Genomic DNA, 72089 nt, shown 5'->3' with positions numbered 1-72089 from the left:
GAAGATGAAATCCATATTTTGGGAGCTACCTTACTGGAATGTCCTAGAGGTCCGCAACGCGATCGACGTGATGCATCTGACAAAAAATCTTTGTGTGAACTTGCTCGGATTCATGGGTGTCTATGGGAAGTCTAAGGATTCACTTGAAGCACGACAAGACTTGCAACGCATGAAAGAACGAGAGAACCTACATCCAGAAAAGACAGATGATGGACGTCATTACTTAAGCCCTGCTAGCTACACTCTGAGCAAAGAAGAGAAGGAAAGCATGTTTGAATGTCTTAGCAGCATCAAGGTCCCATCTGGATTCTCCTCCAATATCAAGGGAATAATTAATGTGCCAGAGAAAAAATTCCTGAACTTAAAGTCCCATGACTGTCACGTTCTAATGACGCAATTGCTGCCAGTGGTTTTAAGAGGAATATTACCTCCACAAGTACGTCTAGCCACCGTAAAGCTATGTGCATTCCTCAATGCAATTTCTCAGAAGGCAATCAATCTAGAGCAACTAGCTACTCTACAGAATGATGTCGTTCAATGTCTTGTCAGCTTTGAGTTGGTGTTCCCTCCATCCTTCTTCGATATCATGACACACCTCCTAGTTCATCTGATCAAAGAGATTCGTATTCTCAGTCCTGTGTTCCTACACAACATGTTCCCCTTCGAGAGATTCATGGGTGTCCTAAAGAAATATGTCCATAGTCGTTCCCGGCCAGAAGGAAGCATTGCCAAGGGCTACGAAACAGAGGAGGTCATAGAGTTCTATGTTGACTTTATTCGAGATCTTGACCCAATTGGCATTCCTGAATCTCGACACGAGGGCAGACTCAGCGGAAAGGGAACACTTGGAAAGGAAACATATATTGGTACGGGAGACGATTACAGTTGACGGTCCTTAAGTATCAAATTTAATTATCAAATAAACAAAGAAAAGGATCCAAATGAAATCAACATCCAGACTTAGGGTTTTATCTGACAGAATTCCACAAGTTTTAGTGTTTGTCTATTTCTACAGGAGGTTATCAGGAAATACGGAAGAAAGGCCCACACATCGGGATTACATAGAGATATTAACGTACCGCGCAATTATCTTACATCTAGAAGGGTCCAGAAGCCACGGGAACGAACGGGAGACCGGACGGGCTCAGGGGTAGGGCGCCCGCCCTTCCCCCTTGGGCGCCCGCCCTGGCCTTTCCACCAATCACGGCTAATCTCGCGGATTATGCTCCACCGACCTAAAGGATCAAGGATAACCGTTCAATCAATGTCGGTTTGATCCGACGGCCCATATTCACTTGGAAGGACTATATAACCAGACCCCCTGGCCCCTGGAGGAGAGAGAGCCTCTCAACCCTAATTCATTATTCATCTTGGGAGAAAAAGCCTCTGATCAAGCCCTAGAGCCACCACATCAATTAGATCTCTAGATTAGCATAGCTACATAGGATTAGAACTAGAAGAAGTCAATCTTCGATTGGTTTCCGGATCTGTCAAGAGGATTCTTGGTAATTCTCTATTGTTCTTCAATTGTTCATCTTTGTTCTTTAATATTATGAATATGACTTTGTCCTACTTCAACATATTGATTATGACTTTGCTCTACTTGTTTATATTCGCAATTATATTGTTCTTAGTTTATCATAGTTATATACTTGGCTTAGTTAGATTGGATTTATATACATGTTTAGGATCTTATAGCATTTATCCATGTGTATAGTGGGTAAATTATAAGTATTGTGTAGGCGTGGTGCCTATACCGTATTTATCTGCGATTGTACCCTATATGCCAGACCACGGGGTAGTTCGTGGTAGTGACAGCTCCATTGATTCTTATATAGTCCCCCTCTCGTGTATAGGGCTGGCAGAGCAACATTATTAAAGGGGAGTGATTGCTATGTTTCTCATATTCCTTGATAATATCACTATGCATGGGTGTAGTACTGTCTCGCAATGATTACCAAGTATAATTACACTAACTATGATATGCTAGATTGTATAGTTGAGAATAACTTAGGAAATATTCTTGTAGTTCGTCCTAATTCCATGCTAATGACTTGCTAGAATATCTAATTGAGGTGCTTATCATATTTATATGTGGTTAAGTTATGCTGATCAGATTAATTATCTTTGTCACCATTTATACTTTATCTATCTTTTATGTGACACTTATCCGTGTATGAAAGAGATAGATAGATGCTCTCAATTATACATGCAATGATAGATACTCAATTCTATATTCCATTCTATAATCAACATTGATGTTTAGCAATCCCTTCCCAGTGGTAAAAATATAAATAACGATATCTGGAATACTTCCCGGTTAAAATGCTACATCGGTATTAATCTGTGCGCTTGCAGATCTCATTTATTATTTATTTAGAAGAGCAATTGCATATTTCAATACCGCGTCTCTCATGTCATGCTGGGGATGATAACTTGGCTTAAGTGGTATGAGGGATAGGTTTGGCATTTTTGGCGCCGTTATCAGAATTAGAAAACTAAGTCTACTTTTGGTAGTGACGTTAAGAATGCCCAACAAGCATTTTTGGCGCCGTTGCCGGGGAAGGTTGATTACTAATCAGGAATGGATATGGAATTTTGAGTCATCATTCGCATCACTAATATGATTGAGATTATCAATTCTCTCATACAGTTTTACCCCGATATTTTTCTATTTTATCTTATGCAGGGCAATGTATGAATAGAAGACATCTTCCAGGAAATTTTGTTGACAATCCCGAAGCGTTATTCAGAAAAACAAGAGCCAAGCTCAAGAAGAGATCATCAACACTTCAGCATGAAGCTTCATCCAATCAAGAAGATCACCGAAGTTTCACCTAGAACTTGTCTTCAGAGTTCGAAGCCATGGCAAACAAATCGATCCGCGAGTTCTCAGCTCCCACTACGGATAACATCCGTACTGGACCTGCTGCAGAGATCGACGGCAACTTTGAACTCAAGCCTGGACTTATCAACATGGTGCAATCCAACCAGTTCTCTGGGAAGGCACACGAAGATGCTAGTGCTCATCTCCAACAGTTCCTGGAGATTTGCAGCACATTCACCATATCAGGAGTCCCCAGAGATGCTATACTACTTCGCCTCTTCCCATTCTTACTATTGGGGAGAGCAGCAGTGGTTCTACGCTACAAAGGAGAAGAATACTACATGGGCACTTTGCTCTATGAACTTTCTGGCTAAGTTCTTTCCCATGGGCAAGACCAATGCTCTCCGTGGGAAAATTACAAGTTTCAGCAACAACATGATGAATCAGTTCCAGAAGCATGGGAGCGCTTCCAAGACTACATCCTAGAATGTCCCCATCATGGAATGGAGAGTTGGCTACTAATGCAAACATTTTATCATGGGCTCGGCAACAGAGCCCGAGATACCATGGATGCTGCAGCTGGAGGAGCATTCCTATCACTCACCATATCACAAGCCACAGCTCTTGTGGAGAAGATGGCGTCCAACCTAGGCTAGAATGAAGAAAGAACCCAGACACGCAAGAGAGGTGGAGGTATGCATCAGCTCAAGGAGGTAGACATGCTGACTGCAAAGCTAGACCTGCTCATGAAGAAGCTCGATGATAGAGCTGGAGATAAGAAAGAAGTCATGCACATCTACGACTCTCACATGACTTGTGAGGAGTGTGGAGACACTGGACACTCAGGCAATCACTGCCCTGAGATGCTTGAGGATGTGAACTACATCAACAATAACAACAACTACTACTACTACAACCGTCCTCAGTAAAATCAAGGTTGGAATCAACAGAGGCCTAACTACTCAGGTAATTATCAAGGTAATAATTCTTACAATAATAATAATAATTTTCCACCTCTAAGAGAGTTAGTGTCTAATCAAGGAAAGCTAATGGATAACCTATCTAAGAAATTGGCATCAAATGATAAAATGCTAGAAAATATCAATAATAGAATGGATAATTTCTCTACTGCCATCAAGAATCAAATTAGCTTTAATAAAATGATTGAATCTCAGTTAAATCAAATAGCTGCTGCTGTTCCTGCTACTAACCCCGGTATACCATCACAACCGGAAGGATTAGAATCTGCAAATCTTGTAGACATGTTTGATGCAGGTAGTTACTGGAGTAACCCTGTCATTGAAGTTACTACTGACCTTCTGCCGGTCAAGAGAGGCGATCCAGGACGCCCCGTCATCCCGATCTCCATCGGCATGGTGGACTTCCCAGAAGTACTCTGCGACTTTGGCTCTAGTGTCAACATTATGCCCAGGGTACTCTATGAAAAATTCTTTACATATACTTTATTAGAAACAACCATGTGTTTGCAGTTTGCAGATCAGGCGTTAAGTTTCCCAAAGGGAATATTGAAGAACCTTTGCGTCCGAGTTGGTACCTTGTACGCCCCAGCAGACTTCGTGGTGATAGAGACCGGTAATGATGAGAGGGCACCCATCATCTTAGGGAAGCCATTCTTGAACACTTCGGGAGCTATCATCTACGCCAGTGCTGCCAAGATCAGTTTCTACATCAAGGGAAGAAAGGAGACGTTTTCCATCAAGAACAAGACTACACAAATCCCAGAGCAATCCGGACATGAACCAAGGAAGAGGACCAACAGGAGGAACAGAAACAAGCAAGTGTGGACCGAGTCAGCTAAGATGGTCACTGCAGTTCAAGGAGGTCAAGATCATCGACTTAAGTCACCGTTCCTGACCAAGAAGGACGACCCAGGAATGCCAAGCATCAATTGCTCCATCAATGGGTACAACTTCTGCAAGACACTTTGCGACACCGGATCGGGAGTCAACATAATGGCCGCAGTCACCTATCGGCTCTTGTTCGGAACCATGCCCTTAAAACCGACATACATTCAGCTCCAGATGGCAGATCAGACATTCCGAGAGGTTGAAGGTATAGCAACTGATGTCCCTGTCAAAATAGACGATCATTTTGTCCATACAAATTTTCAAGTTATTGACATGGGAGAAGACGAGTACGATCCACCCATCATCCTTGGAAGACCGTTCCTCACCACCGTTAAAGCAATCATCTACATTGGAACTAGAAAAGTCCACATGCACTTCCTCTTAGAGAAGGTACGCCGCTATTTTACTGACCCTAACTATATCGTTGAAGACTCTAAACAGGTAAGAAGAAGACGACGCAACCGCAACTAGAGGAGGCAAATCATCAAGGACGGATGGGCAGACTATGAAGGAGAAGTAATAAGGTCTGAAGACATACAGCTTGAACAGGAATATCCTGAGGAGACTGTAGCACCGAGTCAGGTGTGGAGAGAGAAGATAACTATACATGAAGAGGAGGCGCAGCCGGAAGCACCGACTACGCCACCCAACGAATTCCAGGACAATTGAGAAAACAGAGTCCTGTTCGGAGGACTTAAAAACACCGAACGCCTTGCCAAGAGGTAAACTTGGTAGTTATCTTTTTTCTTTTAATTATTTCAAATAGTTTGCTTAGTTAATCATGTTCGTACTATCTTAAAAAGAAAATAAAAATGTTAAAAAATAGTAAGCCCATGTGAGTATACGAGTGGCATAAAACCCATAAGTACATTCACTGTGGTGGCATAAAAATAAAATAAATATTTTTTTCTGCTCTATAAAATGAAAATAAAAATAGAGAGTAACACTTATTGAAGAGTCTCAACATGATAAAGGCTAGATATTTATGCTAACACGTAATCAGTTCCACAAAGCTTTGTTGTCTATTTGAGCTCCACAGAATTTAAGGATCAAGAAGACTAGCAGACGGAGGACATTCTAATCGCTGTCAGGCGTTACCAACTTTTAAGTACACCTCTGCCACCTGCTAGCTACATCAGAAGAAATTACGTCAAAATTCAGCTTGGGGGAGAGCACCCCCATTTATCTCGCTAAGTATTTCTATCTATCTACATTTATACTTATACTCTATTAAAATATAAATATACATAAACATGAAAAACCAAATAAAGATTTTGTGCTTATATATAAATATATATCTTTTGCTTAGTGTGCTTAATAAATAAATAAAGTGGCTATGCTAAACTGAATCTTAATAATAAAATACTAGCATGGATATGATGAATAGTTGCTCTGCCTAATTTTTAAATTTGAGTTCTCTCTCTAGTTTAGACATAACTATTACAATTTAAAGCTTGCTCTAAACCTGAACTTGTGGGAAGAGAACTTGATCTGAAGTCTAAGTTGTTAACGGATATGATATGGGAAGGTTGAGCTGTTGTTTATCTGTTCCTAGAGATGCTAGAATTCTGGAGAATTTTATCTTTAAAAATCTTTAAAATATCACATAATGAGTTCCTGTATGATGAGAGTTTAAATTCCTACCACAGCCATATATACATGCTTGCTAGACTTTGAGCCACACATTTACTTTTTACTGCTTATGAGCATTGAGTGTGGTCAAGCTGTGTAGACCCTTAGGAGCTTGTCATGTGGTTAAAATCAAGATTCACTTGCACGTTCACTCACACATGCTACTTCTACTCCGGAAGTACGCATACACATATATCCACCCATTTCCATCTCTAGAACCACTCAAAAATATTCGACTCCTAATCCGGGAGAGAATAGCCAAAAACATTTCTGTTTTTCCCTTGTAAAATAAATGCTCACATTATCTTAGTTACTACCACTTGCTATATTATTTCAGGAAATGAGTGCTCTAATAAAAAAAGAGAAGAAAAGATACGAGGAAATAAAAAGGGGCAAGTGCCCGGAACCTCGAAAGAAAAGAAAAAGTGAGACGAGAAGTAAAAATGGACAAGTGTCCGATAGTAGAATTAGGGGTACAAGATACCCACCTGAGAGGAAAGAAAAAGAAAAAAGAAGAGCATCTCATTCTCCTCAAAAAGTTTCAAAGAGCAAGGAAGGTATGTATCCCCTCAAAAGAGCAAAAGTAGAATTAGACTTTCACCATTGTTATCACCATCATCACCATACACCATTCATTCGCCACTTGCACATCTTGATTTGACTTATTGACTTGTTTCTCTAGATCCATAGTTTGACTATGCAATAAATGTCTTGTAAGTATGTATACTTTATCTCCCACCTATGAGCTCCAGATATCAAAAGCCTTATTAGAGTAGGATGAGAGAGAAGGCAATGTCACTATGCCTTATACCACAAATACTACATACTTTGAGAGAGAAGGCATATACCATCACTGCCTTGGTAAGGATCCAGAAATACCACAAAAGAGAGATCTGAGAGAGTCATACAAGGAATCTCTGAGTTTTATTTGAAAATCTGCAAAAACTTCAGAGGTATAGCTGATCAAGAATAAGAGACATGGCGCTTGACTAGACTGTTCTATCTTTTAATAGCTCAAGACAGAAGTGACGGTTACAAGTCCATGGTGAAAGGTAAAATGAGTAAGTTTTAAGTCTTGACGGTTTACTCTGACTCAGAGATGAGACCTTATTTGAAAGCATGTGTACCGTTAACTTTTAAAGGCATTACAGCAACTTCTGATCTATCACTAAGATTATCCTTGCTCAGGGACAAGCAAGAGGTAAGCTTGGGGGAGTTTGTTGACGGTCCTTAAGTATCAAATTTAATTATCAAATAAACCAAGAAAAGGATCCAAATGAAATCAACATCCAGACTTAGGGTTTTATGAATTCCACGAGTTTTGGTGTTTGTCTATTTCTGCAGGGGGTTATCACGAAATACAAAAGAAAGGCCCACACGTCAGGATTACATAGAGATATTAACGTACCGCGCAATTATCTTACATCTAGAAGGGTCCAGAAGCCACGGGAATGAACGGGAGACCGGACGGGCTCGGGGGCAGGGCGCCCGCCCTCCCCCCTGGGCGCCCGCCGTGGCCTTTCCACCAATCACGGCTAATCTCGCGGATTATGCTCCACCGACCTAAAGGATCAAGGATAACCGTTCAATCAATGTCGGTTTGATCTGACGGCCCATATTCACTTGGAAGGACTATATAACCAAACCCCCTGGCCCTTGGAGGAGAGAGCCTCTCAACCCTAATTCATTATTCATCTTGGGAGAAGAAGCCTCTGATCAAGCCCTAGAGCCACCAAATCAATTAGATCTCTAGATTAGCATAGCTACATAGGATTAGAACTAGAAGGAGTCAATCTTCGATTGGTTTCTGGATCTGTCAAGAGGATTCTTGGTAATTCTCTATTGTTCTTCAATTGTTCATCTTTGTTCTTCAATATTATGAATATGACTTTGTCCTACTTCAACATATTGATTATGACTTTGCTCTACTTGTTTATATTCGCAATTATATTATTCTTAGTTTATCATAGTTATATACTTGGCTTAGTTCAATACCGCGTCTCTCATGTCATGCTGGGGATGACAACTTGGCTTAAGTGGCATGAGGGATAGGTTTGGCATTTTTGGCGCCATTATCAGAATAAGAAAACTAAGTCTACTTTTGGCAGTGACATTAAGAATGCCCAACAGAAGTAACTAAGCTCTCCAATCATGGACATCTCAAACTCATTAGCCATCATTCTTCCAAACTGTTCACAAAAGTCTTGATTGGTTGATCGAAAGATGATATCTTCAACATAGATTTGCAACACAAACAAGTCATTGCCTAGCTTCTTGGTGAAGAGGGTAGTGTCAACCTTTCGCATCTTGAACCCTTTAGAGAGAAGGAAATCTCTCAATCTCTCATACTATGCTCTAGGTGCTTGTTTTAAACCATACAATGCCTTCTTGAGCTTGTAAACATGGTTGGGTTTCTTGTCATCTTCAAAACTGGGAGGTTGTTCAACATAAACCAACTCATTGATGTATCCATTGAGAAATGCACTCTTCACATCCATTTGATAGAGCTTGATGTTGTGGGCACAAGCATAGGCTAATAATATTCTAATTGTCTCCAATCTTGCAACCGGTGCATATGTTTCTCCAAAGTCAAGACCTTCAACTTGAGTGTAGCCTTGTGCTACTAATCTTGCTTTGTTTCTCACAACTACACCATCTTGATCTTGCTTGTTTCTAAAGACCCACTTGGTACCAATCACATTGTAGTTCTTTGCCCTCTCAACAAGCTCCCACACTTGATTTCTTGTGAAGTTGTTCAATTCTTCATGCATGGCATTTACCCAATCGGTTTCAATGCATCTTCTATCTTCTTTGGTTCCTCAAATGATACAAATGAGTAGTGCTCACAAAAGGATGCTAGCCTTGATCTTGTTTGTACACCACTTTGAATACCACCAATGACTTGATCTAATGGATGATCCCTTGCTATGCTTGTAGGTTGGAGTATTGGGAGTTGATTGCTTCCACTAGCTTGATTTTGATCTTGATCATCATCATGAGAGCCACTAGTACTAGCTTGATTTGTATCAATTTGCACTTCTTGATTGATCATATGAATGTCATTATCATCATCAACTTGCATTGGCCTTATGTCACCAACATCCATGTTATTCATTGCATTTGCCAATTGATCTCTTCTCACATCATCAAGATTTTGAGCTTCACTTTGATATCCCTCGGTTTCATCAAACTCAACGTCATGGACTTCTTCCAATGTGCCACTTGCCAAGTTCCAAACTCTATATGCCTTGCTGTGGAATAACCAAGTAAGAACCCTTCATCACATTTCTTCTCAAAATTGCTCAATCTAGTGCCTTTCTTGAGAATGTAGCATTTGCAACCAAACACTCTAAAGTATGCAATGTTGGGCTTTCTTCCATTCAATAGATCATATGGTGTCTTCCCAAGCTTCCCATGGCAATAGAGATGGTTGCTACAAAAGCAAGCCGTGTTGATAGCTTCACTCCAAAATGAATGGCCAACATTGCATTCACTAAGCATTGATCTAGTCATGTCAATCAAGGTTCCATTCTTCCTTTCAACTACACCATTGGATTGAGGAGTGTATGTTGGAGAGAATTGATGTCCAATGCCATGATCATCACATAATTCCTTAATTCTTGTGTTCTTGAATTCACTACCATTGTCACTTCTAATCTTCTTGATAGTGGTTTCAAATTCATTTTGCACCCTCTTGACAAAAGACTTGAATAGATCACAAACATCACTCTTGTCATAGAGGAAGAACACCCAAGTGTATCTAGTGTAGTCATCTACTATCACAAATCCATATTTGTTGCCACCAATGCTAGTGTATATTGTTGGCCCAAATAAATCCATGTGCAATAGCTCGAATGCCTTTGATGTGCTCATTTCACTTTTCTTAGGATGTGCATTTCCAACTTGCTTTCCGGCTTGACAAGCACTGCATGGTTTATCCTTCTCAAAGGTGACATCCTTCAAGCCTCTAACTAAGTCATGCCTCAATAGTTTGTTCAATTGTTTCATTCCAACATGACCAAGCCTTCTATGCCACAACCAACCCAAACTTGATTTGCTAATTAGGCAAGATGTCAATTGAGTGTCGCTATCATTGAAATCAACCAAGTATAAGCTACCATGCCTAAATCCTTTGAATATCAAGTTTGATCCATCAACACTAACCACCTCAACATCATCACTTCCAAAGATGCACTTGAAACCAAGGTCACAAAGTTGTGCAATTGACAAGAGATTGAAATCAAGGCTTTCAACTAGCAGCACATTTGATATGCTCATGTCATTTGAGATAGCAATTTTATCAAGCCCCTTGACCTTGCCTTTCTTGTTGTTGGCGAAGGTGATTGAATCAAAGCCACCATTTTCATTTGTATCAATTGATTTGAACATACAAGACTCCCCGGTCATATGTTGAGTGCACCCACTATCAAGCACCAAATGCCTTCCTCCAGCTTTGTAATTGACCTACAAGACAAGATCAATTCTTCTTAGGTACCCAAACTTGATTGGGTCCTCCAAGGTTAGCAACTAAGATCTTTGGTACCCAAATGGCTTTCTTCTTTGAGCCCATTCATGGTGCACTAATGAACTTAGCATGAACACCTTTTGTATCCTTGGTAAGCACATAGAAAGAATTAAGCTTAATTGAGGATACATTAGCTTTGGGTTTCTTGTTCATGCATTGTTGCTCTAAGTGACCAACTTGCTTGCAAGCTTTGCAATACCGGCCATTGTTCTTCACAAAACTAGTCTTGTGAGGAGCAAAGGCGGCCTTGCCTTTCTTGGGGTTATAGCTCAATCCCTCTTTATAGAGAGAAGCTCTTTGGCTACCCAAGCACATAAGCAAGCGGTCCTCACCACCATAAGCCTTGGCTAATGTGTGATTGAGCTCTTTCACCTCCTTCTTGAGAATTTCATTCTCAACTTTTAGTATGGTGTCACAAGTGAAACCATCACTACTAGATGAGGATGATATAGATGTGCTACATGAAGGGTTAGTAGAAGCAATAACAATAGGCTTATTCAAGATATCACATGTTAGGCCTATGTTGCAAGTTTTAGCTTTTTCAATTTTAGTTGGCTCATTTTCACATTTGTTAACTAGAGAGGAATGAGCTTCTTTAAGCTTAGTGTGAGCCTTTTGAAGCTTCTTATGGTCTTCCTTTGGACTCTCATAAGATGCTCTCAGCTCATCAAGTTCTTGCTCAAGGGTTTTCTTATCCTTAAGCAAGGCCTTGCACTCCTTTTTAGTTTCTTTATAATGATGAGTGCAATCTTCTAGCATAGTGATTAGTTCATCTTTAGTTGGTTCATCATCATCACTATCACTATCACTAACATGGTCACTCTCATCATAGGATGATACCTTAGTGGCCTTAGCCATGAAGCATGATGGAGTGTCGAAGATGGAGTTCTTTCCTTGAATTGCAATGCTAGCATGCCCCTTCTTCTTGGTGCTCTCATCATCACTTGAGGAGTCATCACTATCCCAAGTTACAACATGGGCATCACCCTTCTTCTTGTTTGAGCCTTCCTTCTTTTCTTGCTTCTTCTTTTGCTTCTTTCTTTCCTTCTTGATAGCATCTTCATCATCACTATCATAAGGACACTTGGCGATGAGATGATCCTTGCTATGGCATATAAAGCACCTCATGGAATGGTCATTCTTCTTGGAGAAGCTCTTCTTTCTTCTTGCCTGATAGCCCTTCTTCTTCATAAACTTGCCAAATCTTTTGACAAGAAGAGCCATCTCCTAATCTTCATCACTATCACAAGAGCTTGCTTCTTCTTCACTTGATGATTCTATCTTGGCTTTGCCCTTGGATGAGGAGGCCTTGAATGCCACACTTTTCTTCTTCTCATCATCCTTCTTATTCTTCTTGATCAACTCATCCTTCTCATCATCTTCTCTATAAGCATCATCGGTCATCACTTCTTGGAAGACTTGTTGGGGAGTTGATTCACTAAGTGTTGTCTTGACTAGCACGATGATCAATGTGTAAAATCTCTTGGGCAAGCTTCTCAAGAACATCATAGAGAATTGACTATCTTTTACTTCTTCCCCAAGTGCCTTGAGTTCATTCACAATGACTTGCAACTGGTGAAACATCTCTGGCACACTTTCATCTTCTTGCATCTTGAAGCTTGAGAATTTTTCTTGGAGGATGTATGCTTTGGCGGTCTTGGTTCCCTTGGTTCCCTCAAATGTTTCTTCTAATTTTGCCCAAGCATCATGAGCAATCTCAATGTTCTTGATTTGCTCAAAGGTCTTGTCATCAAGAGCTTCATGAAGAGCACTTATTGCAGTGTCATTGCATTGAAGCTTCTTTTCTTCAACCGGTGTAGGTGCATTCTCATTTGCAACCTCAAACTTTGTTTCGGTCACCTTCCAAACTTCTCTATTGATTGACTTGAGATGGGCGGTCATCTTGACCTTCCAATAAGCATAATTGGTGCCATCAAAGTAAGGTGCCTTCTTGGTGTTGTTGATATGCAAACTAAGAGTCATTTCTTCACCGTAGGTTGTTAAGCCTCAAATAAATGGTGCCTCGGCTCCGATACCACTTGAAAGGTCCAAATGGCTAGAGGGGGGTGAATAGCCTATTTAAATTTTCTACAAACTTCAACTAGACAAGTTGATTAGTAAAACAAAAGGCGAAGCTATTCTAGCACTAGCACAACTAAGCTAAGCAAGCCACCTACACAAGTCTAGCAAGAAAGCTAAACACTAGTTACAACAAGAAAGCACAACTAGAAGCTTGCTACACTCCTAAACAAGATAGCTAAGCTAAACAAGCTACACAACTAGCAAGGTATGCACATAAGTAAAGGAGAGGGGAATGATTGTTATACCAATGTTGTAGAGTAGAGATATAGCCAATCAATCAATAACAATTACAAGAGAATCCTCGGCAAGAGATGACACGAGATTTTTTACCGAGGTTCACTTGCTTCCCGACAAGCTAGTCCTCATTGTGGCGATACACCCACTTGATGGATCACAAGCTAATTGGCAATCCAAAGTCAAACCCTCAGCGGGTGCCTCACATCCACTCACAAGATGGGGATCCTCCAAGCCACGAGCAATCCACTAGAGTAGCCAATTGCGATCTTTCGCGGGGAAGGCTCGAGAACCCCTCACAAATCACTTGGCGAGGCTCGAAACAATCTCCAATCACGAGCTCAACACCACCGCTGCTCCAAGCCATCTAGGGCGTCGGGAAACACCCAAGAGTAACAAGAAATCCGCAGCAAACTCAAGAATCAAGTGCCACTAAATGCAACTCTCAAAGCAGTGCACTTGAATCTCACTCAATCTCACTAGAATTAGCAATCAAGCAAGGAGAAGAGTGGAGGGAGTGTTCTCTAGCTCAATGTATGTCTCTAGTAATAAAATGTGCAAGAGTTAACCTCCCAAAGCCGGCCACCCTCTATTTATAAGCCCCCTCAAAGAACTAGCCGTTGGCAACTTTCACTGGGCTGAAATCGGGGGCACCGTACGCTACCAAGTGATCACCGGACGCTCGACCCCCAGCGTCCGGTGCTCAGGGGTTGGCCACGTGTCCTTCTTGAATCTCGCGTGTTAGTTTCTAACGGCTACCTGTGAAACACCGGACACGTCCGGTGCACACCGGACTAAAACTCAGGGAGGTATGCAAACTCTCGGGGTCACCGGACACTAAGCACCGGAACGTCTGGTGCTCACCGGACTCATACCCAGAGAGGTTCGCAAAACGCCCGCACACCGGACGCTGAGCACCGGACTCACTCTGGTGCATCCGGTGCACTCTGCTACACCAGACAGTACACTGGATGCTAAAGGCCAGCGTCCGGTGCCTCCGCGCAGTGCGTCTGGTGAGTGTTTCTCAGTGAGAAACACTCCCGTGACTTCTCCAAATTTCCCATCTGTGCAATAGAAAATATACACTTAATTTTCTCAAAAGCGCTGAATCCCGCCTCGCAAGCTCGGTGGGAGGGAGAGAGGAACCCAAACCCCTCTCAACCCTAGGAACTCCACCTCCTTTGCAAAGTGTGCTAACACCAACAAGTGTCCACCACCAAAGTGCATGTGTGTTAGCTTTTCAGAAACAATTTCACCCAAAGGAGTTAAGTTAGCACTTTACTAGATCCTGATGCATATGCTCAAGATGTAGACCTAGTAGCACTTGATTCCAGAGATGACCATGATTTCCTCTCTTGATAGTCGGCTATCTATCCTAAACCCGGTCAAACACTTCTCTACTCAACTTAGACCGGCAAAAAGCAAAACCCTATGTTTATACCTTTGCCTTGATAACTTTGTTCCTCATCTATCATTATGATCTCCAAATCATGCTTCATCTCTTTGTAATCATGTGGCCACCTTTCCATGCCACCATGCACCTTCATCACATGTGTCGCTATGCCTAACTCAAATCACTTAAACACAAAGCATTAGCAACTTGGTGTCATTAATTACCAAAACCAAACTTGGGCTTTCAATAGGGTGATTGTATATTTTTTGTGTCCTCTCCCAGTGTAGGAGGAGAACATGATGGAATGGAAATGATTGCGATTACTCCTAGTGTGGGAATAATGCATATGTGAACTGGAGTGTGCACGTGATCTTGGTTTTAAAAGCATGACAAGACTCTCATAAGGTATACGACAAAGGTTGACTGAACTCAATGTAAAGCAAGCAGCATAAATGTGCAAAAGTTTTCAATTATATATGGCTTTGGTAGGAATTTATACTTTGTCATACAAGAGCTCATCATGTAGGATTTTGGGTTTTCAAAATAAATCTCAAAAATTTAGTAATGCTAGGAATAAGATAAATAGCAGCTCAAACTTTCAATGATCATATCAACCAATTACCTAGACTTAGCTCAAACTTATGCCTCCACTAGTTGCAGGTTCAAAGTAAACCTTTAAATTAAAACAATCATGTCCAAAACTTGAGAGAATCTAACGTTGGAATCTAGGTACTTGTAATGATCTATAACAGAGCAACTATTCATCATTTCCAAGACAAGATTTTAATGTTTATCAATTTTTATTTAGCTCTAGTTTCGACTGACTCTAAACAGACTCTATTATTTAACTAATTATAAACTCACAAAGAGACTCTATGACTTGTGGATCTTCATGTGCCCACATATTTTTGGCATTTTTATGTTTTTCTTTGATACTATGGTGAACTTTCATGTGCTCACATATTTTTGGTATTTTTATAACTATGTAGACTCAAAAATTACTTAGGTATAATTACCTGATAACTAGGGGATGCTCCTTCCCCCAAGCTGGATGGTTGTAATACTTGTTGTAGATGTCCTTTAGGGTGAGCTAACCAGTAGCAAACCTGGTGGGTGCCAGTAATAGACCCTCTCCTTGCTATGATGTTATTCCTGCATAGTCATACTCCAACAAGAAAACCAAACCTCAAGGTTTGAATTTAATAATGGGTTAGCAGTCAGCCAATGAGCAGTTGATTATTCTTATGAGCTAATTTTGTAGAATTTCTTGTTTTCATCTTTTTGTATTTTCTAATTTTATAATGCATGAAATAGATATGAATGCTGAATTTTTTTATGCCACCACAGTAAATATTCCTAAGGGGTTACCATAAGTTTATTCACATGGTGCTTTGGTATTTATGATGCAGTAATTAACACAATAAATATTTGTTTGTATTTTGTATTAATATGCCAAGAGAAATAAATATGCGACTAGGTGTATTAAAGAGAAATTCCTAATGCATGCTAAATTACTACCATTCTAACCTTATGGCTAGGGTACGGAATTTAAAGTCTACCGACAAGACTTAGATAGAGGGGAGCACTTAGTGGGTTCATCGTCTGAAGTAACCTCAGTCAACTCCCTATTTCATGGTGATGCATCACGTGTGTCTTCCTTCCATCTTGCTTCTGTCTCTTTTTCTTCTTTTTTCTCTAGCTCTAACTCTTCATATTTGTTCTCCTTCTCCCATGCTTCTAATCGGGCTAAGATCTCCTCTTTCTCTTTCTTGGCGATTTGAACCATCCTTTCAGCTTCTTCTGCCCAATCACTCCATCGTGGTGCTCGCGTGTTCTCTTCTTGCTCCATAAAGCGATCTTCATATTTCACAATCTTGCCAGGAAAGTCTTCCCACCCGCGGTGAGGATGGGCAGCCTGACGGTGGGCTTGGCGTCTTCTCCTGTTGCGTTGCTTCCTTATCTGCTCATGGTTAACTAGTGTTCTAAATTGACAGTGTACCTTTCCGGCAGGTAGGTTGAAGTGGATATGTCCGGAACCGATGTAGATGTTGGCGTTGGCTGTGTAGAGGAACGATCTTCCCAAGAGGATCGGCGACTCATCATCTCTCTGCATATCAAGAACTAGAAAATCTATAGGTATATATTATCCTTGAATTCTTACCATGACATCTTTGACCACTTCATTAGGGAACCTTAGTGATTGATCCACCATCTGCAGCTGAATATATGTTGGGTACAAAGGAAAATCAAATAACTCATCATATACCTGTTTTGACATTATGTTGCAGCCTAATCTAGTGTCACATACGGTGTGAGTGAAGGTGGTGTCTTTGATTGTGCATTCAATGATTGGGACACCTGGATCACCTCTCTTGATTGGAAATGGCTTGGGTAGCATATGATCATTCTCGGTGTTGAGAGCAGTGATTAATTGAGTTGTCTCTACAGGTGCATGCTTGGTCCTCTTTCTTCTTTTGTTGTTTCTATCGTTCTTCTTCTTCGGTATTGGTTGTTGTCCTTGCTCTTGTTGAAATTGCTTCGGGGCTACAGGAGTTTTCAGGACACAGTTCTTGAACGTGAATCTCTCTTTCTTGTCCTTGATGGATAGGATAATCTTGGCATACTCCACATAGATGATGGCTTTTGTTGTGCACAAGAATGGTCTGCCCAAAATGATGGGTGCCTTCTCATCTACTCCTGTCTCCATGACCACGAAGTCAACTAGGACATATGATTGCCCCACTCTAATGATGACTTCTTCTAGTACTCCCTCAGGGTAGCAAATGGACTGATCTGCAAGCTACAAACGCATATTTGTGTACAACAGGGGATCATTTAATATTTTCTCATAAATTACCTTGGGCATGATATTGACACTTGCGCCAAAGTCACAGATTGCCTCTGGAAAGCTGTGGCATCAGATGATTCTTTTATTAGCACATCGATATGGCGTTCCCCTGGGACAACAGGGTAACGTCTACAGACTCATCCCAAAATAAGGCAATGCCACCACTAAGACCAATACTATCCTGAGCTAAGCAATTACGCAAACCTAATCTCCACCTTAAATTACTGACTCTAGAAACACTAACTCTAGTTTCTAAAAGAAAAACAATTTTTGGGTGATACAAGTGGACTAAGCCACATAATTCTTGAACTGTCCGGGAGTTACCCATCCCCCGACAGTTCCATGCCAACGCTATCATTGCGTTTGACGGGCCTCATCGTGAGGACCCGTCAGGGGGGACCAGCTGCGTGCTGGTGCTTTCCTTTCTTCGCCGGCGAGAGCACTTCCATGTCTAGACCCACCGGTGCTGCTTCTGAGTCCATGTCCATCTGTTGTTGAGGGGCGCTGCTCCCCCCACCAGCTCTCAACTCCACCTTCCCTTCTGTAGCACGTCCTATGCTTTGCACAACTTTCAGCGATCCTAGGATCTTGGCTGATGACAGCTTCTTATTCTTGCCATGTTTCTCACTGGACTTGCTGATTCCTTTGCTCTCCACCTTCAAGCTACCCTTTGTGTATTTGGCCCTTTGAAGCTTCTTAGCCAAGGATAAGCCATTCAGTGCCTTGTCTTCCTCCCTCAGCGACGAGGCCGCTGAGTTATCTGTAGAGCCCAAGAATGAATCAATCCAGGACACCTTTTCCTTAATAATCGTCTCACTTCCAGAACCCACAATTTCAGCACTACTGGTAGGTCCTGTCCCAAAGAGAGGATTTGCTGTAAGCTTTAAGGAGCTACCGTCTACCGCCATATCCCGCACTCCCTTAGTGAGTTCCTCTGTTGCTGCAGTTATAGCTTTTTTTTGCTTCCACAACTACTGCAGGGGTCTTCTCCACGAAATTCCCTTCTCTATCACATTGCAGGCCCAGCCGCAACTGTGTGTCAAGAACCTCACTCGGTGCTCCATGCAGCAACTTCCTAGAGGAGCTCGATGCTGCGCCAGCCAACACTTTATCCTTCTGGTCGCCAGAGAAGTTGAGGGCCCTATTCACCCTGCTATTCCCAGGCTGGATTTGGATTTTCCATCCCGAATTCTTCCTTAGTGGTGAAGGGCACAGCCAAACGCTGTAAGGTTTCTGCACTCAATTAATATTCTCCTCCGGACACACATCTTCATCATGCCCAATCCGACCACACAGGAAACAAAAGTTGGGCACGTTCTCGTACTTGACATTGAATCTCAACAAGCCTTGCCCCTTTACCCTTTGTTCAACAAAGTTATGCAGAGCATCACTCAATGGGAACATGAGCCTAACCCTCAGGAAGTCCCCAACAACACCGATGATCTCAACGATATCGCTACTGATCTTCTTAGCTATAACCTCAGTGAAAGCTTTCATCATTAGGAAAACTGGGACATCATGGAATTGCACCCATAAGCCAATCCTGTCAATGATGATTTCCGAAGGATGGCGAAAACCATCATACGGAACAACAATGAGAGCATCACCTCTATGTCTCCAAGGCCCTCTAGTGGTGACAAACTTGAGAAGCTTTTCTGAATCAAATTCCAGCACGAACCGGTTTGCTGACATGGCCGCGCCTCCATAGTATCAGTAACTCCCCAAGCATTGCTCATCTCAGAAAATAGTACCTTAACATTGTAGGGTGCTCCCGAGTAATAGCAGGCAATAGCAAGCCACTTCCTTGCTGAGCCCTCACCATCAGCATCAGGGTAAATCTCCTCCTCTTGATCCTTGTTGTGTTCACCTCCACTCTGCACTTGGATGTCGCTGTGTTTGCCTTCTATCTGTAGTTGGGTGGACGGCAGTAGGTCCAAAGGTTTTGGGGCGCTCCTTGACACCAGCCCCTTGTCCACCTCCGTCGTCTGGCCCTCTTCCAACTGGATCTCCTCTGTATCCTTCATCATCCCTTGTGCTGTCTCCATGAGAAGGACACTCACAAACCCTACTAGCACCCTGCTCGTGGATCTTAGGCTTAGGGTGGGCAATCTCCTCACCGAGATCCCGAATCACCCCCACCCAAGGATCGACGAAATAGTAGGCACTGAGATGGGTTGCAGGTCCGGCTGTCAATGCGGATAGGATTTTCCGAGGCCTTAGACGTGCCCCGATTCTCCTTAATATCGGCCTTCAGAAGATGGGAAACTTCACGAGTCATCGCGGCGCAGGACACCGATTGGATCCTGGAATTCATGTAATGTATATGTACCTGAGAGTCCCAGAGGCATACACACCCAGGGGAGGCAGTCCCCGGCATAATCATCGGGATTTGCCGTGACGCGAAATGTCCAGCGGTGGCTGCCGGCAGGAACAAAGAGGGAAGAATCCCCCCACAAACGAACGGAGAAACTTCATTGTACTTCGTCCCGGAGTCTTGAACGCACCGTCGCTCAAATCCAGCTCTGAGTTGCCGCCGTCATGAGATCGTCCCCGAATGGCCCCTCCGCCATTTCCGCTGTTCTGTTTGTCTGCGTTGGCGAACGTTTTACGATACGAATATTTTGAGCTTAGTTAGTCTGATTGGACAATAATTACTATAAACAAACCAAAATGCTACAGTGTCGCGAAATTTTTTCCCTTCAAGAACTAAACACGGCCTTAGGTGGTGACCTGGTCTCTAATATATTTTTATATTTTACCTCCGACGTTTACTTATACTTTATTCCATAATATAACTGGATCTCACACAACACTAAACAGACCTAGCCTATTTGGAACCGACCTGCTTTGAGATTTTACTTATACTTTGAGATTTTACATAGAATTTTTTAGAAAAATCAGTTTAATTTCATGATCTGTGCTGGCATTGCCTGCGACGACGTGCGTCATGGTGGAGACCGACCTGCTGAACGGCTGTAGTGGTGACTGGTGATGCAGCGCACCTGCTCTGCTCCTTCTCCTTGGGCGTGGCCTCTGTTGCGGGGCCCGCGGCTCCCCTCCTTTCCTCGAGACCGTCGGCATCGTAGGCGTCTCCACCAACCCCGAGCCACTGGAGGCTTCCTGGTGCTGGACGGATCGCACGGTGACTCCGACGCCGACCGGTGGGGCCCTCCAAGGCCTGTTTTGGCAGCGACAGCTGTTCGTTGCGCTCCATGTCGCGGCGACACGGTCCAAGCCCACGTCGGATCCATCCGCCCACTGCCCAGTGGGCTCCACACGCGCTCCTGTGGCCCGCATGTCACTGGCACAGATCGCCACAGCTCAGCGCGGCCTCGTTGCTGCATTAAAAGCCCGTCCTCCTCCAAATCTCGCGCACTGTCCCTCGACGCCGCCGCCACCCGCCAGCAACGCCAGGCCTCACCAACCCCGTCGAAACCTCGTGCTCTCCGCCTCCGCCTCCGCCGCCTCGAGCCCTCCGCCCGCCTCCTCCAGAGCACCACTCTTCGGCGGGGAGGCCCGTGGTCCCATCTCCTCCGCGGGACGGGCGATGCAGAGCGCGGCTGCCGTCGGGCTCGTCCGGCCATGCGCCGCGCGGCCGCTCCCCACCTACCCTAGCCCACGCCGCGGCGCCGGCGCGTGCAGTCCGCCGCTCCTCACAACGCCCCGCGGCCTCCGCCTGTCCGCCCGCGCCGGACTCGTGCCGGCCTCGCCGCTGGAGGAGGAGAACCGGAGATGCAGGCACGTGGCAGCGGCCGCCGGGAAGGTGGCGGCGGCTGATACGGCCGGAGAGGAAGCGGGAGGAGGGCTCGCCAAGACGCTGCAGCTGGGGGCGCTCTTTGGGCTCTGGTACCTCTTCAACATCTACTTCAACATCTACAACAAGCAGGTGAGCTGACTGACGGGAACACCACACTTGCACCTCTCCCTTTCCCTGTGTTGAGTTGGGGGACGTGTTGCATTCCTGATGCGCGAGCAGCCCAATTGCTGGTCTTCCCTGGTTAGTTACCGCACACTAGTGATTCGGATTTGGTTCTGATCGACTAGAGCCAAGTGTGCAGATGTGTGCAGATTGCTGGATCTAAGTGCTGATGATTTTGATTATTCCTTTGCATGCGTGCAAAGGACAGATCCTTCTACTAGTTTACATTTTTCTTAAGCTGAGTCAACGAGAGAGTTTTCATTTGTCCTTTCATGCATGCCCTGCATGTTATGCTGAAAAGCAGCCCATGGATTGTTCGTGTTTCTTCCAATTTTCCTTTCCATGAGGTACAGATCACGTAATTTTCTGTCCAGTAGGTTGAGTGAAGAGTCAATTGGACTCGACCTTTTCTCTTGAGAAATTTATGAATCAGTTATAACAGATATCTGTTTTTTATCCTCATAAACTACTGAGAATAAATATAGGCCATCCCACTTTCTGTGTGACTGCAAAAATTTGCCCAAACCCATCATGATCTATAACTGATACAAGCTCCACATGCTGCACAGAAAGAAAACTTTGCTTTTGTTTCTTTTTCTCCATTTTAGATCTGCCTTGTTTAGTTCCGGTGAAAAGTTTTCGGTACCGTAGCACTTTCGTTTGTTTGTGACAAATATTATCTAATCATGGACTAACTAGGATCAAAAGATGATTTGTCTCATGATTTACAGCTAAAGTATGTAATTAGTTTTTGTTTTCGTCTATATTTAATGCTTCATGCATGTGCCGCAAGATTCGATATGACACGGAATCTTGAAAACTTTTTGGATTTCGGGTGAACTAAACAAGGCCTAACTTTGTAAAATACAGCCAAGTCTAGGTAGTATCTACATTGTAGTTTTAACCGTACTCTATAACGATTATAATAAAGTTGATGCTTGGGTTGGGGGACGTGTTGCATTCCTGATGCGCGCAGTATGTAGATACGAAGTATATGCTACTTTTTTTTTTAAGAAAGCTGTTACAGAACATCATCTTTTTTAGGATCTGGTATATGCACTGCAGACTGCACCCATGTGATGTGTTTTCAACTTTAAGTCATGATACATACTTACATAGGTGTTCCATATCTGAGGTTAATTTTTAGACTACCATTTCTAAATAGTTTTAAGGGTTTTAAGTTTTTAACAGGCTGTATGCACAAGACAATGTTGTTACGGACTATGGAACGTAGGGGGTAGGAGTGGGAGATTGGAGGTCGGGGTTTGAAGGCACGACGTCGTACAGGCGGCGCCGTGCTTGACTCTGGAACGAGACAGAGAACAGAGGAGGTGCAGGGTAACCCGCCAGGGGCAAGAGAAAGAGATTAGATCTCAATCCCTGGCTATCTCATTCCAACAGTAGTGTTCCATACTTATACAAGAATCTCAACAAACTCAAATCTCACTTAACCAAATATCTAGCTAATCAAACGACTTCCTAAACTTTAGGATCCTATCAACTGAAATAGCCCAGGGCGACTGCTGGCCCAGGCCGTGGTGATCGGTGCCCGCGTACCAGCCCCTCAGCCCTGATGCCTGCGCTGGTACGTGTTCCCGGTCATGACATCTCTCCCCTCCTTGGGAAACAGCTCGTCCGCGAGCTGAAACGAAGGGAATAAGGCGCGAAAAGCAGGCACCGGTTCCCAAGAATCTCAACAAACTCAAATCTCACTTAACCAAATATCTAGCTAATCAAACGACTTCCTAAACTTTAGGATCCTATCAACTGAAATAGCCCAGGGCGACTGCTGGCCCAGGCCGTGGTGATCGGTGCCCGCGTACCAGCCCCTCAGCCCTGATGCCTGCGCTGGTACGTGTTCCCGGTCATGACATCTCTCCCCTCCTTGGGAAACAGCTCGTCCGCGAGCTGAAACGAAGGGAATAAGGTGCGAAAAGCAGGCACCGGTTCCCAGGTGGCTTCAGCTTCAGGCATTGTCGCCCACTGTACCAGCACATGCCACACACCCCGGCGCAGCTGTGAACGGAGGACGCGAGCTGGTTGGTGAAGAAGACGCCCATTGTGCAGCGGAGGCAGCGCCGGAGGTGCTGTCGGAGGAGTGCCCCGGAAGGGTTTAAGGACGCCCACATGAAACACATCATGGATGCGGGCGCCCTCCGGCAAACGTAGACGGTAGGCGACGTCGCCCACGCGCTCCACCACCTGAAAGGGCCCGGCGAAGCGTGGGCTGAGCTTGCCACGGAAGCCCGGCACCAACGATTGCGCCGGACGATGGAAAATGCGAAGCAGCACCCAGTCGTCGACCTGAAACTCCAGAGGCCGGTGGCGAGCATCATAGTGCTTCTTGGCGTACTCCTGCGCTTGCAGCAGCCGTTCGCGAACATCCGCCAGAAACGCATCGCGATCACGCATCTGGGTCTCAGCAGCTTCTGTCCGCGCTGTACCTGCAGTATAGGACAGCAGGGCCGGCAGAGGCCGGCCATACACTACCTCGAATGGTGACGTGCGAAGCGCTGAATGGAAGGAAGTGTTGTAGCAATACTCGGCCCATGGCAGCCAGTCCAGCCAGGAACGTGGACGATCGCCAGTGAGACACCGCAGGTACATAGCAATTGTGCGATTGACCACCTCTGATTGTCCATCAGTCTGCGGGTGGAAGGCTGTACTCATCCGCAACTTCACTCCAGCAAGCTTGAAGAGGTCCTTCCAAACGTTCCCAGTAAACACCGGGTCCCGATCGCTGACAATAGAAGTTGGGAAGCCATGAAGTCTGACAATGCCTTCGAAGAATGATTTAGCCACAGTCACTGCTGTATAAGGGTGACTGAGTGCCAGGAAGTGTGCCTGCTTGGAGAATCTGTCAACGACCGTTAAGATGACACTTTTGCCATGGACCCGAGGCAATCCCTCCACAAAATCTAGGGATATGTCAGACCACACTTGAGATGGCACTTCCAAGGGCTGGAGCAATCCAGCAGGGTGCAGATGCTCAGTTTTGTTACGCTGGCAGGTGAGACAGGAATTAACAAAGTCACGCACGAGCCGCCGGTCGTGATCTATCACAAAGTCCTGCCGCAGCCGATGCAAAGTCTTCTGTGTCCCCTCATGCCCAGCAGTATGGGCCAGCTCCAAAACTACCGGGAGGGCAGCCGACCCAGTAGGAATGAACACCTTATTGCCGCGCATGATGAGGCCGTTGACGACCTGCCAGGGGGCACCGCGAGTGGCGACGATAGAGTCACGGAGGGCGCGGAGTTCAGCATTGGACTGCAGCTCTTGGCGAAGGTCCTCAAACAGACCAAAGGACGGACCAGTGAGAATGTTCAGCTGTACTGCTTCCTCCTCGCGCCTAGACAGTGCGTCAGCGACGACATTGAGGGTGCCTGGGCGATATTCCACCGCGAAGTCATAACCGAATAACTTGCTAACCCATTGATGTTGAGGAACAGTAGACAAACGTTGATCAATCATAAATTTCAGCGCATAGTGATCAGTCCTCACAACAAAGTGTCTGCCCCAAAGATATGGCCTCCAGTGTCTGACAGCTTGTACGAGGCCAATCAATTCTCTTTCATACGCAGCCAACTTGAGGTGTCTGGCAGCAAAGGGTCTGCTGAAGAATGCCAGGGCACCCGAACCCTGATGGAGGACTGCACCGAAACCAGTGCCCGAAGCATCACAGTCCACGGTGAAAACTTTGTCAAAATCGGGTAGCTGAAGAACTGGGGCTGTGGAGAGGGCGTGTTTGAGAGAACTGAATGCCGCCGTTGTTTCCTCTGTCCAGGAGAAAGCCTCCTTCTTGAGGAGGGCTGTCAAAGGTGCTGCAATGGCGCCATAGTTCTTGATGAATCGGCGGTAATAACCAGCAAGGCCGAGGAATCCTCGGAGGCCCCGCACCGAACGCGGCTGTGGCCAGCTGACCACCGCAGCGACCTTCTCCTGGTCCATAGCCACCCCGTCCCCAGAGATGACGTGTCCCAAATAGTGGACTGAGGATGTGGCAAAGGAACACTTGGACTGCTTGAGACGAAGGTGATGTTCGCGGAGGGCAGACAAGACGGCATTGATGTGTTGCAAGTGAGCAGACCAAGATGGGCTATAAATCAAGATATCATCAAAGAATACCAGAACAAACTTGCGCAGGAAGGGTCTCAGGACTGAGTTCATGAGGCTCTGGAAGGTGGCCGGAGCGTTGGTGAGTCCAAACGGCATCACCAGGAATTCAAAGTGGCCCTCATGTGTTCGGAAGGCGGTCTTCTCAATATCAGCCTCATGCATCCGAACCTGGTGATATCCAGACCGCAAATCAAGTTTGGTGAAGAAACGCGCCCCTTGCAGTTCATCCAGCAGCTCCTCGACCACCGGTATGGGAAATTTATCCTTGACTGTCAGCTTATTAAGGGCGCGGTAGTCCACGCAAAAGCGCCAGGAGCCATCTTGTTTCTTGACAAGAAGAACAGGAGCCGAAAAAGCAGATGTGCTGGGTCTGATCACCCCTTGCTGTAGCATGGCAGCACACTGTGATTCCAATTCATCCTTCTGTAACTGAGGGTATCGATAGGGGCGCACTGCCACAGGCGCTGAGTTGGGAAGCAAGTGTATGCGGTGATCACAAGCGCGGGCAGGTGGCAGACCCTGAGGCGTGGCGAAGACATCGTCGAACGACTGTAACAGCTTGTCCAACAAAGCGGGCGCCGAGGAACGGAGGCTATTTAGGCGTCGAGTGGACTGAACATCATGGCGGGTCGAGCCGATACCCCGCCAGAAGACACGCCGCCCCTCCCTGGTGAAAGCCATGCATAGATCATCAAAGTCCCATAGAATAGGCCCCAGTGTGCGCAGGAAGGTCACTCCCAGAATCATGTCCCACTTATCCAGTGGAATGGAATAGCAGTCGACACTGAAAAATTCATCTGCAATGCGTACACCAACGTCACGGGCCAGTCCAGTGCACTCCACACGGTCTCCATTGGCCACAATCACGCCCCTGCCCGGGCATGCTGAGGAGTGCAGGCCAACACGGCGAGCGACGTCGCCTCTGATGAAATTATGCGTGGAGCCTGAATCCAAGAGAGCCACAAACTGCTCATTGCCCAAGGTGATGTACACTTGCATTGTATCTTCAGTTCGGACGCCTGCAATCGCTGCGAGGGAGATCGTGGCCACTGTAGGCTCGCTGGATGCTGCACCTGACTGCTCCTCATCCTCAGACTCCTCTGGCTCTTCCACAATGTAATCTGAGGCCTCAAGATAGAACAAGCGGGCACACTTATGGCCTTGTACATATGGCTCATCACAGTTATAACAGAGCCCCTGTTTGCGCCGCTCGCTCATCTCAGCTGGTGTCAGACGCTTGAACGGCCGTGCCGCCGGTGCTGGTGTAGGTGATGCCGCCCCGGGCGCCGGCAGAGCATTCTGGCCAAGATGGTTGCGACGGGGAGGCCGGGTTGGTGGAGCTGGGAGGGCGAGCGGTGCGTTCCTGCGCTCATACGCGCGCGCCAAGCGCATGGCGCGGTGGAGGTCCTGAGGCTCATGTAGCTCGACGTCGACACGAATATGTTCAGGAAGGCCGCCGGTGAACAATTGCGCCTGCTGTAGAGGGTGCAGATGGCCGGCGTGCGCTAGACGCGCCTGGAACGCCTCCATATAGGCGTCGACGGTCGAGGAAAACGGCAGGCGCGCGAGGTCGGCGAGGTGATTGGTAGACAACGCCGGCCCGAAGCGCTGGTGGCAGAGCAGCCGAAACGCGTCCCAAGACGGCCGACCAGCGTCGCGCTCAAGGACATAGAACCATTGCTGGGCGCTGCCGGTCATGTGGAAGGACGCAAGCCAGACCTTGTCTGCCTCCCGAGTTTGCTGTCCCCGGAAGAAGGATTCACAGCGGTTGAGCCATCCCAGGGGGTCTTCCTTGCCATCATAGACCGGGAAGGACAATTTGTGGAAGCGCGGCACCCCGGACCCTTCAGGCGATGGTGGCTGGTGGTAACGCGATGGCGACTCGTGAACCACCGTGGCTGACGACATGATCGGCTCGTTCATGATGGACGAGAGGGAAGGCAGCGGCGACGGGGAGTGTGGGAACGGGATGGACTGGATCGGCAACCCTGTCAGGGGCGGCTGGGTCGATCCGACGCCCGCGTCGACCGTAGAGGAAGCCGCCTGCTGAGTGCCGGGTGCAGATGTTGCTGGCAGAGCCGTCGAAGGGAGCTCCGAGATCACAGGTCCCGGGGCTGGGATCCCTCCGTAGCCAGGCATGCCGTATTGGAGGAGCAGCGGAGCAGAGTACTGGAGTGCGGGCGTTGCAGAGGCCGCTGGCCCGCGCTCGACGGCCGTCAGGCGGAGGGCCATGTCGCCCATCTGCCGCTGCAGGCTCTGCACCGCGGTAGTGAGGGCCGCGAGAGACTCGGCGATGGCGGCCTGGGCGTTGGGCGATGGCGGGGGTGCGGTGGTGGGCGCGGGAGAGGCGGGAGCGGTGGTGGCGGGAGCAGCGGCGGCGGCAGGCACGCCTGACGAAGCCATAGTCTCCGATACCAGATTGTTACGGACTATGGAACGTAGGGGGTAGGAGTGGGAGATTGGAGGTCGGGGTTTGAAGGCACGACGTCGTACAGGCGGCGCCGTGCTTGACTCTGGAACGAGACAGAGAACAGAGGAGGTGCAGGGTAACCCGCCAGGGGCAAGAGAAAGAGATTAGATCTCAATCCCTGGCTATCTCATTCCAACAGTAGTGTTCCATACTTATACAAGAATCTCAACAAACTCAAATCTCACTTAACCAAATATCTAGCTAATCAAACGACTTCCTAAACTTTAGGATCCTATCAACTGAAATAGCCCAGGGCGACTGCTGGCCCAGGCCGTGGTGATCGGTGCCCGCGTACCAGCCCCTCAGCCCTGATGCCTGCGCTGGTACGTGTTCCCGGTCATGACAATGTTGCTTCTATATTTCCAGTGTTTTGACATCCCACCCAGAAAGCCCTTGTGTTTTCTGGTGGCTATGTCATGCAATAGCCTAAGAGAAACAATATCCTAAGAGAAATTTAAGTGTTGTATTGGTAATTGTAGTCTTTCTAAATTCATTAATGTATATCCTGTCAGCTCTTAGTTTCCTGAGAAACACTTGATCATCAACAACAGTTACCAGTAAATGATACAACTTTCTAAACTCTTTCTATGCTCTGCAGGTTCTGAAGGTTTTGCCATACCCTATAAACATCACAACTGTGCAGTTTGCTGTTGGAAGTGCCATTGCTTTGTTCATGTGGATCACTGGTATCCTTAAAAGGCCAAAGATTTCTGGCGCCCAGGTGAAAATTTAGTCTTGTTGGGCAAACTTCCAGTATAAACATAGTGCATAAAAATTAATGTTGGTGATTTTCTTGTTTCCCAGCTTTTTGCTATCCTTCCTCTAGCTATTGTCCATACCATGGGCAATCTTTTCACAAACATGAGCCTTGGAAAGGTTGCAGTGTCATTTACACATACTATCAAGGCCATGGAACCTTTCTTCTCAGTTCTCCTTTCAGCAATTTTCCTTGGTGAGGTAAGTCTTCTGTTCAACTCTGAAGCCTATAGTAACTACACGACTCTCTGCAATATGATAAAATCTTTCTTGCTTCTTGCTTTTTCTCTGACAAATGAGTGATTTTGCAGTTGCCTACGCCTTGGGTTGTGTTGTCTCTTCTTCCAATTGTTGGTGGTGTGGCATTGGCATCCCTTACTGAGGCCTCCTTTAACTGGTATGCAATATAGGCACCTTAGATTGAATACAAGCAAGTGTTAGGATGCTTGTTGTGCAAATTACATGCCATACCTCAAAATTTAGATATACAATTGTTCCAGCGCTATTGTTTCTGTGTGTTTGCATGCGCTTACACCACCTGGAAGTTAAAAGCAATGGCTTCCTTGTTACCCATTTTATACTCATGTGTAACTTCAAATTTTTCAACACAGGGCTGGATTTTGGAGTGCAATGGCTTCAAATGTAACCTTCCAGTCAAGGAATGTGCTAAGCAAGAAACTTATGGTGAAGAAAGAGGTAGCATAATTACTACTTTTAAATTTTCTTGGGTAATCAAAGCAATCAACTAATTTATTTGGTAGTTTCAGTTTTTAATATGAATATCTGTATGTGTCTTCTATGCTTGCCATTCGATTTGATTGTATGCCTAACCCTCTTTCTTTTTCCCACTTGTGACCAGGAATCTCTGGACAACATTAATCTATTCTCGATCATTACAGTCATGTCATTTTTCCTGTTGGCCCCAGTAACCTTACTTACAGAAGGTGTTAAAGTTAGTCCAGCAGTTTTGCAGTCTGCGGTGAGTACCCTGCTGCTTATTTATTCATGATACCTTACAGATTAGCTTGAGTATAATTCTATATGTATGAATATTATTTCTTGTGCAGGGTTTGAACTTGAAACAGGTATACACAAGGTCATTGATAGCTGCATTCTGCTTCCATGCATACCAACAGGTGGTGATCTATCTTGCTGATATTGGTGGATTTGTTTGTTCTTTGATTGCATCATCAACACTGATTCAGATTATTGTATATGCATGTACAAATTCCATTCCAAACAATTCATAGTTCACCTATTGATCTTGTTATTTTAAATTTGTTGAAGGTGTCATACATGATCCTCGCCAGAGTATCCCCAGTCACACATTCAGTGGGCAATTGCGTCAAGCGTGTGGTGGTCATTGTGACCTCTGTTCTGTTCTTCAGGACCCCTGTTTCTCCCATCAACTCTCTCGGTCTGCATCTTTTCCTTTTACTACTCTTAACTAAATCAATCATTTTATTCTGTTCACCCCTCATGAATTTGAAACATTAAATTTGTGCAGGCACCGGGATCGCTCTTGCTGGAGTTTTCCTATACTCGCAGTTGAAGAGACTTAAGCCCAAGCCAAAGGCTGCTTGATCATAGACATTTGCAGGTCCATCCAATAGAACTTTGGAAGTTATGCTACCGTTGGAGTGATTAGTGAGTGCAGTAGTTAGAATGATGTTTAAAGAAGAGTACCACTTTGGCGGATAATTTGTGATTTGATTGCTAGCATTTTTGGACGGGTTTGTTCGTGTATTAATAATTTTGCTGTGATGCCACTTTCGTTGTGCTGTTCATAGGCGTCTGAAACTGAACTGCGATGTTTCACTGCACCATTTTCAACCGTGACACTAATCAAGATGGTACATACAAAAAAAAAGTGATGGTGATTGCTAAAACTTTCTCAATGGACAAAATAATAATCCCTTGATCGTGATCCTTTTCATAAGCATATTAGGATTGAGAGGTCAAACTTCTTAAATTTTGACTAACTAGTGGACAGGCACGTGCGGCATGCACATGTATATAAAGAGTTTATTCATAGAGGAAAACTTGGGAAAATGAAAATGTCGCACGTGTCTATAAAAAGTTTATTCATAGAGGAAAACTTGGGAAAATGAAAATTCCGAGAAACAATAGTGTACATTTGAGAGAATTCGAGTGACAGGTGACAAGAATTCAAGAATTTAGATACAGTAATAAAATGTGTATTTGCAATAAGAGTTTGCCTTCAATTCCAAGTTTTGGGAAAATGAAAATTCCGGGAAACAATAGTGTACATTTGAGAGAATTCCATTGACAGGTGACAAGAATTCAGATACAGTAATAAAATGTGTATTTGCAACAAGAGTTGCCTTCAATTCCAAGTTTCCACCGCCGGTATGATCGTAGTGATGGCGGGCATGGTTTCTATTTTTCTATTAATAGGCATAGCCTCACTGCCTCAGAAGGATCCACGACTCCAACAGTCCAATTGTTCCAATATCAACATCATGCAGGATATATGCATAGTTATCTCGATGCAAGTTACCTACATATAAACCAGGATAGTTGTTGATGAATATTTTAGGACAACCAGTAATGTGATTGAATGAGAAGACATATCTACAGATAGTAGGATAAATATGTAAAGAGCAACAAGTCTGTGATAACAACTGATAATAAGACGCATTTTAAAAGTCCTATTTATTGTTTCGGCAATTCAAACAATGTCTGCTATTTCTTTCATGGACACCAGCTCCTTCCTACTAAAAATCACCTTATGAGTTATGACCTTGTATTTTCTTTCTACAAAGCAATGGCATCCAATTTTGTAAGAAACTCATCATAACTGATTTTAAAAAAGCACTACCATGTCAGAGAGGGTATTTTAGACCACTTACAAGCTCAATTCGCAGCGATGACGAGACGTCGGTCATGTTGCAGAGGAACTGCCCTGCACCAAGAACTTGACCCACTCCATACAGTGTCCTCAACGGCATAGCCAACATGGTGCTGATTCCATACGGCAGTGGCTTCCTGGCTTTCGTGGCAATTATTCAAGTTTGGTCACAGAATGATGCCTAAGATCCCAGCAGCATGTTCCTGACAGTTGATTAATCCACAAACAGCAAGACAGCTTCATGCTTCTGAGAGTAGCTCAACCAACAAGAAAATCACATTAGAAAAAGGCAAATCAGATATTATAACTACTTCCTGACCAACCTAAAATCAAAGGCAAGGACACATGTTTGTAGACTTTTTGATTGCAGACCAAAACATATGGAGGGTTGAGCTCTGATGGGGAAATGTCGCACATTCATGAAAAATTGAGTTTAGTGTGCAGGAAACATGAGGCTAGACACCAAAAAAGTGGACTTGTTGAGCCTTACGGCTTTAATAATATGAAAAATATACAAAATAATAAATTCTCCAAGCTATCCATGGTTCTAAAGTCCAATTTGTTGAATAGAGAAACACATATGTTTAAAAAGGTTCACTAATTTATCTCCCAAAATTAGAACAGAGTACACTGTCATGAATGTTTTCTGACGCATAGTACTCCATCGACTACTGAATGACATGCAATTCAGAAAATATTCATCGGCACTCTATTCACATTTTCGAGTCCATCTCCATCTCCACGGTTTCACACAACGCAAAGGGAAGGACAAGGACAAGGTCACCTAAAAATTCAAATCAAAGCAGATCAAAGCACACCGAACTGCAGATATGGATCCACTCAAGGATTATGGATATGCACATATACGGAAGATAATACCACTAATTAATTTGATCAGATACGGAAAAAATTAGCACACTTGTTGGTTGCTCGTCGAGGATCGCTGGGGTTGCAGCGGCGGCGGAGACCTGAGCGCCTAGCATCATGGTGTCCGGGTGGAGTCGGGCGGCGTCGTGGAGACCTGGCGTGATGGGTGAGGGGCCTTATCGACGGCATCCATGGGAGGACAGGGAGCCGCCGCCGTGCCGCAAATCCGAGTGGAGAGGAGAGCGTCGCCGCCTAGCGCCTGACTCCTTGAGCACCTAACCGCGACTCAGCTCGTGCGCGTGGGAGAAAAATGCGATCCCGGCCTCCGCCGTCGTTGTCGACTGGGTGGAGATGGTGGCGCCGACGGTAGGGTTGAGGGCGCCGCCGCGTTTGCTACAGGATGGATCTGGTCCTCGCGCCCTGCAGGGTGGGGGCGGCGCCGCTATCGTGGAAGAGCGCACGGGACCCATGGCCACCTCATCGAGCCATACGGCTCCGCGTTGCCGCCGAGGGGGATCAAGCGGACGGGGAGGGAGCGGTTGGCGGCGTTGTCTTGAGGTTTCGATTTTCTGCTTTTCTGGATCGGTGATGAAGTCGGACGACAATGCGAGGAAGGGCAGCTTTTGGCGGTGGCATGAGGACGCGGGTACACAAGCGGGTAAGAAAAGGTGCGGTGTTATAAATTTTGGTGCGGAGTCAATCATTTTGCCCAAGAGCACGCGTTTCTGGAGTAAGGAAATATTGTGGGCCCATGGTTAATTAAATCTACATGTAATTAGTTAGGTTAAAAGTACATCTAAGGAAGGAGATTTCACTTGGGTAGGCTGCTTTTAGGTGACAAATGCTATTCAATTCGTTCACTCCTTCATAGTATAGATATGCAACTTTGTAGTTGATTATTTTTTTTATTTAAATTAATTGTGACCTAGAAATTCTATTTTAACACTACTAATTTTGGAATTCATACTTTTTAGAAATTTTCAAATAAATCTGTTTAGAGTCTTAAATATGCATTAAAATATTTACTAAGTGAAGGAAGTTTGTATAATAATGGAATATACTGAACAAGACTAGTAGAGAACAGAGTTCACGGAATGAACAGACTACTGTCACAAGATAACAAACTTTCAGTTCAGCATATTTGTCTTAGATAGCCTTGGATCTGAGACTAATATGAACGCTAGTCTCAAATCTAAGTTTTTTTGGGTGCCCGAAGACCTTTAGTTTCGGTTGGTAACATTGAAGGATCGAGATGGCGGACTAGAGAGGGGTGAATAATCCTTTTTAAAACTTATTACGCCGGCTAACCAAAATAAATGCAGAATTAAAATTATCGGTCTAGTCAAGACTACACCCCTCTATCTAAGTTCTCTAGTACCTTATAAAAGATCCTAAATAAACAAACAAGATGCTACCTTAGCAAGAGCTCACCTAATCAATTCTAGAAGTAAGGTCACACAAACCTATGCCACTAGTACTTTGCAAAACGGGGAGCTCCTACATAACTAGTAAGCAAAAGCACAAAGCTCCTAAGCTCACTAGCAATGCTCAATAACAAGGCAACCAATGCCAAATTAGAGAGCGCAAATTACTTAGCTACACAAACTAAGCAATGTGACTAACAAGGTTACACAAACCAAATTAGTCACGCAAGGGGAACTACTTCTAGCAACACATGCAAGAAGGTAATTTGCAAGCTACACAAGCTAACTAATTACAAGAGCAACTACACAAGCACAAGTATATGAATGTAAATACAAGCTTGTGTTAGGGACTTGCAAACCAACGGGAAGAACAATGTTGACACGATGATTTTCTCCCGAGGTTCACTTGGTTGCCACCAAGCTACGTCCCTATTGAGACAAGCTCCAAGGTTGCTACCGGTCCTCTTGCTAGTGGTGACCCGCAAGTCACACTCTCCCATGTGGAGTGCTTACCACAAGCTCTAGCACTTGATCCGGCCGGACCACTTGTCACTCTTCGCATCTCGCTCTACTAGAGTTGCTCTTCGCGATCCCCGTGGGGTGAGCACCGTACCCCTCACAAATCCTTCTTCGGAGCACCACACAATCTTCTCGCGTGCTTCAAATGGAGTCACAATCCACCAAATCGTCTAGGTGATGGCAATCACTAAGAGTAACAAGAAATCCCCAATCACAAAGATTTCCTAGTGCCACCAAATGCAAATCCTAAATGCACAGACTAGGTTCTCACTCCCTCACTCGAAATAGCACCAAGCATGAGAGGGAGAGGAAGGGGAAAAGGTAGATCTTCAACCTCTCATCCACACCCACAAAGGGCTCTCAATCTCTCTAAGAAATTTCAGCTCAAATCCATGGGAGAGAGAGAGAGAGAGAGGAGAGGAAGAACCCTAACTTGCTTGCTCTCCAAATGTGAGAAAATGGGGAGAGAAATGAGGAGGAAGAGGAGTCCCCTCTGTTTTTGCCAGCCCAAGCGGCCATCCACTCACACGGCCACTCACCAACGGGCAGGAGCAACGGCAACAACGTACCCACGCGTGGCTTCTGACCGTTGGAGAAAAGTGGATCTGAGTTGTATGAGAATTTCTCATACAGAAACGGGAATTGCTTTGGTGGGTTTGGTTGCATGCGTGGCATGCTGCGGAACACACACAAACCAGCTATATAAGAATTTCTCGTTCACAAGAGAGAATTGCCGAGATGAGGTCTCTGTCTAGACAAAATAGATATGAAAATTTCTCGTTTACAAGAGAGAATTGCCGAGAAGGTGTCTCTGTCTAGACAAAATAGATATGAGAATTTCTCATACAGAAATGAGAAATGCCAGGATGATCAATTTGAGCACCTCTTCAAGTAGCTAACTTCACCAAAATATTCCAAAATAAATTGGACACTAAAGTTAGCTTTTCACAAATATTTTTATAGGCTTTCTCATACATCTCACCACGTCACTAAGCGCTAAGTATATGCAAATGAGATTCATACTTAGTGGCACTAGATAACCATTGCAATTAAAGATTTCCCCCTCTTTATAGTACAATTATCTATCCTAAATCCGGTCAAGCACTTCTCTACTCAACTCAGACCGGTGAAATGAAATGCCCTACAGGTTATACCTTTGCCTTGTGCATTCCATCCCATCTCCTTCGATGTTGATGCAACACATGCACCAATCAATCATAAATGATATGATCCACTGCATATCATCACGTGACCATATTGGTTCATCGATCTTGACCTCACTTGCTCTTCACCGTTGCGTCAGTTCATCGGCACCAAGTCTTGCTCAAGCTTCACCGTCACACGCGGTCCCTCGCTTCAAAGCCTCCGACTTGCCCTTCACACTTGCGACTAGTCCATCGAGCCAAGCCTCGTCTTGATCTTCTCCACCTTGGTCACATGACTCTATGTCATGTATCATATGCAATGAGCTCCTTCATCATCACTTATTCATCTGTGAACTAATCTCCTGTGTATCTCATATAAAGACTATTAGTCCACCTAAGTTGTCACTCAATTACCAAAACCAAACAAGGACCTTTCAAACATCAATCTGGACTAAAGGGTATATTAGTCTCGATTTGTAACATCAACCTAGATTAAAGGTAGACGTTTTACTTCGTTGGTGTTACTAAACCCGACTAGAGGACCCTTTAGTCCTAGACCAAGGTCACATGTTCTGCATAGGTTGAGAATTTTTACAATGGTTGTTAGAAAATGAATGGCTCACGAGGAGCAATCCGATGGCTAAAAAGGCAAAGAAACCAATTTAGGAGGCGCTGGGAGGAACCAAGTGCATATTAAATGGTGGGACCATATGGTCAGTGTATACTAAAATTGGTGGAATTAACATCTGAAAATAGGTAGAAAAAAAATTCTATTTTTGAAATTTTTATATGTAATTGAGGGTAGAAGAGGAAATCTATACTTAGAATAGAATAGTAATGGAATTGTTACTCTGCAATTAAACATAATGTTTTAGCAAATGTGGAATAGCTTGTTACAAGTAAAAAAACCAAGGGGTGTGCATATAAGGCATATTTGTAGGATGCAGTTTTGTTCAGGATTTGTCAAAAGGTCTAACGCTTTGTCAGCATCATTTTCATTTATGCGTAGTGCTTTCGTAGCAGGATACTTCTCAAATCTTCAAGATTGAAACAACCAGTCAATAATAAACAGGAAGCATAGGCAGTACAAATCAACGGCTATGTAAAAATTAGGGGTATCACCATGCTCAAACAACTGAAATATGTTCATTGTAAATGAGCTAATTTCTGGTTACAAACCTTAATTATTACGCTAACAACAATACAGGGAGATCAACCTGACACTATGCACAATCTAGCTCCAGTAAAAGAAATATTAACAAAAGAACCAAATGAAGCAATACTAGTTTTGTATGACTATGAGTGGAAACTCGCATAATAGTTTTGTAAGAACCAAAATTAACATGGGGTGACCGGCGAGGGCCAAGCACTTCTCCTCGGCAGCTGCGACAATGGCGCTGGTAGGGGCAAGACTGTAGGAGCGACGGGCCCTCAGCAAGGTCAGGCCACCGGTGGTGCCACACGAGGGCGAGGTTAGGCCGGCTGTGGCGGCGCACGATGGCAAGGGTGAGGTGGTGGCGAGATGCGTCCTACCACGTGTGGGTTTGGGCACCACGTGATGGCGCAGACCAGCCAGCGGCGAGATGGTTCACGTGGGTGCTGGGTTACGACCTTTTTTTGTGACTGTGCTGGGTTGCGGCATTGTAGGGGAGGGGGAACCTGCGCGTGGGCTAGGTTGTGTGGAAGGGGTGAAACATAATTACCGTAATAATCTTTCATTTTTTAAATTAATTAGAGCTAATAATTTACTTAGGAACAATAGGTACCAAGAAGTACCCCCAACCACGTATGAGGGCATACATGATATCTTGGGTTTGAATCGCATGAGGCAAGCCTCAGAGGACTTTTAGTCTCGATTCAAGTCAACCAGGACTAAATGGATAGGCTTTTAGTGTTTGAATCGCATGAGGCAAGCCTCAGAGGACTTTGAGTCTCGATTCAAGTCAACCAGGACTAAATGGATAGGCTTTTAGTGCCGAATTACTGGTCCTGGTTAGAAAATCTGAACTAAAGGCCTTTGCTAAGCCGTACTTTTTTTATAACTAACAGTGTTTTTCGCTCATAATAAATCAGTAAATAGTACTTTCAGACTAGCGAACAGGCTCTAAAGCTCTAAAGCCATGTTATCTGCCAGCCGTGGCCTGGGCGAACAATCTTACTGCGAAATGGTTGTCATAGTTTATTTAAGATAAAATCCTTGTCCTCGTGTTTTCAAGAAAAATTAAAGTAATATTCCTTGTTCGATTGTTACTTGATTTTTCTAACTAGTATTAGAGAAAAAAATCATTTAATTTGTCCAAAAACAGAGGAATATAAGAAGCAAAGTTTTCCTCTGAGTTTGACGAAAAAGATGCAAGAGAATTTGTAACAATATGAATTATTATTGACGTATAGTATAAAACTAAGCTAAAATCTTAGTCTAAAACTATTAACACTAGTCCACTGACTCATACTTCCGCACATGCTAAAATCTTAGTCTTATGCATTACTCAATATTGCACACCTTTTTCTTTTCCATTTTCAATACCCATATAGATAAATATTCGCACAAGCTAATACATATTTACACACCATTTTCAATCTGAATGACAAGTTTGTCTCAGCATGAATTTATTTCGCTGTCACTTAGGTCTTGTTTAGTTCCACAAAATTTTAGGAAAACAATACCGTAGCACTTTCGTTTTTATTTGACAAACATTGTCCAATCATAGAGTAACTACGCTTAAAAGATTCGTCTCGCGATTTGCAGATAAACTGTGTAATTAGTTTTTATTTTCATCTATATTTAATGCTCTAAGTATGTGCTGCAAGATTCGATGTGACGGAGAATCTTGAAAAGTTAAACAAAGCCTATCCCTGGCAACACGGCCACACGGGTTCATGTTTTTATTTGGCTACTAGTATCAAAGAACAAACTCCTTGCTAGAGAGGCAGAGACCATTTAGTAAAGCTACGAAGCGACTTGCTTGTTCTACGAAGAACGTGAAAGTATCTCTTATCTCCAGTTAGTCTTTGGATGTATGGTTTATACTATGAAAGTATTTTATATTGAAAGGATCAAGATGCCTAAGAGAGGGGGTGAATTGGACTTCTCTAAAAATTTAAGCAACCTATAAGCTCCAATTCAACCCTTTGTGCCTAGTGTGACTAGAGAGCTACCGGATAAAAGTTTTGCAACCTAGTTCCAATCCTATTCTAGCATGGCAATTCTAAGAATGTAAAAACACAAAGTAAATACTAGAATGTAAAAGAGTAGTGGAAGAAAGTGCTCGGCGATGTTTTGCCGAGGTATCGGAGAGTCGTCACTCTCCACTAGTCCTCGTTGGAGCACCCGCGCAAGGGTCTTGCTCCCCCTTGGTCCGCACAAGGACCAAGTGCTCTCTACGGGCTGATTCTTTGACACTCCGTCGCGGTGAATCGCCCAAAACCGCTCACAAGCTTGACACAAGCCACCCACAAGAACTCCGGGCGGTCTTCGTGCCTCCAACCACCACTGAACCGTCTAGGTGATGGCGATCACCAAGAGTAACAAGCAAAGAACTCTCACTTGACCCAAACAAGGCTCTAGAGAGTGGTGGATGCACACTTGACTCTTGGAATTCACTAGAGAAGGATTCTCTCAAGAAATCACTCAAATCTCATTCCTCTCTAGGTTCTTGCTACTCTCTTGCTCCACAACAAGTTTCTCAGATGTTCAAATGGGCAAGAGAGCTCTCATGGACGAGGTGGAGGAGTATAAATACTCCCCACGAAGTCCAAAGGTCAGCCAACCGTTTTCCACTGAAAACGGGATCACCGGACGCTGTTAATGTTGCACCGGACGCTCTGCACCGAGCGTCCGGTGACACACAACGGCTAACTGTACATGCGTCTGACAAGTCACCGGACGCTACCTCTTAGCGTCCGGTGGCACCGTCCGGTGCTCCGGGGAGTTTTGCAAACTCCCTGAGTATGGGACCGGATGCTACCCGGTGCGTCCGGTGCTCACGGGAAGTTTACAACCTCCCTGGGTGTGGGACCGGACGCTGCCCGGTGCGACCGGTGCCAGCGTCCGGTGCCTAACCCTAAGCACCAAACCTTTCCAACGGTTAGGGACCTCATCGGACGCACTCACAGAGCGTCCGGTGCAGCGTCCGGTGCCTCCTTAGGCACCCTAACTTCGTCGAAACGCGATCGCTCCAAAACGAAGTTGGTTCCTCTCGATCTAAGGACTATCTCTGAGCTGTCTAGTGCTAGGTTTACCAAGTGTGCACCACACCTAAACCTAAAGCCTTGCCTAAGTCAAGCTACTAGATCAAAGCCCCTCTTAATAGTACGGTCAAAGGAAAACAAAGTCCTAAACTACTCTAAGTGCCCTTCTTCACCACATGGCACTTAGACCTAGTCTAGTCTTGACGATGTCCATCCATCCTTTGAAAACCGAAACGATTTCTACTATTAAGTAGGCATATACGTCCCTGTCCATCGAGTATCTATTACCATGACCTCACTAATGACTTTGCCTTTGCAAAACACACGTTAGTCATAGTAATCAACATTGTCATTAATCACCGAAATCACTAGGGGCCTAGATGCTCTTTCATACATGATGAATCCAATAATATTTATTTTATATAAATAATTATATGTTTATATTAGAAATTAGTGAAACAAAAGATTATATATATATATATATATGACTTAGCAAAACCATGAGTATACTCATTTTTTATGACACAGTACTTAGGGTATGTTTAGCGCAGCTCACAACAACTATGACCTGTTCTTTTTGCCAAACATTTATTTTCAAAATAGTTTCACAGGGGAAATTATTTTTCTCCTCCTCTCACAAATACATGAGTTGGGATAAAGTTGAAAAAAGTAGCTTATCCTAGCTCAATTTCACATATATACTATAGTCATTCTATTCCCATTTCATCATGTGAAGTTGTTTTACCAAACACTTCTTCCAAAATAGCTCAAATTTAATAAGAAAACTACTCATTAAGATATTTTTGTAAAAACAAAAAACATATAGTGAAGTTGAGCTGTGCCAAACAAAGCTCTACTTTGAATCATTCTCCAATGCAGCTTCTTCCATTGAAAGATGCTGTAGTTAAGATGACACTCATATTTTTTGAGACAAAAAGAAATTGTGTGTCTTTTTAAAACTTTGAGTTGGCTACTGAGACATGCCACATAGAGAAGAAGAACATCACATTGGTTGTCCAATCCAAAGTAATAAATACACGTATCTATTCTTGCTTGTCTGGAAAGCCATAATTGGAAATACTATATACTGATTTGTTTTGAAAGAAAAACACTAGTTAATGGCTAGTAGATACGACAGATAAGCTCAAATGAATAGAGTCTAGCTAGTAGTCTACTACTGTTAGTGAAAGCACCACACGTAACAAACAGTATCTCAATATCGTAGTTAAGCTAAACTAGTTCTTTTAAGTCGCCGGCGCAACTAAGCCTGAATGAAAAACTCGAAGCTCCGCTAGCTTGTTTGGCTCGTGGCTGGCTCGACCTAGCTCAGCTCGGCTCGGCTCGTTATCATAATAAGCCAAGCGGAGCTAAGATTTTTGCTTGTTAGTTATAACAAGCCAACTCGATCTAGCTCGCGAGCCGCTCGTGAGTTAAACAAGCTATAGTTTTAGAAAAAACTCATCATAACTTATATTAGTTTTATATTACTTCATGTCTTACACTTATAAATGTTAGCTCATATAAATATTTTATTTGACTTTAAGACTATTAAATTATATTTTTTTGTATTATTACTATTTTTAAGTTTTAGATAAATACAAGTATTATATTTTGTGCATTTTTTTATATTTGGCTTACGAGCTTAACTATCCAGCTCGATCTCGTAATGAGCCGAGAGCCAGCTCGTTATCCTAACGAACCAGAACGGGCCGAGCCAAGCCGAGCTAACTCGACTCATTATCCAGCCTTAGGCGCAACCCATCTCAATATATCTGATTGCATCGGCACCATTGCCGTCGATGATGAACCTCTTCTAGTACCAATGCGCCTTCCAGACGCCGGCCATGTCCTTGATGGGCACGCCCTTGGTCTCGGACAGGAAGAAGGCGATGAAGAGTGTCACGACGACGATGCAAGTGGCAAAGAAGAAGAGCACAAACTTGAGGCGGCATAGCATAGGCAGGAAGGCCTGCGCCACGGCGAAGGTCATGAGCATGTTAACGGTGACGGTGATGCTCTGCCCCGATGGCCGCACCTCCAACAGCATCACCTCGCTCGCCACGTACCAGCTACCCCATCGGGCCTAACGACCAGGTAAATCCTGACGTACGCGCACATCACCACCGTCGCGTACCCTATCAGCAGTGGCGAATGCAGAATAAAATTGAAGAGAGCCTGATCTCTTCTTCCTCTATCTCTCTCCATTTTTTTTCTTTCCTCCACCTCTCACTACTGGAAACAGCAACGTTGCCGAGAGTTTTCCGTTTTGCCGAGGGCCGGATCTCGGACACTCGGCAAAGGCCATCTTTGCCGAGGGCCGACCCTCGGCAACGAGGGACCCTCGGCAAATGCTTCTTCGCCGAGGGCCGGACCCTCGGCAAAGAAACGCCCTCGGTGAAGGCCCATCTTTGCCGAGGGCCGGGCCCTTGGCAAAGAAGGGGCGCTCGGCGGTGTGGGCCCAGAGTAACGGCGACTCTGGGCGTTAGGCTTTGCCGAGGGCCCGTAGTTAAGCCCTCGGCAAAGCGCTGCCGGAGGTCCGACTTTGCCGAGGGCCCACCAGCCTGCCCTCGGCAATTCCCCTCTTTGCCGAGGGTGTGGCGTGGGCCCTCGGCAATTTTTTTTTTGTTTTTTTTGATCTATGTTTTTTTTCTTTCTGTGGCACACCTACACTATTTTAAACTACATGTCAAACTTTGGTTCATTTTGAAATAACTTTGGTATATTTTTTTGGTTTTTTTGAATTTGTTGAATTTTTCGACAAATTTCAAATTCAAACTACAGGTGCATTAAATAATATTATTTAATTATTTCAATCTTGACATTCATGATTGTTAGTGCATTTCCAGGCCGTATGCAGAAAGCCACATGAAATATCGAACGTTTACCCCCCGAAACATGTCGACCAAGTTGCGTAAAATCATTTTTTTAATATATAAAATGAAAACAAACTCAGAAAATCACGAAACTTGGCGACATAACATGTTATCACATGTGGATGCTATGATAAAATTTTCAAAAAATTCTGAGTCTGTGGCAACGTCTGGTGCACAAAACTCAAACATCTCACATGTGATCAGGCGCGGATGATGACGATGACCCAAGGTAGATGAATAACATTCAGATTGTCTCTTTTTTGAATTTAATATATTCAATTATATCTTCATATCTGTCAAACACTCATTGTCTTGTAGGTGATTCCCTGGTGGTGTCAGGCGCATGCCGATGCCTGGTCCGCGATCGTGGGTAGGTGGTTCACGCAAGACTACCTAGACAGACACGCGTCTCAGCGGGCACTGCGTCTGCAAAGACCAGCTGCCACTCACCACCAAGGCAGCAAGAGCCTCCCCGGCTTCAAAAAAACATATGTAAGTGATTTATCTTCTATTTAGTTTCGCGTTTAATGTATGCTTGATTGCTCACCCTCTGTCGCTTTTCTCGTAGGAGGCTGCGCACCCGGACGAGGAGGTGTCCATGTTCACGCCTTGGGCTGCGTCTCACCAGACTACAGGCCAACGGATCTGGGACGCAGCTGCCCCTCGCGAGGCGTACTCCGACCCCAACGTGTACGATAAGGTCCAGGAGTACACGTCGGCGGTACGGGAGCGGCACGGGCCAGAGTACGACGTCCGCACCGAGCCACTAGATGCCGAGGCCGTCATGAGGCTCGGTGGCGGTAGGAAGTACGGCCGGGCCTGGATCGCAAACGCCGCCATCGACCCCAACACCACCCCCACTCTCAGCCAGCTCAGAGCACAGAGCACGAGCTCCAGCCAGCCCATCCGCGCACGGCCGACACCGACAGTGAGCATGTTAGCTTCGCTCCAGGTAATTCTAGGTTCACTTATAGTAAATTAATATTCTCGCAACTGAATTACATTTGCATTACTGAAACATTAGAGTGTAATCTTGCAGGCCGACAACGCCTAGAAGACGGAGCAGATCACGGCCCTCACTGCTCGGCTGGAGGCTGAGCGTCTCGCGCGAGAGGCCCAGGACCAGAGGATGGCTGAGGTGATGAGGGTCCTGGCCGCTCTGGGGCAGCATACAGGTGTGGACGTCACGATGTCAGCTCCAGCGCCTCAGCTGCCGCCGCCGTTTAGTTCTACTGTAAGTGTCAAAGTCAACTTCTTCTTTGTAACTGTAGTGCATAAATAATTACTGCAATCTCACATAAACATCTAACTGTTTGTGCAGTCTCAGTCGATAGCGGGATCCAATAACCCGCCTCGTACGTCACCGGATCCTGGAGCCTTCGACACACCACCCTCGACGCAGAGGCAGGACAGTTGGGGAGGATGGTGAGTTCTCGCAGCCCTACGGTGCGTACGTGTCGGCGGTTTGGAACTTTGGTTCGATTTGGTGAACTTGTGGACTACTGGATGTACATACATTATGTTCGTGATATATATATGTGATGTTCGTGAGATGTATGTGCTCATTGTGGACTGTGTGTGATGGTATATATATATATATGTATCTGTCTTTTGTCTGGATGTAAATAAACAAACAAAAAAAATTTAAAATTTCTCTGGTCTTTGCCGAGGGCCTTGACCATAGCCCTCGGCAAAGAAATTCCAAAAACAAACAATAATCAAGTCTTTGCCGAGGGCCTTGGCCATAGCCATAGCCCTCGGCACAGAATTTGTCAGAAAAAATAGAAAACAGGTCTTTGCCGAGGGCTATGGTCAAGGCCCTCGACAAAGAATTCTCCAGAAAAAATAAAAAAAAAAGACTTTGCCGAGGGCCTGCATGGTAGCCCTCGGCAAAGAAATTACCCAAATAAATATTTAAATTTTTTTTGCCGAGGGCCAGCATGGAGACCCTCAGCAAAGAAATTACCTAAATAAAAATTTAAAAAATTCTTTGCCGAGGGCCCAACGTTGAGCCCTCGGCAAAGACGCCGTCAGTTGCAGCCCGTGGCCTAACGGCATCTTTTTTTCCCGAAGGCCGGCGTCAGCCCTCGGCAAAATCTTTGCCGAGTGCCCGACAAACGGCCCTCGGCAAAGATCCCTTTGCCGACGGGAAATTTCCCGAGGGCAGCCCTCGGCAAAGCCTTTGCCGAAGGTCTTATAGCCTTTGCCGAAGGCCTGAGGCCCTCGGCAAAGATCCTGTCTGTAGTAGTGTCTTCTTTCTCACCCTCCCCATATTTCCATTAGTGCACCACGTGTAGGGGGGCTAGAGCCCCCAGCCCCCCCCCCCTTTAGATCCGCCCCTGGATTGCTACCACGCCAAGGTGCCCACCGCCACCTGCCCTGCAAGCATCTGCACGCCGCCCGACACGGTCCACCATGAACACCGACACCAGCATCGAGGCGAGGTTGATGAGGCCGGTGATCACTGTCAACATGAGCGACGCGCCGCAGCCGAAGCCTAGCATCTTGAAAAGCACGTGCACCTAGAACATGATCACGTTCATGCCTATCAATTGCTGGAACAGCGAGATCACCATCGCCATTGCCAGCTGCGGGTAGTGCCAGCACCACACGATGTCACGCCATGGGGAAAAGCTAGAAATGTTATCATCCCTAGTGATGGAGCTAGAAATGTTTGTATGTTTAGTTATCTTATCATTTCATGTGACTAGAAAAAAATATGAAGGTATAATTAGTAAAGAAACCACAAGCACGCAGATTAATCATACCATTGTAGCATTTTACCGGGAGTATTTCAGGTATCGTTATTTATATTTTACCACAGGGAAAAGCTATTGGAATTTAATATGGCTAGAGAGACTTAACTAGAGTGTACACTTATGATAAAGTCAATCACATAGGACATACTTAAACTGGGTAAGACAATGGTAGATATAAATGATAAGTATAAATATTGATAATATTGATAACCCCCAGAGATAGAAATTGACTACTCATAAGTTAGTAGGACCGAATAGGAGATTAGTTAAGAGATTTGATTCTTATGTAGTTACTTATCTACTAAGTCTTTCATGTACTCTAGCAAATATACAATCATGTATAGCATAATGACTCTTTCTCTATGCATAAGGAGAGCCACGACTTAGTAAAACTATTCCTCCGCAACCGTGTTCTACTAGTTCTATATACGGGGAGTGGACTCCAAAGGAGTCAACAGGGCTGTCACACGCGGCCTAGCATATAGAGTGCACATGTAGGCAAACATATCTAAGCACCATGCTTACATAATGGCTACCACTTAACTCAGTCGAGTATTGAATTAATCGCTTTGCAAACATATGCATAAGCTCATTATCAATTATGACTATATCAAATATAATACTAGAGCAAACTAGAAACATAATAAACATGAAAATATTATTGAAATAGAATAAAGTCATAACAGAAAAGGGATACAATGGCTATACCAACCTCCAGATGACGATGAATCCTGAATCCTGAGCAGGAGCCCGGACTCTACTTGTACCTTGCTAGCTAGGCTATACTAAACTTTGAGTAGCTAATCTAATATCTGGTGGAGAGGACTTCTTCTCCTTGGCTTCAACTAATTTCCTCTTGGCTTCTCTTCGTGGAGGGGGGTGGGCTTGCTTATATAGGCCGGTAGGATGCACCAAGACCCTTGGATCAAACCAACTTGAATCAACGGCATGGATAGAAACCCTAAGGTGATGGATAACCGACATGAGGAGGCAGGGGCTGATTGGTGGGCCCCCAGGTCAGCCAACAGGAGGTCACCTCTAGGTGGGCCCCACCTTCAGTGGTCTACCTTCTTGTGTCTTCAAGACCCTTCTCAACTTGATGTTGCGATGAAATATGCTTTTTAACCCACTGTCATCAATATCTTCTCTTTTCCTCATAAATTCCTGCAAAAACATAGATTCACCAAAACCTATGGAATTATGTCAGTTTAAACCCTACTTCTAGTTATATGCCCATTTCCATGTTTCTTTGACGATTAAAAATGAACAATAACTCCCGTCAACAACTCCCCCAAGCTTAACCTTTGCTCATCCCTGAGCAAACAGCTAAACCAAAGATTAAAAACTTTTCTTTTTCAAACCACTCCTTATACTTGCTTTCAAACAAAAAATCTTCTTCGAATAGTCATATGTCTTTTTACCTATAATCATGGGCTTTTACCTTTTGGGGGCCTTGAGCAATTGAAAGACATAATAATCTAGTGAAGCACTATGTCTCATATTCTTTGTTTCACCTGGAGTTTTCATATATTTTTCAAAATAAAACTCAGAGATTCCTTTGCATGACTCTCTCTAGTCTCTTGGGATATATAGTATTTTGGATTCTTCTTAAGGCAGTAATGATGGTATGCCTTCTCTCTCTCACCCTACTACTAATAAAGCTTATGTGGAACTTATAGGTGTGGAGACAGCCATACATACTTGCAAAGCATTTATGATAAACTGAAACAATGGATCCAGATAAATAAGTCGTACAATCAAATCAAGATGTGCATGTGTGTGGATGTGGTGGAGTGGATATATAGTGGAAGTGATGAAAAACAAATTATATATTGCTCCTTTGAAAAACTTATCTCTCTTAGAAGACACTTGCAAGAAAACATGGGCTATCTTATTCTTCTTTCTCTCTCTCTCTCTCTCTCTCTCTCTCTCTCTCTCTCTTTCTTTTTCTTTCTTTTTTTAGGTGGGCATCAAAGTACCCATTGTTTTAATTATTCAAACACTTGTCCATTTTTTTCTTCAATAACTTTTGCATAGCCCATGTATCTCATCTACAATTAATTTTGAGAGATGATAATGATAACTTGGACCATTTATTTGGTGGATGAAAACCTAACAAACATGTTTTTGGTATTCACTCCTTGTGTAAGAGTGAAATAGTTTTGAGTGGATCTAAATGGACTGCATGTGATTGCATACTTCTAGTCTATATAACACTCCAAAATTTTTAATTTTGGATTGCTATTAGAAAAACACTAAATTAAATAAGGATTTAAAATTTTTCTAAAGTATTACATGATTTTTATTAATTATTGTTATTATGAAATGAGAAAAATGTAGAATTTTAAAACTTTTATTAAAATTAAGTGAAGGGTGTTTTGTTTTGGTTGTTGTGTGCTTTGTGCCCTAGTTTTGTTTGGCTTGTGTGAGAAAAATGAATTTTTTAAAATTTCTAGCGAGCCACGTTTAGGTCCTGTTGGTTTTCGGAAAAATAAAACTCCCAAAGTCCTAATTGAAAACTAATTCAAATTTGAGTAAAGAATAATTGAAAAAAAATATGTTTAAAAGAAAATAAGTTTCTTGTTTTCAAAAGTAGTGAAGAAAACAAACTCCTAAATAATCTCTTATTAAGAATTCGAAAATGGTTCGGAAATTGGTTTGGCAAAATAGTTTAGAACTTCTCTTTTATAAAAAAAAAGTTATTTCTTTTCCCTCTTTTTCCTTGTTTTTTGGCCTGCTCCCGCTTGCAGCCTGCCCTGCGCCCGCGCTCACCCTTGGGTCTTGGCCCAACAGCCGGCCCAGCGTCGCAGCAGCAGGCACAGCCCAGCTCCACTCGGCGCCCGCGCTTTGGGCCCGCACGTCAGCTGCGTCCCCAACCTCCGCATGCATCGTGCGGGAGCCGCCGCCGCCGTTCGATCCGAGCCCGCGCGCCTCTCGAGGATAGTCGCGCCTATAAGAGGGCCACGCCGAACCCCCTGCGCCCCCTAGAACCCTAACGAAGCTCCGCCGCGACCCGAAACCCTAGCCGAAGCCGGGCCGCCACCATTATCGTGCCACCGAGGTGCTGCCGACGTTGATCCCCTCGGCTACCTCATCTTCGACGACGACAACCGGCCCTCGGCGTTCGCAGCGAGGTGACGACCACGCCCGTGCCCTTCTTGCGCTCTCTCTCCCTTCCTTTCGCGTACACGGGCTCGCCAGAGTTCTTCGGCCGCCGTCGAGCCGCCCCACCGCGCGGCCCGTCCTCCCCGGCCACTCTCTCGCGCGGCCAACATGCGCACCGCATTCGGCTCGGCCCGCGCGACACGCCCGTGCCCTCGCTGTCGCTTCCCGTGCCCTGTAGCGCCCCACGGCGAGCTCGCCGGCGTGGCCATGGCGCCGCCGCCGTGGCCGGCCGCCCGACACCCCCCAGTCCACCATGGACCAGTGGACCACGCCCTCCACCCCGGTCCACAGCGCGGGTCGTGGACCCCGCCTACCCCGCCGCGCCGCGCCGCGTGGCCGTCAACGCGGCCAAAACCCTGTTGACCCTGGCTGTTTTGCAAAAAGGTCCCTGGCTTTATTCATAATTAACGCGCGGCCCACTGCACTTCAAAACAAATTAGATCCAGACCCTGTTTTTAGCAGTTAGGACCCTGGCGCCATTAGTATTTATTTACTTAGTCTTTTATGCTTTTAAAATTCAGTTTTTAATTATCTGAATTACGAAAAATAGTTCTGTTAATTCACGGTTTTGCCACTGACCTAGTTTTGGCCACAGAATCCGCGTTTTAACTCCAATTGAGCCCGTTCTTGTCGCGTTAGTTTCATATCGCCGCGCTCTACGCAGTAGTATAAATATTTATCATGTAACTTATTTCTGAATTTATTGATTTAAATATAATTTGATTAATAGCTTTTAAATTAGAAATAATCTAGGGTTGTAATTCGGTTCTCGCTCCATTGTGACTATGTCGATGTAATCTTTTAGGAGTGCTATATTTATTGTCTCATGTTTATGAGTATAATTAATCTGATTAGTATTTTGAATGCATTACTATTTAAATAATTTAAAAACAATTTAGGATTACACTTCGGTATCTTTATAATCAAATGTGAACTTAAATACTTCTTAATTATAATTTGATTATTTAAACATGAAGCACATAAATAATTTAGTAATAATATTTATCTAGAGTCTTTTTGATTTAAAAGAAAATTATGTTTATAATTTTGATCTTTTGTAAATAAATAAATGCCCATGTTATTAATATCAACCTTAATGTTTCTTTATTAATTATTACTTGATTAGTTTAAACATGATCACTTGATTAGTTGCTTTCATATATTCTATATTTCAAAACTATAAATGCTTGATTGGCTTCAGTGATATATAATTAATTATAAATAGAATATGACTAACATTTAACCCTCACCATTATAATTCTTTATATTTTGGCCAACTCAACTTTTAGATATTTCTCTGAAAAGTCCATCACCTCTTTTCATAAAATACGACCAGCATATAGTCATTTTCTTCGTTACACTTTGAACCTCGAAAGTCGTGTCCGTTTAAACGATAGCTCTGTTCTCAATCATTTTTGCGTTGTCACGATCGTAGCAATAAGCCGTGCTGTTATTGCGCTTTGATTGATGCTTGTTCTTAGTCGTGGTTGTTTGTTTGTCTGTTTGTGTTGCTTGGTTGCTACGAGTAGAAGAAGCGTGGTTTGTCAACAGTGAAGACCAGGAACTGAGGACCGACAATCGAAGCAGAAGTTGGAGATCAGAAGAATGAAGCCAAAGATTTCTGAGCAGTTGTACACTGGGAATAAAGGCAAGTGCAGGCACCCTTTGATCATATTGTACCTATGAACTTTAAATACATTTACTTTCTATTGCATGTGTCTTAATACTACAAACCCTAAGGACATGAGTAGCCCTCTACTATTTTCCTTGTACACCTGGGTTTATACATGGGTAGTATAGTGAACAGTAGATATGCTTAGTTGCTCTGCTCATCTATTTTATATAATAAATGAAAGCGATAACCTTGCTTAATAAATTCTTCAATGATGATTATTGTTTAAATGATGGATGATGGTCACTTCGGTGATGGAGATGTTACGATGCTTGTGAGCATCGTGGTTTGTTGAGAAAAGGGGGAGCGGGTACTGTTGGTTGGCCCGGTTGCCGGGTGTGCCCGTCTCTGCTCTCCGTAAGGACTTAGTCATGGAGCGGCCCCCTGGGACATACAGTGCAGCTTCAAGCCATATGGCTCTGGCTTGACTAATTATCAGGACCTCTACTGGTAGGGTGTTACTTTTCGGGTAGGCGTAAGGAAGTAGCTTGGGTATTTATATTAAGAGGTCGGTCAGTTCGGGGTCCCATTACTATGGGCACGGCTGCCGCGCGCCCCAGCAAAAACTTACGAGTGACATCCTATTAGTTGGACCCTGTGAAAGGTCTCGTAGTGAAACCCTGCCTGCTCACCTTGGTAGTGTTTTGGGGAGTCACGACCCCGGGCAAATGGGAATCACGACTTGGAGTGAAAGTGCACACCTCTCCAGAGCCGTGCTCACGGTCACGAGCGGCCCAGACTCTCACATGATGAGCAAATTGGAATCACATGGAACTTAGAGGCGAAACTTGGTTGAGGTTGCTACCTCGTGCTTTGGCGGAATGACTATTCCGTGTTGGTGAGATTGCTATCCTGTGTTCTTATTTGGGATTGCTATCCCTTGACCTTAAAGGGGTTGCTACCCCGAATTACTATCCGAGGTTGCTACCTCGGAGATCTTAATAATAATAATAATTATTATTATTATAATGGTGATTAATAATATTGTTAATGTATTTTCATCTAATTAAGAGTTGGGATGCTTCACTCATACTTAGTAATAGGTTGTTTTAATAAAAGAATTGTAATAAAAGTGTACCAACTTAAAAGCTCACCTGCAGTCAAATAGTATCAGCTTTTCCTTTGAATTAAGCCTTGCATGTCATTATACTTTCTGCATGTACTTGTTGAGTTCGACATGAACTCACCCTTGCTATTTCCCCCTACACCCCCAGTGTGTAGTAAAGTGCTGCTCAGAAGAAGGATAAAGATGTTATGGAGTTTTCTAGAAGCTTGTCAGAAGTGCTTGGCGTACGGAGCCTCCAGTCAACCGTCCCTGAGAAGAATAGAGCCTAAGAAGCTTAGCTACTGTTTCCGCGTACTCTGATAGTTTGTAAGTGTTATTATAAATATGTTTTCCGCTATATATAACATTGTTTCTGATATTTCTATTCTTTTGTTGTATGTGTGGACTTCTTGGGCACACATATGATGACTCTGGTCTTATTTTAAAAGCCAGGGTGTGACAGCCTAGAAGCAATATATGTAGGTAGTGTGTACGTGATCTTGATTTTAAAAACATGACAAGTCTTTAAGGATCAACAAAGCTTGACAAAACTCAATGCAAAAACAAGCAGTAAATAATGTGGTTTTTCCTATTCTAACAGTTATGTATGGCCGTGGTAGGAGTTCCAAGCTCTGTTATACAGGAACTCATCATGTTGTATATTTAGAGTTTTCAAAAGCAAGTCTCTAGAATTTAGTGTCACTAGAAACAAGATAAATAGTAGCTCATACCTTCTTATATCATGTCCATCAATTAGATAAATAGTAGCTCAGACCTTCTTATATCATGTCCATCAATTACCTAGACTTAGATTTAAGCATGCTCCCACAGATTTTAGGTTCAGAGTGAATCATTAAGTCAAATCAATGGTATCCAAACTGGAGAGAATTCTAGGTTAAAAACAGTTAGAGCAACTATTTATTCCATCATGAGCAATCTCTAAAAGTTCTGTTCATTGACTCTAATGTAAAGCAAATTTTTATACACACTCTTTTGATTTGATTTTTTTCCATTTTTATTATAGCATCCTAACAAGAAGATAAACAAAAACTTTTCTTTGATTTTAGCATTTATAATATTCAAATAAACAGAAAACAATACTTAAAGGTAGAGAAAACTTATCTTATTACGGGGGTTCACTCCCCTGAAGGTTGGGTGTCATGATCTTCTCACTTGGGGGCTCCTCCCCCAAGCTGGGTATTGCAACGGTTTTTGATACGATGGACGAAATTGAGGAAGGCCCCAGAACCTATCCCAATGTTGGCTCTGTTCTATTTGGTTTTGTTCGGTCTTAGCAAGACTTTGTGTTGCTTGGTCATGCCATTGTCGATGTTGATGCAGTGTCTGTTGGATGTCGGCTTGACTTTCTTCTATGTTCTCGAGTCTAGTACAGATCTCATACCTCTCTATCTGTCGCTCATGGTAGGTTGGTCCGGACTTCGGAGAATGATGCGCATCCGGGCTAATAGTGATGGTGGCTTTCAGAGGACACATCCTGCATATCAATAGAGCGCCGCCGCCGCCTCGTGTGCTATGCTGCCACCATTATGGCTTTCGCCGACATCGTGGCCCTAATAACCTCCGATCTCGCCGACTTCGTCTAATCCGACGCGGATGAGGTTCCCTGCAGCATCAAGGACCTAACGTTTGTAATATGTCTTCACTCATATTTAATTTGCCCAACCTCATGCTTTCTTGAGGTCATCAACATGTATTATTGTTTTGATTTTATATGTTGTTGTCTTTCTAAAGTTAGTCTAATTTGGGTTTAGATTTGGATATCTATGTGTGGATTTTGATTCACACTCGATTTCGTTCTAGGCCCCTTCTTGTCGATTTTGGTTTGACGATTTGAAAACTCCTTATATAGATTTGGGAGACCTGAGAAAAGCTATTTGATTTCAGTTTGGGATGGTCCAGATAAAAATTAATTTAGAAGTCTTTTTTGATTCAATCTGGATATGTGAAATTTTTGCATTTTGGTCCTTTTTTGGAACTTTTTCTACAAATAGACCCCTCGCAAAATATTTTCTAAGAATAGACCATTTTTCGGCGTGTTAGGACATGACGCCGAAGCCAGGCACTTAGGCGCACTGTCAGTTGACGCCGAACTTGTGCCACGTCAGCGACGACTCTAGTCGCCATGCAGCACGGCCCACACATGTCGGCGATAAGTGAAGGAACGCCTTGTTTGAAAGTTCGGCGTTTAATCAGCTGACGCCGAGGTTTCGTCGAACAGCCCGCCACGGCCCACGTAGGCGGATGGCCCAAAAGCTCGGCGTTGAGTCCTTTAACGCCGAGCCTCATACTTCGGCGCTGGCCGACTCAACGAAGAACTTTGGGGCAAATAACCCGTCGCGTGCCCCCCTTCTTCCTCCTCCCTCCATTCTTTCCCCGCCGCCTCCCTCTGTTCTCCCTCCAACCCCGAGCGCCCTATGAACCCTAGGCCTTGTAACTCGCCCTAGGAGGCCAGATCTCTCCCATTGTCGCGTGCCCGTGGTAATATTTCTTCGATTCCCCTCTTCCATTCTATCCGGCTATATTTAGTTGCATTGGTTATTTAGTTGATGAACCCTAGGATGTTGGTGTTAGGGTTTGTTTTTGTCATGTAGGTGTGCAATGTATGATTTTGACTAATTGGTTCACGTTGTTTGTACCATAGTTGCTTGACAGTGAATATGTATTGCTTCACATTGTGTTGTGGTTAGGTTTTTATGTAGTATTGGTAATTGATAAATTTCCATGTTATGTGTAATAATGACTGTGTTAGTTCATGGTTTGTATAAGTTTTGTTGGGACATTTCTGTGAACGATTTATATAGTGTTGTGGATTAGTAATTATGGAAAGTGAATTTTTACATTCTTATGTTGGTTAAATAATTATATTTTGTTATGTGACAACAAATGTTGTGTGTTGGCTGTAGATGGATAGATTAGTGAGGTTGCATCATGGAGGCTGTGTTGTTAGGACAAGAGATGATAGTTTGCAATTTAAAGATATGAGTGAGGAGCTGCTTATTTTTTGTGAGTCACCCTCATTGTCCCAGTTAGTGGAGGCATTGAAAGAAAGGTTACGATGGAATGTCGTAGATATGCATGTTCAGTTAGAAGGGGTGTGTTGACACTAGCTAACACCACTTAGATACTAGGTTGTCATCCCCAACATGGTGCCAGAGTGTACAAAGGTATTTATAAATGTAAAGGCTCTCTAGAAAATAATCTATTCTATCCGCAAGCGCACAGATAAAACACCTCATTGTAGCATTTCACCAGGATAAATATTCCAGGTATCGTTATTTATAATTTTGCTCAAGGAATCTAAGGAGATTAAATTAAGGGCAAAATCTATCAAGGCATAGACTAGAGATAAACTTGCAAGAACATGATTACTAATGAGAAACTCGTCACACAGTCACATACTTAAACAGGGGGTAAACCATAAAGATAATGATAATGAATTATAAGTTCAAGGGATAAATAACACAGCGATTAGAAAATAGACTACTCCTCATATATGTAGGTGATGTCGGATTAGCTAGAGAATGGATTCTAAGTTATCTACTAACTACTAAGTCATAATCTACTCTAGTTATCTACAAGATCATATATAGCATAAAAGACTCTTCATTCATGTATAAGGAACATTGATAAAGTAAATCAGAGCATCGCATGACTTACTCCACAATATCGGTTCTGCCTGTCCTATCAACGGAGGGTGGACTATATAAGAATCAACGAAGCTGTCACTATCGCGAACTACCACACGACCCGGCTAATAGGATACATTTGCAGATAAATAACATTTAAGCACCATGCTCACATGTGATCTATCACCTAACTCCCTCGCGTCAAGAGCTAAGCGCTTTGCAAACTTATTACATAAACTCATTATGAATTAGAACTATATCAAATATAGAACTAGAGCAAACTAAGAACATAATAATTAGAGACATAATGCAATTAGAACAATAGAATTAGAGAAAGATATGAATAATACCAATCTTTATTACCGAAGATCCGAATCCAGAGCGTAGTGCTCTACTTCTCTAATTGCTATCTAATCAAACCTCTAAACTTGAAGGATTAGGGAGTAGCTAATTCTAATTCTCTGTGGGAGAGAAGCTCTAAACCCTAACTTTGATGGCTACCTCTGCATAATGATTTCTTCTCTTCTCCTCCCTTCCAGGGGGGGTAGGCCTTGGTTATATAGTCTTTTCAAGTGAATGTGGGCCGTCAGATCAAACCGACATTGATTGTGTGGTTTAGATTGATCCTTTAGGTCGGTGGAGCGTAGTCCCGAAGCAGAGTCCCGATTGGGTTCCAACCCTGGGCGGGCGCCCAAGGGGGGTGGGCGGCCGCCCTGCCCCCGAGCCCGATCGTGCTCTCGTTCGTTCCCATGGCTTCTGGACTCTTCTAGATTGAGGAAAATTGCGCGGCACGTAATTATCTCGTTGTAAACATGACATGTGGGCCTTCTCTCCATATTCTCTGATAACCCCCTACAGAAATAGATAAACACCAAAGCTCGTGGAATTCTGTCAAATAAAACCCTAATTCTAGATGTTTGTTTCATATTGATCCTTTTTCATGTTTATTTGATTGTTAATTTTAGTACTTAAGGACCGTCAACAAACTCCCCCAAGCTTACCCTTTGCTCGTCCCTGAGCAAATAGCTAAACTCAGACGGATCAAGAGTTGCTTCGATGTTTTCTTTTCTGACAGGCACACATGCTTTTATATAAAATTCTTCCAGATTAGAGTGAAGTGTAATGGAGTTTAGAACCTGCACTTAAGTCTTAAGTAATCGAAAGACAAAATAGTTAAGTCAAGCACTATCCCTCCTGTTATACTTCACCTTTATTCCAGAGTTTTTCATAAGTTTTCAAAATAAAACTCAGAGTTCCCAGCAATGATTCTCTCAAGTCTCTCTATATGTGGTATTTGTGGATCCTTACCAAAATATCACTTACCTATAGCTAATGGAATATTTAAGTGGAGCTCATAGGAGTGAAAAACAGCTCATACATATGTTGTCTAATCGAGCCATGGATCCAAAGGAACTCAGCATATAATTAAATCAAGATATGCATGTGTGGTGGAGTAAATGATAATGATGATAAAAATGTATAAGTAATAATAAAACTTAGTTCTCATTGCTCCTCATATTGCTATCTCTCCTCCTCTTTGATCTTTGCTTTGGGAGAACATGGGCTATCTTTTCTTCTCTTTTTTTTCAGGTGGGTAGTAGATACCCCTAATTCTACTGTCGGACACTTGTCTATTTTTTTCCGCTCAAGTGGGCATCTTTGTACCCCTAATTCTACTTCGGACACTTGTCCATTTTTACCTCTCATCTCACTCTTTTTTCTTTCTCTTTCGAGGTTCCGGGCACTTGCCCCTTTTTATTTCCTCGCATATTTTTGCATAACCCATGCCTCTTCTGCATTGAATCTTTTTAGAGAGAGAGAATAACAATATTTGGGACAGTGAGTGATAATATTTTTTTAACAATTTTAATGAATGGTGATGGATGGTGTAGTAGATGTGTGCAAGTGAATATCTTAATTTAACCACATAAAAAGCTCCTAAGGGTCAACACAGCTCGATCAAACTCAATGTGAATATAAGTAAAAGATGTTATAGCAAGTATGGCTGTGGTAGGTAGTTTTGTTATGCTAGGAACTCATCATGTGATTTGTAAGTTTCCAAAATAAATCTCTAGAACTTAGTGTAGTAGAAACAAGATAAACAGTAGCTCAACTTTATATCATGCCTTTCTCTTACCTAGACTTCAGTTTTATGCTTTCCATAGATAGTAATTTCAGTTTTAGTAATTCCTGGAAGAACTCTAATATAAAAGCTAGGTACTTGAAAGTAAGCAAACAGAGCAACTGTTCATCATTTCCATCATACATCTTTTTGGTCTTTTATATTTATAGAGAATAAACTTAGCAAATAAATAAAGCACACTTATCTACACACTCTTTTTATTTTGTTTTTTTATGTTTATAAAGTGTAGTAAATTAAAGCAAGAAAATATTTATTTGGTTTTCTAAATTTTTCCTTTTAAGATAAAATATTAAAATAGAAAAGAATAAATAAGAAGAGCAAATAAAAACTTACTTGATAAATTGGGGAGGAACTCCCCCAAGCTGGATGTTGACGTCGGCCTTACCCGATGTTCCAGAACCGCATCATGGTTGTGATGTTGTCGTTCATTGTTGTTGTATCTTGTCTCAGCTCTTGTACTGCAGTGGCATGGTCCTGGTTCCATTTTTGTTGCTCTTCCAGGAGTCTTCCATGTTCTGCTTGCGTGTTCTGGATGTCAAGGAGGGTATTGTCGGTACGGGTGAAGAAAGCACCGGCCTCTTGATAGTAGTCATTCGTGAAAGCGTAGGAGGCGTCGGAGTATCGTCCTGCATCAAATTGGGGCGGAGGTCTGGATCCTGAAGCTTCATATGGATCAGTGGAGTACCTCCGCGTATGGAAAGGTGGGTTTGTCCACTGGTGATCTTGGCTCTCCGGCCATGTCTCCTCTGTTGGCTCTTGTGGTTGCGCATGATGAACCCATGGGTCTCGAAGGACTCAAGGGTTGTAATCGCAATAATGCAGGTGCGCTGCTTCTTCTGGTCCGGGATCAGCTCCATACCAGGTGCTTTCTCGATGGGTGATCATCCTTTCAGATGCCACTCGCTGTGGAGCTCTCTGGTTCACTGGTGTTGCTGCAATCTCAATCAAAAAGTTTTGAACAACGTAGAGGCCAAGGTTCGGGTTAGGTAACCGAATCTTGCCTCTATCATCATATAGCATATATATTATATTACCCTCTTTCTTTAACATCCGAGCTTGTCTAAATGTGTCATAGCCATGATAAATTCTTAATTCCTCTATGAAATCCAATGATGAGTTTTCGAGTAAGTGAAGGTTAGAGGCTAGACGAGTGATAAGTGAAGTGCACCCTACTGGTCCCTGAAGACTAGGTATACTAAGCCAATGAGAAACTAATAGTGTAACAGGTGAAGTGGGTATTTTACTAATAGCAGCATATAAAAGTTGTAAATCTCCTACTCTTACTTTCCTAATATCATCACGATAGAAAAGATTGTACCCAAGCCATTTGTGGAACATCCTAAGAGTGGGGTGTTCCATGTCACTGGTTCGGGCTTGACTATAAAAATTATCTCTAGATATTTCTCTCCAAAATTGGTGTCTCTCAAATTGGGTAAATCGGAGTCAATGTTCAGGATGTATCTTGAAGAGAAACCAAGATGGTCGCTTAGTTCTCTCCAAGACAACATAATTTCCTGTTTGAACATCCGAAAAACAATTCCCCCCTCATAGTATTGTAAAGTGCAAAGAAATTCGAGGGTGAGAAGACGAGAACCCAGCTCAGTTATGTTCCAAAAATTTGTCCAACCTATCATCTGAAAAATTAAGTCAAATTCAGTGTCCATACCTGTTTCTTGTAGTAAGATTGGATCGAGAGTAGGGGTGTGAATGAAATCTTTGTTCTTCAATTGCTGATAGACTTTCTTCTCTCTTCGGGTCTTCAGTCCAAGGTCTCCTATCTTGAGAAGGACCTTAACTTGCTGATCTGATGAAGATGATGGAGCTTGTGTGGGTGTCGGGTCGACGCTCATCTCTGATGGCTGTGAGGAGTGTCGGGATGAATTCCTTGTACCGATGTTCTTGAGAGCTTTCCCTGCATTCTTCACCTTCTTAAAAATCCTGTAAAAAAAAGTTGGCAAAAACACAACTAGTGGAAAATGTGAGAGAAAATGTTAGTGGTCAACTGTCCGGAGTGTCAGTAGTCCAGGGGTTAATCGTTCAAGACAAGTTTCTATTTTAGCAGAACCTCCCCCTAAACAACTTTTACTTCCGCTTAGACAGCGGGATCACTTCTTGCTAGGTGATACTCACTCTCTATCAACTTCTTTCCTACTCTTCTCTTTCTCTCTACTCTCTTCTCTCTTCACTACAAGAGCTCATTCTAAAAACTGATACTTGTGTGGTTTTCTTGAGTGCTTGTGTGGAGAGGATGGAGGTAGAAGGTGGCTATTTATAGGAGGAAGAGGGAGCAGGGCGGGCGCCCTTGGTAGGTGGGCGGGCGCCCACTCCTGGTGTCCCTCCTGGGTGTGCCTCCTCCACTTGCTTCGTTGCTTTGATCTCACGCAGAATAATGTTGTGTGGTGGTTGTTGGATGGTGGAAAGATGTCTGGTGAGTGGAAACATATTGGTGGATGAAATTATGTGATGGGATGTATGTGAGGTGAAGTGTATGACATGTGGGAACCAAAGAGTGTGGGTCATGCTTCTAGAAGATCAATATAATTAAATATAATGTAGGAAAATCTATGAGAATTGAAAATTAAAATGGTAATGGAATATATTTTTTTGTGCCTCTACAATAATTAATAAATATGGGTTGTTACACACCATGAATATTATTTATATGGGGCTTTTAATTATTATAATAGTAATGTTATGAATAAATATGACTAATGCAAGAAGTTAAATATGAGAAAATTAATAATGCGGATAAATACCGATTTACCTCCCGGTGAGGGTTTGGGATTTTTAGGTCCCCCAAGCTGGACCTCCAAATCTTTTAATCTTCTGAGTTAACTTCCTCCGGAGATGGTGTTTCCAGTGGTTCTTCATGAACTTCCTTCACTGTAGAGTCTCTCTTTGGTCTGGGTTTGAATGTGAAGTGTTCTTCTTGTCCGTTTATGTTGAACTTGATTTCTCCTTTTCCGACATCAATGTGGGCATTGGCAGTGCTCAGAAATGGCCTTCTAAGGATGATGGACATTTTTGAGTCAGGACTCATGTCCAGTACTACGAAGTCTACTGGCACCAAGAAATCTCTGATCTTGACTGGAATGTTCTCGGCGATGCCCAACGGGTGTCGAACCGATTGATCCGCTAGTTGTAGGCACATTGATGTTGGTTCTAGGGTCGCATGTTCAAGCTTTTTGTAGACTGATGTTGGCATCACACTGACACTTGCTCCGAGATCACAAAGTGCATTGTTGAAGTGTTGGTTTCCGATCGAGCAGTCAATAGTGGGACATTCGGGATCTTCCTTCTTCTTTGGTGGCTTATTGAGGATGGCCGCACTACATTCTTCCGTTAGCTTGATAACCTCAGTGGTGGGCAGTGGTCTCTTCTTGTTAAGAATATCTCTGATGTACTTCGCATATGTAGGTACCTGTATGGCATCGAGCAGAGGTATGTTGACATATAATTTCTGAATGACCTCTACAAACTTACCAAACTGCTCATCCGACTGTAGTCCTCTGTTTCTTCTAGGAAATGGCAAATAGTTGGTGTCGTAAAAATCTTTCCTCATTTCTCCAGTTCTTGGTGGTTGTAGTAGATCTTCTGCTTCAACTGGGCTTTCTTCTTCTATCACTGCTGGTTGCAATGGTGCTGATGTTCTTTGGTTCTCTTTTGGGTATGGGGGATCTCTGGTGGCTTTTCCTCCTCTAGTAGTTACATTCTTTACCTGCTCAATGTTAGTTGCAACAGGCAGTGCAGCAGCTATCTTTATTAATTTAAGCTCTACCCTTTTATTAAGAGTGTTTTGCTCATCAAATGCAGTTAGTAGAAAATCCATTTTGTTGTGTATATCTTTTAGAGATGATTCATTTGTTTCTAGCCTTTGTTTAACTTCGTCATTAATTTTGGTTTGTTGAGCAATTATCTCTTTTAATGAAAGTTGCTTGAAAGTATTACCTGAATTCATACCTTTGCTAGTGGGTTGACTCGAAGTTGGTTGATATTTGTATGCTGTATCAATGGCCCTTTGATCTTCTTTGAACTTGGCCCTCTGGTCAATCCAATGGAGCAGATTTTCCATCTTAGTTGATAATGCATTTACTTCTTCTGGTATTTCTTCAGTTTGATGACATTGTTGAGCTTTATCTTGTAACCAGCTTTGGTTTTCTGCTATCTTACCCAAAAGTATCTCTGCTTTTCCAGTTGTAAGCTCCAAGAATGATCCTTTAGCAGATGCATCTAGGCACTCACGAGCCTTCTGGGTTAATCCATGGTAGAAGGTCTGCATAAGTAACCATGTGGCCATTCCATGGTGAGGACAATCTGAAATGTATCCTTGAAAACGCTCCCATGCTTTTGAAATGGCTTCTGTCTTCTGCTGTTGGAAACTGACAATATTTCCTCTTAAGGTAGTTGTTTTGCCTATAGGGAAAAACTTTGATAGAAAGGCATCTGACAAGTTCGTCCAGTTGTTGATGTTATCTTGATGAGTGTAGAACCACTTCCTCGCTCTTCCTTCTAGTGAGAATGGAAAAAGGCGAAGCAGTATGACGTCTTTGTCAACTCCGTTGATGTGGATTGTGCTCCCAATCTCTAAGAAATTCTGCAAGTGTGCACTGGCATCTTCATGTGCCTTTCCACTGAATTGTGTAGCTTGCACCAAATTGATGAGGCTTGACTTGAGCTCAAACTCGGGTACTCCTTCTTCTACTGCAAATCTTGGACCAGTTGGAATGTTCTCAAGGCTTGGAGCAGAGAATTCTTGCAAGGTCTTTTGTGCCATAGCTTCAGCAATTGGTAACTAGCTTCTTCTTCTCTTGATTGCTTTGGTTTTGACGATGAAGAGTTGAATGTACCTAAAGTCAATCTTGATATACCCTGTATAAAAATATAAACATAGAAAAACAACAGGGTGAACCTGCCAAAGCAGAGGTGCCTTGTTATGATTTCTCACTTAGTAGCTGTTTTTATGCAATTATTTCTCTATAGTCTAGTCTAATATTTTATATGAATAACCTTGACTGATTTTCTGGCTTTCCTAAGTATTACCCTTTTGTTCCCTTTATGACTTATTCATGAGACTTCCCCGGCAACGGCACCAGAAATGCTTGTTGACACTAGCTAACACCACTTAGATACTAGGTTGTCATCCCCAGCATGGTGCCAGAGTGTACAAAGGTATTTATAAATGTAAAGGCTCTCTAGAAAATAATCTATTCTATCCGCAAGCGCACAGATAAAACACCTCATTGTAGCATTTCACCAGGATAAATATTCCAGGTATCGTTATTTATAATTTTGCTCAAGGAATCTAAGGAGATTAAATTAAGGGCAAAATCTATCAAGGCATAGACTAGAGATAAACTTGCAAGAACATGATTACTAATGAGAAACTCGTCACACAGTCACGTACTTAACAGGGGGTAAACCATAAAGATAATGATAATGAATTATAAGTTCAAGGGATAAATAACACAGCGATTAGAAAATAGACTACTCCTCATATATGTAGGTGATATCGGATTAGCTAGAGAATGGATTCTAAGTTATCTACTAACTACTAAGTCATAATCTACTCTAGTTATCTACAAGATCATATATAGCATAAAAGACTCGTCATTCATGTATAAGGAACATTGATAAAGTAAATCAGAGCATCGTATGACTTACTCCACAATACCGGTTCTGCCTGTCCTATCAACGGAGGGTGGACTATATAAGAATCAACGAAGCTGTCACTATCGCGAACTACCACACGACCCGGCCAATAGGATACATTTGCAGATAAATAACATCTAAGCACCACGCTCACATGTGATCTATCACCTAACTCCCTCGCGTCAAGAGCTAAGCGCTTTGCAAACTTATACATAAACTCATTATCAATTAGAACTATATCAAATATAGAACTAGAGCAAACTAAGAACATAATAATTAGAGACATAATGCAATTAGAACAATAGAATTAGAGAAAGATATGAATAATACCAATCTTTATTACCGAAGATCTGAATCCAGAGCGTAGTGCTCTACTTCTCTAATTGCTATCTAATCAAACCTCTAAACTTGAAGGATTAGGGAGTAGATAATTCTAATTCTCTGTGGGAGAGAAGCTCTAAACCCTAACTTTGATGGCTACCTCTGCATAATGATTTCTTCTCTTCTCCTCCCTTCCAGGGGGGGTAGGCCTTGGTTATATAGTCTTTTCAAGTGAATGTGGGCCGTCAGATCAAACCGACATTGATTGTGTGGTTTAGATTGATCCTTTAGGTCGGTGGAGCGTAGTCCCGAAGCAGAGTCCCGATTGGGTTCCAACCCTGGGCGGGCGCCCAAGGGGGGTGGGCGGCCGCCCTACCCCCGAGCTCGATCGTGCTCTCGTTCGTTCCCGTGGCTTCTGGACTCTTCTAGATTGAGGAAAATTGCACGGCACGTAATTATCTCGTTGTAAACATGACATGTGGGCCTTCTCTCCATATTCTCTGATAACCCCCTGCAGAAATAGATAAACACCAAAGCTCGTGGAATTCTGTCAAATAAAACCCTAATTCCAGATGTTTGTTTCATATTGATCCTTTTTCATGTTTATTTGATTGTTAATTTTAGTACTTAAGGACCGTCAACAGGGTGATAGATGTGGGTTCGTCCAATGGTCCAAGGATCAAGCGGTTGCTCAAAATTAGTACCGAGCCTGAATGGAATAATTATAAGGCAGTTGTATTGTCCTCTGAAGTTCGTTCCTTGCATTTAGTGGTTAGTAAGGAGTCTGGTGTAGGAAATGACCACAATGAGGCATGCCCAACCTCCCCCGCTCGCATAGGTAATGGTCTTTCATTTGAAGAAGAATTAGTTCTCACACAACCCGTGTACGGTGGTGGTGACGGTTTAGTATCACCCGACAAAGATGCCTACGGTGATTGTGAAGGGTTAGGATTGCCCGAGCATGGTCAAGGGTGGTTTGAGGACGATGAAGATGATAATGAGAACATGCCCGCTGATTGTGAGTTAGACGTAGATAGTGATGACGAGGATGTGTCTTATGTACCCGGTTGTCGACGAAAGCTGGTCGGCAGTCTACCTTGGGGTATACCCACGGTAGTAGTTTATCGGTAGACGGTGCGCGAACTACGAACTCGATGGTGACGCAAGACACGGACAAGCTTTTTATCCAGGTTCGGCCGCCGAGTTGGCGTAATACCTACGTCCTGCGTCTGGTTGTATTGATTTGTGTTGAGAGAATATGATGTGTCCTAGGGGGGTCCCTTGCCCCTCCTTATATAGTCTGGAGGGCAGGGTTACAGATCTGGAAACTAATCCTAGTCGGTTACAATTGCCATGGATAATTCGATATCAATTCCTATTCTAACCGACTAGAATCCTGCTTGATCTCCCCATCTTGTTTCCTTGCGCGAAACTCCAGGTTGTCGGATCAAGCCTTGAACTCGTCTCGTAATGGGCCAAGCTTCCTGGCCGAAGTCTAACCGTAAGGGTATAGGGGTTTATACCCACACAGCTAGTCCCCGAGCACCATGTATTGTGATGTAACACGCCGTCTTGAGCTTCTTCGATCAGTGAGACTTGACGTCTTCAATAAGTGGGAAAGTCGCCCAAACAGTTGCAACGGTTCTTTGACCAACCCAAAAAACAGTTGATCAACACTGACATCGAAGAAGCGAGTTGTTCGAAGAATGCGTGGTGCTCTAAATTAAAAAAGATTTCTTTCCTGGTGAAGTGTGCCCACTTTACTTTTTTGAAAAGTATAATCATCAAAAAAGCAAGCATATTCACCGCAAGGTGAAGTGTGCCCACTTAGTCCCCGAGCCTGGTAGTAGGTGACGTAGGCACGTGGTGCCAGGGTCAAAATAAAAGTACTCAAAGAAACTCTGTAACTGAGATGCGTCGCCAGATGCATCGTACCGATGTAGTCCCCGAGCTTGCTGGAAGGCGAAGTATGAGCCTTGTAGCAAGGTCTAAAAAATTGAATTTACCAGTCCGTCTGCAATTGAATAGACTGATCGACCAGTCCCCGGGTGTATAATAGTATGACGACCAGTCCCCAAGCACCAAGTGCGCTCCTTAGAATTCTGCGTTGCTATACTGTACGACCAGTCCCCGAGCACCGAGTTCTCGGTGGTCGGTGCAGTCTTTGAAGTTCCGATCTGATAGACTGGGCGACCAGTCCCCGAGCGTCGAGTGCTCGGTGGTCGGTGCAGTCCTTGAAGTTCCGAGCTGATAGACTGGGCGACCAGTCCCCGAGTGTCGAGTGCTCGGTGGTCGGTGCAGTCCTTGAAGTTCCCATCTGATAGACTGGGCGACCAGTCCCCGAGCGTCGAGTGCTCGGTGGTCGGTGCAGTCCCCGGACTGTTGACTCTCTGGCATATTTGTCTTCTTTTTATTGAAACGATCTTTTCAGTTAAAGTGGACATGACGAGACCTCCTGATGGGTTGTCAGATGGACGCATGAAAAGTTGCGCCTGGCAACTGTACAGCCGCCCTTTGCGTGGTTTGAGAAAAAAGGGAACCATCAATTGGTACGAAAACTCCGCCGCATTAATTGTTTATAATCATTATAAACCGAAACGCCGCATCCGCCGCATGGCCCGCCCACTTCCCGAGAATACGGGAAGTGGGAGAGGTGGAATTGCGGGTTATAAAAGCCTGACAGTTCCGCCTGTGCTCCTTACCTTGCCATTGCCCTCAAGCCTTCCATTTTCGCCTCCTTCAATCACCTGCGTCTTCGTAACCCAAATCCACTTCTCACCTCCAATGGCGAAGAGCAACGCCAAGAAGAGGGCTGAACTGATGGCCAAGGAGTGGAAGAAGTCCCGCAGCACCACCAAATCCCTCGGTGACCTCGTCGACATGGGACTCCTGCACAGCTCGGAGCTCGGCGGCTGGAGAGCACCGGAAGGAGAAAGCTTCCCCGACCCTCGTGCCGGTGAGATTGTCGTATTTGAAGATTTCGTTAAGAGGGGCTTTGGGGTTCCGGTTCATCCTTTTCTCCAAGGTCTTCTTCTGTATTATGAGATCGGGATTTGCAATCGGCACCCGAACTCAATTCTCCTTATTTCCACGTTTATTCATCTGTGCGAGGCCTATGTTGGCATAGAGCCGCACTTCGATCTTTTTCGTTACCTTTTCTGCTTGAGGAAGAAGGGAGTAGTTGGAGGCTCCAAGGTTGCAGGTGGAGTGTACCTCAACCTTCGTGATGGAATGAAGAATCACTACCTGCACTGTCCATGGAACACTTCCTTGACCGAATGGTATAGGAAGTGGTTCTACGTTAGGGAGGAACCGGGCAGCTCCACGTTCTGCGACGTGGGGTACATTCCCGAGAAGAGGGTAAGCTGGACCGACCGCCCGGAGTTCGACGGTCAAGTGGCGGATCTGATGAAGCTGATCGACTGGTCGCGCCTGGATGGACTTGGCGTGGTCGGCAACTTCATTTGTCGTCGGGTGATGCCCTGCCAGAAGCGGGTGCACTCGGCGTACGAATATTCCGGAAGCGTGGACCCGACCAGGATGCGACCGGAGATATTGGAGAAGGCGGAGGTACAACGGCTGTTGAACGAGCTGTTCAACTTTGCGGACGGAGGTTTCATCCGCGGCAGTGATCGGGTGCAAGCCTTCAAATTAGGCCGACCAGCACCAAAGGTATTGTTGCAGAGTATTTTGTTTTAGCATTCGTATATCGTCTGTAGCTGACTCATCTTTGTTGCTTTGGCAGATCGGCGATGTCGACCGGTGCACAGTGTATGTATCACTGGCACCGGGGATGGAGAATCCTGCAGGAGAAGACTTGCCAGAAGGCAATGTTGCTAGGTGTACTCGTTACACCAGCAGCGAGGAGGAACAAGCCCGCCCCGTCCCGACCACCGAGGAGAGGGTAGCGGGGAAAAGGCCATTGCCGGCAGATCCCTTGCCGACACCGATGTTGCCGGCAGATCTACCGGCGGAGAGCAGCCGAGCGCCGAAGCGTCGTCGGCTCGTGCGGATCGTTGACGACGACGACGAGGAGGAGGAGGCTGCGCCGTCGTTAGTCCGACGGCCTCGGAGCCGCCCAGATAATGCGCCGGCCGCTGCTGATCGAGTGGCCAGCGACCCCCCTGCACCACAAGTTGTCGAGATGGGGGCGCAGGTGCCGACCGGCCGGGCGAGGAGGAGGTTCACCGCGACCCACCGTCGATCAGACCTGTAAGTGTTCGACTTATGTATTTTGGACTCCTCTTTGCCCTTTTTTTTTAATTATACTTTCGCTCCTGTAGTGCGGCGTCGGATGTCGACCCCGGCCAGGCTGCCAGCCAGGGGACGGGCGAGCCTGTCCGCGCTGCTGAAGATACGGCCCCCCTGACCACAGAGCAGCCTACAGCTGCAGCCGCGCCTGGGAGCACCGAGGGGCTCCCGACCGCGGCACCGACTACGACAGGCAGCCCGACTAGGGCTGAAGAGGCTCCCCCAGCTGGCTGCACAGAAGAGGAGGGAAGGTCCCCGACCCCTCCTCCTGCCGGGGGGAGTGAAGTCCCCACGCCGCCCCGAGCAGGAACCTCTTCGGCTGCAGGCTCCCCAGGTCTGGTCCGAGGGCCAGTAATGCCTGGGACCACCACCGGGGGTGACGCAGCGCAGGAGGAGGAAACCCGGGCGGCCTCCGATGACGAGGTGGAAGAGATTGAGGGTCGTCCCCGTGATGGCCGCCAACACGTGTATGTGTGGCGCCAACGCGGGGATCACTTTATCGGGCATGAGGAGCTCGCCGAGACCGAGGAGGCCGCCAGGGTGGAGCGCGCGGCCAAGCGCCTCGTCGACGAAGTCAAGGTAAGTGACTTTTTGTACTGCTGTACATTCTATGCCCTGTCTTGCATGGTCGTTATATGCTCGCTTTGTAGGGCGTGATGAAAACGGCAAAGTACCGGAAACGGTGCTTTGACCAGATAGAAGGCGTCGTGGCCGAGAACAAGGCCCTTGACACGGAGGTAGACCGGCTGCGGTCGGAAGTCGGGGAGAAGGTGGCCGAGATGAGTGCCCAAGAGGAGTGTCGTCTCGACCTCACTCGTCGCTTGGCCGACCAGTTCCGGCAGCGAGAAGGTTAGTCACACGTTCCGAGCAGCTCTGCGTACTTGTGTAGTTTGCTTTACTGACCAGTTTATGATTCACGCAGACTTGGAGGAGGAGGTGGCGCTCCTCCGACAAGAGAAGGAGCAGCTCAGTCAACAGCTCGCCGGTGCGCTGGAGTCCGGGCGGCGAGCGGGAGAGGAATTGGGTCGAAAGGACCGGGAATTATCTGGTAATGGGTGCCGCCTTGTTAGCTACTGCTTGTCGCCCCTTTGTTTGTTTGGTATGCTGAAAATAACGCTTTGTTTCGTTTGCAGTGCTCAAGGTGAACGCCAAGAAGCACCTGGATGATCTGATCAAGGACCGGGACTCCTGGAAGGTCAACTGTTGCAGGATCTGGAAAGGAGTGTCCCCAGTCCTAGACCTGATCAGTCCCGAGCTCCCGGAGAGCCAGCCCCGCGCGCCGCAGTTGACCCCGGTCGAGAAGGCGCAACGGGCGTGGGACTGGCTCCAGCAGTTCGTGAAGGACGCCGGGGAGTTTGCCGGCGCGCACGTCCTCAGCATGGCGCGCGCCCACTACCCCCTGGTCGACTTGAGCAGGCTGGAGAAGGGGTACCCGAAGGAGGTCGGCCCACAGGAAGCGGACGAGCTTCGGGGTAGTCTGCTGGACTTGTCGTCGACAGTGATCGGCGACATCAATCTGTGCGGAACGGCCACTCCCCCAGACCAGCCGAGTTCAGATAAGTCGGCCAGGGAGTTGTCGGGCGCGTCCGTTGCAGGAGATGGGCGGTCGACGCCTGCGGTCTCGACCAGCCAGGCGCCGGTGGCCCCGACCCCTTCGTCCGGGCAGCAGGGCCAGGCGGGTGATCAGCCCGAGCAGCTAGGCTAATAGAGTAGTCTGTAGGAATAGACTAGTGTCTGCCCGTCAGGGTATTTATTGTAAACTTTGTATGTAAAGTTTGTAATAAAGTTTGCTTTTTGTCATGACTGTTGTTTTTGAGCGCTGTAAGATTATCTGAGTGACGTGTCACCGTATTCGTCTTGGTAGTCGTTAAGAGCATCCATTGCAGGAGTTTTGCCGAGTGCTGTGTGCGACAAGGTATAGACAAAAAATAGAGAATTTCATTATCAACAATTATAAGATACTTACAGAGGAAAGTTATTAAAACTTTATGGATAAAAACGTCGCAGTTTGTCTATGTGCCAAGAGTTAGGCACTCGTGTTCCGTCTGGGTATGCCAATCTGTAGGACGTAGGTCGTGTGACCTCAGTCACCACAAAGGGTCCTTCCCAGGGAGTGGATAGCTTGTGCATTCCCTCCTGGCTTGTTTTCCATCGAAGTACCAGATCGCCGACCACGAAGGAACGGTCCTTGACGTTCCTGTTGTAGTATCGCCTGACTGCCGCGAGATATTTTGCTGTTCGGAGACAAGAATCTAGACGCTTTTCCTCCATGCAATTGATTTCGAGTTCTCTGGCGTTGTCGGCGGTCGCCTGGTCGAAGTGTTCGATTCTAGGAGATCCGAAGTGTATGTCAGACGGCAGGACCGCCTCTGCACCGTACACCATGAAGTAGGGAGACACCCCTGTGTTTCGACTGGTCTGAGTTCGGAGGCCCCAGACCACTGCCGGCAATTCTTTCATCCATCGACCGGGTGCTCTGTCGTTTTCGGTGTACAACCTTTTCTTTAGGGCGTCGACGATCATTCCGTTAGCACGTTCAACTTGACCGTTGGCACGTGGATGTGCCACTGACACGTATTTTATAACTATGCCTCTGTCATCGCAGAAGTCCCAAAAAGTGGTGCCAGTAAACTGAGTGCCCAGGTCGGTGATTATGCTGTTCGGGATGCCGAATCTGTGTATAATTTGATTGAGGAACTCCACAGCCTTCTCGGAGGTTGCCTTGACCAGAGGCATGTATTCAATCCACTTGGAGAACTTGTCGATTAACACGAAAACAAACTTGAAATTGCCCGGGGCTGGTTTAAATGGCCCGATCATGTCGAGCCCCCAGCAAGCAAAGGGCCAGGACGACGGGATGGTTTGAATTTCGTGGGCAGGTACGTGGGTCCTCTTAGCGAAAAACTGACATCCTTCGCAATGTCGAACCAGTTTTTCTGCGTCGCCGACCGCGGTTGGCCAATAAAAACCTGCTCGGAAAGCCTTTTCGACCAGCGTTCTGGATGCGGCGTGATTGCCGCAGGATCCAGCATGTATGTCCTCTAAGAGCTTGATACCATCATCTTGGGGTATGCACTTGAGCAGTACTTCGGAGCTTGCGTTTTTCCACATGAGTTTGCCGTCGACCAGGATGTAGTTCTTTGATCGTCGAATGAGGCGCTCGTTCTCTGTTTTGTCCTGAAGGCCTGTCCCGTCTGATATGTATTTGATGAATGGGGTACGCCAGTCACGCCCACCGATTATCGGAGTGGCGTCGTCTATGAGCATTGCCTCGGTGGGTTGCTTGTCGACCAGGGAGGAGCCTACGCTCGGCTCGCGGATGTCCTGGACGAAAATACCCCGCGGGATCTGGGCCCGAGATGAGCCTAACTTCGACAACGCATCTGCTGCTTGGTTCTTATCCCGGACCACGTGGATGTACTCTATGCCGTAGAAGTTGGTTTCCCATTTGCGAATTTCTTTGCAGTAGAGATCCATCTTCTCGTGGGTTGCGTCCCACTCCTTGTTGAGCTGGTTGATGACCAAAGCGGAGTCGCCATAGACATAGAGGCGCTTGACTCCCAGTTCAACGGCTAGTCGTATGCCATGCAAGCATGCTTCGTATTCGGCGACGTTGTTTGACGCCGGAAAAAGGATCCGAAGGACGTAACGCAGTTTGTCCTTGTTGGGTGATACGAACAGTATCCCAGCGCCGGCACCGTTGATGTTCAAAGACCCGTCAAAGAACATTGACCAGTGGTCTGAGACATCGGGAACGGAAGGCTCGTTGAGATCTGTCCATTCGGCAATGAAATCGACCAGGGCCTGAGACTTGACAGTGGTGCGACTCTGGAACTCTAGGGAAAATGGACATAATTCCATTGCCCATTTCACGATCCTGCCATTGGCGTCTTTATTGCGCAGGATGTCCCCGAGAGGGAAACTGGTTGTCACCAGGACTCGATGGCCGTCGAAGTAGTGCTTCAGCTTTCTTGACGTTATCAGAATGGCGTATATAAGCTTCTGTATTTGTGGATACCTGGCCTTGGACTCGTTTAAGACTTCACTTATGAAGTAAACGGGTCTCTGGACCTTGTAGGCGTGACCTGGTTCGTCTCGCTCGACCACTATTGCCGTGGAAACAACCCTGTCGGTTGCAGCAATGTAAAGAAGTAGGTCTTCATTGGGCTGAGGCGCTGTGAGGACAGGTGGTGAAGTGAGGAAGGTCTTAAGCTGGGTGAACGCAGCGTCGGCTTCCTCTGTCCAAGAAAATTTTTCTGACGCTTTCAATAGTTTGAAGAAAGGGAGGCCTTTTTCTCCCAGCCTTGAGATGAAACGACTGAGGGCGGCCATACATCCGGTTAGCTTCTGAATATCCTTGACGTTCTTCGGTGGTCGCATGTCGAGTACGGCTTTGACTTTTGAAGGGTTTGGTCGTATGCCGTCGCAACTGACAACGTTGCCGAGCAGTAGACCGGAAGGAACGCCGAAAATGCATTTCTTGGGGTTGAGCTTCCACTTGTACCTATTGAGTGCCTTGAAGGTTCGGTCTAAGTTGTCGATTAGGGTGCTCACGTCCCTTGTTTTTACGACCACGTCGTCCACATAGGCCTCGACGAGGTCGTCGCGAATCTCGTCGTGGAGGCATTGCTGGATGGCCCTTTGATAAGTGGCTCCGGCGTTTTTGAGTCCGAAAGACATGGTCGTGTAGCAGTATGCGCCGAAAGGTGTGATAAAGGATGTTTTGATCTGATCTTCTTCCTTTAACGAAATCTGGTGATAACCAGAGTAGCAGTCTAGAAAGGAGAGGAGTTCGCATCCGGCCGTTGAGTCGACCACCTCGTCGATGCGAGGGAGACCAAAAGGATCTTTAGGACAGTGTTTATTGAGATCAGTG

General features: G+C 44.8%; 1 protein-coding gene and 1 long non-coding RNA gene across 3 annotated transcripts; one reads left to right on the top strand and one right to left on the bottom strand.

Moving 5' to 3' along the window:
- Positions 20690-30475, top strand: LOC8064660 (phosphoenolpyruvate/phosphate translocator 1, chloroplastic). The gene is made up of 9 exons (XM_002462093.2): positions 20690-21295; positions 28513-28635; positions 28719-28871; positions 28982-29067; positions 29282-29366; positions 29530-29649; positions 29738-29806; positions 29958-30087; positions 30178-30475. The coding sequence occupies exons 1-9, from the start codon at positions 20705-20707 to the stop codon at positions 30252-30254; spliced, it is 1434 nt and encodes a 477-aa protein (XP_002462138.2). The 5' UTR covers positions 20690-20704; the 3' UTR covers positions 30255-30475.
- LOC110432466 lies at positions 30847-33065 on the bottom strand. Of its 2 annotated transcripts, XR_002449913.1 has the most exons (3): positions 32462-33064; positions 31544-31789; positions 30847-31191 (listed from the first exon to the last, which is right to left on the bottom strand). It is a non-coding gene; the product is annotated as an uncharacterized LOC110432466 (long non-coding RNA). The 2 variants fall into 2 exon arrangements; XR_002449912.1 differs by having other exon boundaries at positions 31544-33065.

Source organism: Sorghum bicolor, chromosome 2, assembly GCF_000003195.3.
Source record: "Sorghum bicolor cultivar BTx623 chromosome 2, Sorghum_bicolor_NCBIv3, whole genome shotgun sequence".
In the NCBI taxonomy this organism is placed as follows: Eukaryota; Viridiplantae; Streptophyta; class Magnoliopsida; order Poales; family Poaceae; genus Sorghum; species Sorghum bicolor.
This window is presented reverse-complemented; position numbering and strand designations above follow the sequence as displayed.

Coding starts and splice junctions, on each gene's coding strand:
- LOC8064660 (XM_002462093.2), top strand. CDS start 20,705: ATGTCACTGGCACAGATCGCCACAGCTCAGCGCGGCCTCGTTGCTGCA. Junction 29,650..29,737: donor CAGCAGTTTTGCAGTCTGCG/GTGAGTACCCTG, acceptor TTTCTTGTGCAG/GGTTTGAACTTGAAACAGGT. Junction 29,807..29,957: donor GCTTCCATGCATACCAACAG/GTGGTGATCTAT, acceptor AATTTGTTGAAG/GTGTCATACATGATCCTCGC.